The 72089-nt window shown below is 32.2% G+C and overlaps 2 protein-coding genes across 2 annotated transcripts in view; one reads left to right on the forward strand and one right to left on the reverse strand.

The window, feature by feature from the left end:
• Nucleotides 1-24684: 24684 nt before the first annotated feature.
• On the reverse strand, nucleotides 24685-26271 carry LOC117908486 (serine/threonine-protein kinase WAG1-like). Its single transcript, XM_034822092.1, has one exon. The coding sequence runs from the start codon at nucleotides 26210-26212 to the stop codon at nucleotides 24788-24790; it is 1425 nt and encodes a 474-aa protein (XP_034677983.1). The 5' UTR covers nucleotides 26213-26271; the 3' UTR covers nucleotides 24685-24787.
• Nucleotides 26272-68483: 42212 nt separating this feature from the next.
• LOC117909474 (kinesin-like protein KIN-14Q) overlaps nucleotides 68484-72089 on the forward strand; it is a 5735-nt gene continuing 2129 nt past the window's right edge. Inside the window, exons 1-13 of the mRNA XM_034823517.1 lie at nucleotides 68484-68735; nucleotides 68816-68881; nucleotides 69002-69082; nucleotides 69182-69586; nucleotides 69669-69736; nucleotides 69837-70047; nucleotides 70134-70210; nucleotides 70298-70397; nucleotides 70499-70597; nucleotides 70683-70859; nucleotides 70974-71259; nucleotides 71789-71950; nucleotides 72052-72089. The exon at nucleotides 72052-72089 is cut by the window's right edge and continues 178 nt beyond it. Coding sequence (XP_034679408.1) covers nucleotides 68654-68735; nucleotides 68816-68881; nucleotides 69002-69082; nucleotides 69182-69586; nucleotides 69669-69736; nucleotides 69837-70047; nucleotides 70134-70210; nucleotides 70298-70397; nucleotides 70499-70597; nucleotides 70683-70859; nucleotides 70974-71259; nucleotides 71789-71950; nucleotides 72052-72089 — 1852 coding nt within the window. The 5' untranslated portion in view covers nucleotides 68484-68653. The remainder of the gene's footprint in view (nucleotides 68736-68815; nucleotides 68882-69001; nucleotides 69083-69181; nucleotides 69587-69668; nucleotides 69737-69836; nucleotides 70048-70133; nucleotides 70211-70297; nucleotides 70398-70498; nucleotides 70598-70682; nucleotides 70860-70973; nucleotides 71260-71788; nucleotides 71951-72051) is intronic.

A 72089-nucleotide genomic window follows, 5' to 3' on the forward strand; every position in this document is an offset into this window, starting at 1 on the left:
TAGCGATTTGTGTCCTAAACAACAGTACCATGGCACGAAACTCCGAGCCAGATACGGTGATAAAGTCCTTTGATGTAGAAGGTGCAGCTGGTGGAATATGAGGTGTAGTAGGAGGATCAGTAGTGGTGGTCTGAGGCATAGATGGTACAGCAGGGGTGGGTGGAACAGACTCTATGGGACGCTCGTCCTGTTCTGCTTGCTCAGCCTATGCTGGCACTAGAGATGCTAGCCTGGGTGGGGCTGCTTCAAATGCTAACTCCATTAGATTCTTACCTGCCAACTATGTCCATTGGTCGAGAGTGAAATACTCTCGGCAATGGTGGCGGCGCTCAAGGCGAGGCTCAGTTGGATAGCCCATATGCTCCAATATATGGCAGAGCAACCTCAGAAACAGCAATGGGATCGTGTTGGCTCACTGTAGCTTCTTCCTGTGAACTTTCTCCTCAAAGTATAGGAGAACAGTCATAATCAGGTGATGTAGCCCAAAATAGAAGCCCTCAAATATCCTGAACAACGCATCCAAGATGGCTCCTCGCCTCTGCACTAGATGCTGAAAAGGGAAAATGTTGGACCGCAATAATACATCTACTAAGAGCATCCCAGATGGAAGCTCCTTACGTAGAATGAATGAATCTCCAGAAGTCTCTCTCGATAGGATGTGGACCATGTCTCGTTGAGATATAGGGGACCACTGCTTGAAGTGTGTTGGATCCTCTGGCTAGAATGGAATATGGAGAGCCTCAGTAATGTGCCTAGCCTCTAAGATACCCTGGCACCCGTCAATGCTGAAATGAATGGTTGTGGGACTCTGGGTGCCTTGAGTAGTCATGGACTGATAGAAGTCCATCGCCACTCTGGGGTAGAAAAACTCCCTAGGAGTCATAAGGCGCTCAAGATGGTACTTCTAGAACAGTCCAAATGAATCCCGAAGCTCTGGCTGTTGTCGCATGGCCTCAATGTCGAAATAGAGCTCAGAATGAAATGGTCTGGCTCTACAATCTGAATTGCCCTCAATGGGCAACACGATAACCATAGGCCTCTTGATAATAGCTTTCGGAGCAATGTCGAAAGAATGCTGAGAATCCGTTGGGGCCTGTGGTTCAGGCTATGAATGCCTAAACGTCTCTCCAAGGCCTGAGGTCATGGCTCTCTTTGGTGGAATGTGATGTACTGATGGCTCAAGGGGCGGAGAAGTTGGTGGTCTCCGTGTCAAATATCGACGCTGAGGAGGGTTAGAGGGTACCCTACCCTCAGAAGACGGAACAGTCAGGGTCTAAGAGGCCTGAGATGAATCCTGAGGAGCAGGGGCACTTGGCCGAGCCTCGCGAAATGCTGACGAGTCTGTATGGCCTTCTCTGATGCACACCATGGTTGAAATGGGGCTAGGGGTGGAGGTTTCTTCTTCAAATTGGTGGCCACGGGGCGTGGAATGGAAAGACAACTGCTTCGCAAGGTGGCGCTGAGCTTTTCGCAATAGAGAATGGGCCGTGCAAAATAAACAAAGGCTTTGGAGGTCTTTAAATAGAATTTTTAAAAGACTTTTGGTTTTCCTACTGACCGTTGGCTTCCCACTGACCGTCGGCTTTTCATTCAGAGGCTGTTGGAATTCGCAAGGCAACTTTCGCATGGATTTCGCTAGGCAAAACGGTATTGCGAATTATTGGTAGCCCTTGCGAAAATTTTCACAAGGTAGACGTTGAGTTGCGAAATTTTCGCAAGACGCTTGTAGGGTTGCGAAAAATTTCGCAAGTGGATTTGTGGTGTTGCAAAATTTTCGCAAGTGGCATTTGGTGTTGTGAAATTTTCGCAAGTGGCATTTGGTGTTGCAAAATTTTCGTAAGTGGCATTTGAGTTGCGAAATTTTCGCAAGAGAGACTTGGGGCTACGAAAATTTTCGCAAGTCATATATGCTGTTGCTAATTTTCGCAAGTGGGATTTGGGGTTACGAAATTTTCGCAAGCCCTGCTAAATGCTTTGTTTTTCCTCTGTTTTGGAATTCCCCTGCATTTGATCATCAAAAATTAAATTAAGTCACAATAAGATAAAATTAAAGCAAGAAATTTCAATTTAAAACATATACTAAATCAATAAAACTTGAAATTAATATTAAAACAAAAAAATTATGGACTTAGTGTCTTCTGATAGACTAAGCCCATCTAACCATTTGTTTTTCCAGGCTTGATGTGGTTCAAAGAGGTTGATTTCCTCATTGTCTCAAGAAAATGGCTCCAGGAATGGCTTGAGACGTTGGCCATTGACTTTGAAACTCTCAGTATTGTTGAGTAGCTCTACTACTCTATTTGAATACACTTGTTGGACAGTAAACGGACCTATCCGCCTTGACTTCAACTTTCTCGGGAAGATGTGGAGCTTAAAGTCATAAAACAAAACTCTTTGTCCCTTTTGGAATTCTTTGTGGGAGACTAACTGATCATGCCATATTTTCAATCTTTGTTTTGCAATGTTTGAATTGATTTAAGCATCATTTCTCAATTCCTCCATCTAATTAAGGTCTAGAAATCTTTTCATGTCAGCTTTGTTCAAGTCCGTGTTGAGCGTCTTGATTGCCCACCAAGCTTTGTATTGCACTTCAACGGGGAGATGGCACGCTTTGCCACAGACTAGGCGATAGGGAGACATTCCAAGAATGGTCTTGTAAGCTATTCTATAAGCCCATAGTGAATCATGAAGTTTAACAGACCAATATCTTATGCTCATATTCACCACCTTCATCAGTATGTTCTTGATCTCCCGGTTGGCTAACTCAACTTACCCAGAAGTCTGAGGGTGGTAAGGTGTAGCTACCTTATGCTTCACCCCGTACTTGGCTAAGAGAATTTCGAACGACTTGTTACAAAAATGAGTACCCCCATCACTGATTATGGCTTTGGGTATTCCAAATCTGCAGAAGATGTTCTCTTTGAGGAATTTGAGAACAACTTTGTGATCATTTCCCTTGCACGGGATTGCTTCACCCCATTTAGAAACGTAATCCACTCCCACCAAGATGTAGGAATAGCCAAAGGACATGGGAAAAGGTCCCATGAAGTCAATGCCCCATACATCAAAAATATCAACTATTAAAATGGGGTTCAAAGGCATCATGTTCTTATGTGTTAATTTCCCAAGCCTCTAGCATCTGTCATAGCTCCTACACATGGTGAGGGCATCTTTGAAAAGTGATGGCTAACAAAAACCCGATTGCAACACCTTCATAGTTGTCTTCTTAGAAGCAAAGTGGCCTCCACATGCGCTTTCGTGGCAATGACTGAGGATCCTCTGTTGCTCTTACTCAGGAACGCACTTCTGAATTATTTGATCCACACAATATTTGAATAGAAATGGCTCTTTCCAATTGTAGGCATGAATTTTTGCAAAGAAGTGCTTCTTATCTTGTGTTTCCCACTCACTTGGAACTTCTTCGGTAACTAAATAGTTAGCAATATGAGCATACCAAGGAGCGACTTCTATCAACATAAGTGACTCCTCTGGAAAATCATCATTAATTGGCAAACTATGGGAATTATGTGCGATGGCTAGCCTTGACAGATGGTCGGCTACCACATTCTCCACTCCTTTCTTGTCTTTGATCTGAAGATTGAATTCTTGAAGCACGAGAATCCATCTAATCAGCCTTGCTTTAGCATCTTGTTTAGTCAACAAATATTTCAAGGCTGAGTGGTCAGTGAAAACCACAATGAAAGACCCCACTAAGTAAGCGCGGAATTTTTCTAAGACAAAAAATACAGCCAACAATTCTTTCTCTGTGGTTGTGTAGTTTATTTGCGCTTCATTCAACGTTTTGCTTGCATAGTAGATCACATAGGGCTTTCCATATTCTCTTTGCCCAAGAACATCTCCTATAGCAAAGTCACTAGCATCGTACATCACTTCAAAGGGAAATTGCCAGTTGGGAGCTCTCACTATTGGAGCGGTTGTTAGCAATAACTTCAATTCTTCAAAACTCCGTTGACATCGATCATCCCATACAAATTTAGCATCCTTTACCAATAGCTCACAAAGAGGTTTTGCAAGTTTAGAGAAATCTTTTATAAACCTCCTATAGAACCCAGCGTGGCCAAAGAATTGTCTTACTCCTTTGACAGTTGTTGGCGATGGCAACTTGACAATCAGTTCAACTTTTGTTTTGTCCACTTCAATGTCTTTCTTTGAGATAATATGCCCAAGGACAATCCCTTGGGGTACTATGAAATGGCATTTCTCCCAATTAAGCACCAAGTCTTTCTCAATGCATCGATTCAGCACAGCTTCCAAGTTAACTAAGCATTCGTCAAACGCACTTCCATATACGGTGATATCATTCATAAAGACTTCCATAATACGCTCCACCATATCACTGAAAGTGCTTAACATGCATCTTTGGAATGTTATCGGTGCATTGCATAAGCCGAAAGGCATTCTTCTGTATGCATAAATTCCGAATGGCTAAGTGAAAGTGGTCTTCTCCTGGTCTTCAACAACAATTTCTATTTGAAAAATACCTGGAATAGCCATCTAATAAACAGTAGAATAGATGGCCTGAGACCCTTTCAAGCACTTGATCAATAAACGGCAACAAGAAGTGGTCATTCCTTGTTGAAGCATTCAGTTTTCTATAATCAATACACATCCTCCAACCTAAAGTGAGACATGTAGAAACTTCCTCTCCCTTATCATTTTGCACCACTATGATCCCTGATTTCTTTTGCACTACTTGCGTAGACTCACCCATGGGCTATCTGATATGGGGTAGATAATACCGGCCTGAAGTAGCTTAAGCACTTCAACTCACACTACCTCTTGCATGTGAGGGTTCAACCTTCTCTGGGGTTGACGAACTAGCTTAGCTTCTTCTTCCATGTATATATGATGAGTACAGACTAAAGGGCTAATCCCTTTCAGATCTGAAATTTTCCACCATATTGTCTTCTTTCATCTCCTGAGGATTTCAAGTAGAAAATCCTCCTGAGTAGTGGTAAGAGATGAAGAAATAACAACAGGGCTTTGTTTGTTCTCCTCCAAGTATGCATACTTCAACTCCGTGGGTAATGGCTTCAGAATAAGCTTTGGGGGTTCCTCCTTAACAGCTTCTTGTGTCTCCTCTTCATTGAATAAAGGGAGAATTTCTTCCCTCAACTTCAAAGGAGGCAGAGTAGCAAGCAAATCTAAGGGTTCAAGTAACCCTTCACCAAGATCCGCAAAACTCTCGTTCAAATCTTCTAGCATCTTCTTATCACAATGCTCTTCCACTAGGTTGTCAATCATGCACACCTCTTCTGGTCCTTCTTCTTATCCAGGATGGAATTGTTTATTGAACATATAGAAGATATTGAGTTCCAGCGTCATGTTGTCAAATGTAAGTTGCATGACTCCATTCCTACAATTGATGATAGCATTTGATGTAGCTAGGAATGGTCTTCTAAGTATGATAGGAATATAGTTAGTTCATTTGGCGACCGGGTCCATATCAAAAACAACAAAATCCACTGGGTAGTAGAATTTGTCAACTTGAACTAGGACATCTTCAATCATACCTCTTGGAATTTTCATAGATCTATCTGCTAGAGATAGAGTGATTGATGTTGGCTTCAACTCTCCAAGTCCCAATTTCTTATAGACAGATTAGGGTAGCAAATTCACACTTGCTCCCAAGTCCAACAAATCTTTCTCCACACACGTCTCTCCAATCATCACTGATATGGTAGGACAGCCCGGATTTCTGTATTTCACTGGAGACTTGCACTGTGTAGTGGAACTTACGTGCTTCGTTAAGAAGACCTTCTTGCTCACATTTAACCCTCTTTTTATAGTGCATAAGTCCATCAAGAATTTTGCATAAGTCGGAACTTGTTTGATCATGTCTAGCAAAGGGATATTAACTTTCACTTGCCTCAACACTTCAAGAATTTCTTATGCGTTGTTGATTCACTTTTTGCCATGCAAAGCTTATGGGAATGGTGGAGGCATGTGTTTCTTTATCATTTCTTCTTGGTTGATGGTCCTCTCCGGTTTTTCTTTCACATTAGCTTCAAGGTCCTCCTTCTTTGTACTGTTCATTTTCTTCTTTCCTTTGCTTTCCTCTCTCTTCTCTTTCTCTATTTCACTCTCTGGTTCATGTTCTGGCTTGGGTGTAGGCAGATCAACCTCTTTACCACTCCTTAGAGTGATCACTGCTTTGACTTCCCTCAACTTTGAAGATTCTCCCTCCTGAGCCTCCATTTCATGGATACCCTTGGGATTTTGATGAGGTTGAAAAGGAAATTTTCCTTTCTCTTGCACTGTGTTGATATTGGTGAGCCTTGAGATCTGGTACTGGAGATTATCTATCTTTTGAGATAAATCATTTTACCTCTCATCCATCATTCTGTCTAGATTGGAAATTTCTTGCTTGAGCTGAGCATTGATGGATTTCTGGTCTCCAACAAAGTCTCCCACAACCTTTCTAAGATTCACAATGGCTTGTTTAAGACTTGAGGCTTGCGGGGGTGCTTGGCCAGGTTGCGTGTACTGAGGTGCCCTTGGCTTCCAAGAGAAATTCAGATGGTTCCTCCAATTTGAATTGTAGGTGTTTCCATATGAAGCATTATTATTGGGCTTAAATTGTCCAATAACATTTAACTTGATCCTCAAACATTTTTCTCACAGTTGGCATCGTAGGACACTCTTCCACCAAGTGCTCAAAAGATTGACAAATTGAACACGACATAGCTTGCACTGGTGTTTCTGAAATGGCCTGTACTTCGTGTATCTTATTCACTTCAAGCTCCTCCAATCTTCTTGCCACAGCTGTAAATTTTGCTTTCATATCGGTATCTTCATTCAAAGTATACATCACAGCCTTAGCATTAGAAGCATTTGGTTGAGATTTCATTCTTCCCACTTCTCGGGCATTGGGCTCATCCCATCTTCTTGAAACTTCAGCTACATAACTCAAGAAATCCATGGCTTCCTTCGGATTCTTACTCATGAAGTCTCCTCTGCACATCGTTTCTAAGAGTTGCTTCATTGAGGAAGACATACCATCGTAAAAATTGCTCACCAATAGCCATGGTGAGGACAACCATTGATAGCTTCCATGTATCTCTCCCAACATTCATAAAATTTCTCATTCTCCTTAGCTAAGAAGTTTGAGATTTGCCTTTTCAAGCCGTTGGTCCTATGAGTCGAGAAACATTTCTTGAGGAATCAGTCCAAGATTGGATACTCCTTGGCCTTAAAGAATTAAGCCAGACCTTGGCCTTGTCCTTTAAAGTGAAAGGAGATAGGTTGAGCCTCATCAAGTCAATTGAAGCTCCTCCTTCTCAGAAAGAATTACAAACGTCTTCAAATTCCTTGATATGTTGGTAGGGATTCTCACTTTCCATCCCATGAAAAGTAGGTAGAAGTGGCACAATATGTGGTCGTATCACTAGCTGCTTTGTAGGTGGCACTATACATGATAGTGCACTCATACAAGGTGGATACATGCGGTCCCTCATGGATTGGTATGCATTGATATTCTCTTCTGGAGCATGTTGACTATACTGATCTTCAGGTGTAGCTTCCATGACTTCCACTTCAAATTCCAACTCTGTTTCGTGAGGATTTTTTATTTTCATAAGTCTTCCCTCACTGTCTCGTATCCAATATGGCATACACAGCTAGCAATATCTTAAACAAAAATAAAAACAAAGAAAACAAAAGAAAAACAATTCTAGAAAGAAAAAATTATGGTTAACTAAAAGCTAAATAAAAGATAAACTAAAAACAAAAAGAAATAAAAAGAAATAAATAAAAAGAGTTAGTAAAAGAAAAGAAAAATCACCAAACTTGTGATGAAGATCACAAGTGTTCTGGAAATATCATATCACTGTGAAGTGGCACCATCCCCAACAACAGCGCCATTTGATTCATCCCCAATTGGTGTACCTTTGATTTAGTCCTCAAATGGGAGTTATCAACAAAATTTATAAACCTAATTCCCCATATACTAGGGTAGCATAGCTAGCATAGCATAGTGGTTCTAGGATCGTCCACATTGATGGGTTTTCATTTCACACATGATATTAGTTTAAAGAACTATATTGTTGTTTTTTCTTTTTTGAGTTAGCTTTAAAAGAAAACATAACGATGGCTAAAAAAGGTTTGGTCTTAAGCTAACCAAAAATAGTAACTGATATTAATTATGAAGAAAAGGTTTCTTGGAGTTTCAGGTCACTAGGTTCAGGTTCCTTGTACAAAATGGGAGATTCCGGATCTTTTCCTCGCATTAGGGATTTAACCTATAGTTGTCCTCCTAACCAATGTGTTACAGTTGCTTCCCATTAATGGTTTCAATGCTAAATCCCTCTCACTGATGCATCTTGCAATGGCTCATACCTCTCACCTAGTATTTACCATTCAAGGTGAACCTTAACCTTGGATTACCCTTCAAAAGCTCATAAGAGATAACTAATGGATGTCTCTAGGGAGTCCAAAACCTTACCAAGTGTTGGCTATTCTAGGTAATCCTACCTTTAAACCACCTCCTAGAGGCTCGCAAGAGATAACTAATGGATCTCTATGGATTGAGTCCGAAAAGCTTACCAAGTGTTGGCCCAAATGATTATAAGGGATTTTAAGTTAACTAAAAATATAAAAACCATTACCGGGTCACAACTTCCTCTTCATTAAAAACTGAAACAAGGAAAACTCCCACTTTTGTATCCGGGTCCCTTACCTAGCTTCCTTCAGTCTAAGAAACAAAAAGCCTAGCCACTCATCCTCTGAGAAAACATCCTCAGAGATTGTTTGGCTAGAAAGAAAAATACAATCAAAGTGAGTAGGTAAGGTAGAGCAAAGCTCTGTATATTTCTTACTAAAAAATGTACAAGTGATCCCCAAGAATGTCTTCTGAGATTTTGAGATAGATATTACAAAAAGAGATATCTTAAGATATATATAAAGAGATATTTTCAACCTCTCAATTAGATATCTTAAATATCTTGAAAAATCTTTAGCTAATTATAATGAAAGAATAGATAATTACACAAAATATCTTGAGGTAAAAATCTAACGGAGTCGGTGCAAAAATATCTAAAGATTACATGAAGATTTTGCAAGTCAGAAATGGAGTTGTGAAAATTTCGCAAGGGGTAGATGGACTTGCGAAAATTTCGCAAGGCTGAAAAGGAGTTGTGAAATTTTCTTCTGTCTTGCGAAAATTTCACAAGTGGTTGCGAAATTCTTCAATGTTAGATTCCTTTTTTAATTCTCTTCCTTGCATACTTGATTGATTTGGCAAAGGCTTCGAAGCTCTCCAAAACTTGGATTCTTCATGTAATTTAGCTTCAATCTTGCTTTGCCATGGATTATACCAAGTTCTTCCTCATTCTTGGCTTGTTTTAATGATCAAAAAGCTATCAAAAACATCAAAACTTGCCAAAAACTGATTAGTAACACTTGCTGGGGTCCTTAATGTGCCAATTGAGTTAAAAGGCAATAAATACTACTCAAAAGTGTTTAAAAGAGTTTATAACAAGCTACAAAAGAGCACTTTTTGAGTAATAATCAGATCCCTTAGGAAATAAATGAACCATGGGTAATAATTTAGAGGTCCTGGTAGCTCATGGATTGGATATACCAAATTGTTTTAAGGATGTGCCAAATTTTGTGAAAGATGTACCAAATTTTGTAAAGGATGTACCAAATTATCTTTAGGATGTACCTTGGGTTCCAATGTCCATTCCAAGGTAGGGAACAACCTCCAATTCCTTCTCGATGGTCCTCAAAGGAATATATGAACTATGAGAATAGAGATAGGGGTCTTGGTTCCTCTAAAAATGGATATACCTAGGATTCCAAAGTTTGTTTTGAGGTGGGAAAGGACCTCCAATTACTTACTGAGGGTCCCAAAGGAATATATATATCATGATAAGTATGATAGTATTTCCAGTTCCCCTAAGCATGAATTTACCTTTTTTTTTTTTTTAAGGATGTACCTATTTTTTATGAAATTAATATAAAAGGTTAAATACAATTTTTTATGAAAAATGTATTTTCTTTTATATTTTATTTTTATTAAATATTAAATATTTTAACCAAAAAAAGTTAGATTCATAATCAAATTAAAATCATAAGAAAAATGATAAAAGTACCATCACTTATTGAGATTTTGATATGATAAATTTAAAATGAAAATTAAAAGAAAAATAATGTAAATAATAAAATAGTATTACAAAGATATTTTAACTTTTACATGTGATAGAATTTACCAAATAAATAAATCTTTTGTTTAGTATTAATATAAAAAAAATCTTATATCATAAACTTCTAAATAATAAAATAGAATTTTTAAATTTAAACCTTAATTTATATAATGTATTATTATAATTAATATTTAAAATCATCAAGTATATTATTTGTGGAATAATATTTTTATTTTTGTCCATTATATATTTTTGTTTTTATTTAATTTTTTATATTAACTATTTATTATATATTATCATTTTAAGTTTAATATGTCAAAAAATAATTAAAATCAATCAATATGGAGAAATTAGACAATCAAAAAATTAAAAATTAAAAAGTTTTATGAGAAAATACATGAGCATATTAAAAAAATAAAAAGGGAAAATAGAAAAATAATAACAAAAACTATAATAGGTGACAATAAATTATGGTGGCATGAGAGGAAAAGAAGAGGAAAAAAAAAGAAAAAAAAAAGTGGGAATGTGGCAAGTGGTAAGAGAGATAATAAAAATAAATGACACGTATACTTGTCAATAGATGAAATTAAATTGGTGTGTACTTTGTCATTTACTTTTGAGAGTAATTATGGAACAAATTTGAAAGCACTATAGGAGTGCATGAATAGACACTATTTTTTTCCATTTACACTAAAAATAAAAATAAAAAAGTAAAGTTCTAAAATCCCATATTTTTTGTAGTTGGTGTATGGTTACATGATTTCCCCTAAAATTTTAAACCTATATATAAAAATAATAATAATATTGAGATGTTATTAAGTTTTCGCGGGTTTTGGTTAATTTTATTCATTTTATTTATCTTATTCATCCTCGTTGGGTATATTTGATCAATTTGAGTATTTATTTTTGTTGGGGGATCAATGTATTTTCATTAAAAAATTATTTTTGATTGAAAAATTATTTTTGATTGAAAAATATGTTTCAAATAGTATAATTGTTAGGACATTGATTCTTGTTTATATGTTGGAAATTTTATTCCTTTTTTTGTTTGGTCATAGAAGCCTTTTTATATAGTAACTTGCTCTCCATTGAAGATCAAGGATGTTTGTTTGTCCCATTGAGAAGTCATAGGTACGTCTAAAGTGGTTTAGCTTGTGGCATATTAGGCTCCTTTGAGATATAAAAAGGTTCGGTATCATTTTTAGACTTAAAATGTTTTTAAATTATTTTTCAAATGAAGTAAGGACCACTCAAGTGGTCAACCCGCTCAAGTGGTGAAAGTCCGCTCAAGTGGTCATGATAGTCCTGTCGAGTTTAGAAATAGATAAATTTCATTCAAACTTTATTTTTGAAAACTTAAAATACCAAAACTCTTTAGGTATTTGCCTTTAAATACCTCCCTAATAACCTCTTGAGGGTTAGAGATCTCACTTTAGTTGAGAGGGTTTCATTGAGGAGATCTTTTTAGAAATCCTAGAGAAAAAGTCTAACGTGTCACATCATTCTCGATCTCTCATTCAAGGATTTGAATATTTGAATCATGGATTGAAGACCTTAATCCCTTCAAAGTGGTTGAATGATCTACTAGGGAGCAATAGGAAGTTGTTGCGTCACGGGCATGGATCAAGTTGTAAATATTGAAGAGTAAGTCTTTAGGGTAAAGCGGTCAAGTAAATCTATGTAACTTGATTTTGACTAGTGGATTTAGATTGGTAGGTCTTAGACCTTGTGGTTTTTTATCTCCATAATTTGTGGGGGTTTTCACATAAAAATTTAGTGCTTCATTGCATATCTTTTTATTACTGCTTATATTCTGATTGATTGGTTAGTTAGTTATTAAGGTTATTAGGTTGGTTATACCTATGAGTAATTATTGTTTTAGTAACTCCTCTCAATATATATTTTGTTTGGTTTGTTGATATTGTTATTGAGTTTTAGGGTAGTTATTTTGGTGATTATTATTATCTCTAGCATATCTGAATATATATTTAAGATATTATAGTTATATTATTTTATCCCTAACAAACCATAGGGTATCTATTAAACATAGAAATCAAATTTTTATCTATAAAGATTTAAGGTTAACTCATATCCTGAATATCCTATAATATCTTGGGATAAGAAAAATTGAATATAACATATAAATCTTTCACAACAACACCCCCCCTCTTTCCTTCTCTAGGTATTCCCTATTGGACTTTCGATAGTTTTTCAAGTGGTATCACATGCTTTACCATTTTTCAATTAGTATCAGAGTGGGATAAAAAATTGATTCTTTAGCTTATTGATTACAAATCCAATTTTTCTTATATTGTTTAAAAATCAAATTTCTATTAATCACATTGGATAAAAATCAAATTTTTATTGATCTTGTATGTTTGATATGGAACAATCAAAAGTGGTGTTCCTTTGAATAATTCACCCTATTTTGATGGGAATTATTCTCATTAGAAAGCACGAATAATGTTTTTCCTTAAGATGCAAGGCAATGGGGACCAGTCTTGATCCTTGATGCTCAAGGAAGATCAATAGGAGAAATTAAACCTAAACATGAATGGGACAAAGTCGATAATGAAGGTAGTGAAGCCAATGGTAGGGTTTTATTTAGTATTTTTAATGGAGTTTGTCTAGATAAGTTTTACAAAATAGCTAATTGCAAACGTGCAAAGGAAGTATGGGATATTCTTTAAGTTACTCATGAAGGTATGTCTTTTGTAAAGATTTCTAAACTACAAATGCTTGCTACTAAGTTTGAGAATATTAAGATGCATGAAAATCAAACTTTTTCTTCCTTTTATTCTAAACTAAGTGATATTGTAAATTATTTATTTAATGTTAAAGAACTTATTTCAGATTCAAAGGTAGTTAGGAAAATATTAAGATTTTTTCTAAAGAGATTTACACTTAAAGTAACTACTATAGAGTAAAACAAGGACATCGATTCCATGAGAGTTGAAAAACTTGTTGTAGATTCCATTCAAACATATAAGATGACCCTACTTAATTCCCAAAATTTTAAAGACTTTGTCTTTAAGGCTTCTGAAAATGAGGAGAAAGATATTGAAATGGCATATGATATAACTAGGGGTGAATTGGCTTATATGGCTAAAAGGATTAAAAAGGTCATGAAATTCAATAAAAGTTTCTATAAGAACCAACAATTTGGAATAGGAAAAAGACTTAATGAACAATCATCCAATAAGAAGGGAAAAAGTTTTTCCAAAGATAAGAAAATTGAATACTTTAACTATGGATGTCTACTACACTATACTCAAGATTGTCCTAGCCCCAGAGATATTAAAGAGTCTATGCAGGCAACATGGAGTGATTCAGACTTTGAATAAAGTGCTTCATCGACTTTTGAAGGTGCAAGGTATGATCCCAATGACTTGTTAGCTTTTGTTGCATCTATGGAATCTATGCATGATAATGATTGTGATAATGATAATAATGCTAATGAGTTTACAAATGAACAAAGGGTTGAATTCTTGAGTAATCTTGTTGTTAAGCCTCAAAGACTAATTAAGAGTTATATGAAAAATAATGATATTCATGAAGCTCACAAAAACAAGATTTATGTGCTTAATGTTGACAAGACTTATTTTCTTGAGAAGATTAGATTTCTTGAATCTGAGCATCATTCTCTCCTTGAGAAGAATAATACCCTTACTCAAGAGATCAAGAATGATAAACCTTCTTCATTTCTTAATGAAATTTTTTACCTTAGAACTAAAGTGATTGATGAAATTCATAATAAATGCAAAACCTATGGTGACAAAAGAGGTTTGGGGTACATTAACAAAGATGAAACTCCTTCTAGTGGAGAAACTATGTTTGTCATACCCCTAACCAAGTAGAATCCCATAAAAAGACATCACTATGCACACACTTTAAGAAAACTAAACACACTCAATTTAGATGCTACACTAGGTTTCTTAAAAGGTTTGAAACTCAAATGAATAGGCTTATGAATGACTTTAATTCCCTTAAAAATAACATCTTGAACAATGGAAAGGGGAATAAAACTAATCAGAAGCCTATAAGTCAACCTAGCGCCTCTAGGTCACCACTTAAGATTAAACACGTTTAGTTGAGAAATGATAGGTTTAAATGTCAAGTTGTGTTTAATGCTCTTAAAGTTAAATCTTCTAGTGAGTGGTACCTTGATAGTGGTTCCTCTTGACACATGACAGGAGATAAATTCTCTTTTACTTCTCTTGAAAACTATAATGGTAGGGTTGTTACTTTTGGAGATGGAAGCCTGGCTCATGTGAAAGGTAAGAGTAGTATAGTTGTCTTTGGTTATCCTAAACTAGATGGAGCTCTATATGTAGAAGGACTCAAAGCAAACCCCCTAAGCATTAGTCAAATGTGTGATAAAGACCATAAGGTAAATTTTCATCAAGACTTATGCAAGGTAGTCAATAAAGAGGGTAAAACAATCACCACAAGACATAGGACAATTGATAATTGGTATGCTATAAATCCTAACTATAGAACACCTCTTGTGTGTAGTAGAACAAAACTAGATCCTACAGAACTCTGGCATAGAAGACTAGGTCACAAAAACTATAGGGACCTTGTGCACTTAGTGAATATTGAAAATGTTAGAGGTATCCCTAGACGTAATGGTGAACCTAAACTCATTTGTGGTGAGTACATGAAAGACAAACAAACTAGGAGTTCACACAAAAAGGTTAAGGAGATAAGAACCACTAGACCTTTAGACGTTCTTCTTATGGATCTTATGGGTCTAATGCGAACTAAAAGTAGAGATGGCAAGAGATATGTCTTTGTGGTTGTAGATGATTTTTTGAGATACTCTTGTTAGTTTTCTTAAGGAGAAGTCTAAGGTCGTTGAACATTTGAAGTCTTTATTCAATAAAATACATGTGAAAATAAGTCATCCAATTGTAAGGATTAGGAGTGATAGGGGGAATGAGTTTGACAATGTGGATGTTAACCTCTTTTGCAAATCCAAAGGAATTAAACATGAATTTTCAACCCCTAGAACTCCTCAACATAATGGAGTAGCTAAAAAAAAGAAAAGAGTATCACAAGAAATGGCTAGGGTGATTCACATGCATAATACCCCTATCCAATTTTGGGTAGAAGCAATTAATACTACATGCTATACTACCAATAAGATTTTTCTTAGGCTTGGAACAAAGAAGACATCTTATGAATTATGGACTAGAAAAAAAACATAATCTTAAATATTTTAAGACATTTGGCAATGAGTGTTATATGCTCAGGGATGGGGAGAACCTAGGAAAATTTGATGTTAAATCTAATGTAGGTATCTTCCTAGGCTATTCTACTATGAGTAAAGCCTATGGGGTTTATAATCAAAATTTACATATTACCCAAGAGTCTTTTAGTGTGGTTATAATGACATTGGGTATGATCAAGATAAAATTGAGAATCAAATTTTAACCCAAGAATCAATCGAGGATAACCCTAAAGACTTGGAGGTCACAAAAGAAAACCCTAATGATATCCCTTAAAGAAACATTGACCCTAATAATGATGAATGTGTACCTTTAGATAATGCATTTAAAGAAACAAGAAGTAAGCATAGATCCAAAATGCCTAAGAACCACCCAATCTCAAATGTTATAAGAAATGTTAATGAGCGAGTGATTACTAGGAGACAATCAAGATTAAATGAGATGGGTCTTATATGTTATACTTCCTAATTAGGGCCAAAGAATGTGGAGGAAGTTTTAGGAGATAAATCTTGAACTACCTCACTCTAGGAAGAGTTAAATCAATACACTAGGAATGATATGACAAAAGGAATTTCAGTTGAAGATGGAATTGATTGCTCTCTCGTTGGGATGTGAGACAAAATGAGTGTATCATGGAAAGAGTGAAGATTGACTTAATAAAATTTGCTCCAAGACGGAGATTGTTGGAAAGTGTCCCAAATTCCAAATTAGTAAAGATTCTTTTTTGTAAAAAATATTGTATGGAATACTTCCTAAGTTGATATATTATTTGTAATATTAGATTTCTTTATATAATAAGGAAAGTTGTTAGGAATATCTCTATAAATATTTTTTGTCATAAGAGGAAAAAGTTCTGAGATTGAAATAAGTTTATAGAGATCATATGATGTGGATAGAGATGTAAGGAAGAATGGGAAATACCCGATGAAGCGAGAGGGCTCTTGGTTCATGGTATGAATACAAGAAGTGGGGAAACACAAGTTGTTTCGAGAATCTAATAGTTGTATTTAGTTCTATCCTTTGTAATATTCTCTATGGTATAGTGAAAAAATTCTTTCTCTGCATCCTGTGGATATAGGCATAGTTTGTCGAACTACATTAAAATCTCATGTACCATGTGTGTGATTGTTTTATTTTGTGTTCTTAAATTAACAATGTTTGCATTAAAGCTTTCACTGAGACAACAAAAATATGATCTTCCTTGAAATTATATGTATTTTTCTTAACTCATTTTAACTTCTCTAAAATTTTTCATTAAGCAAATACTTTTCAAATTAAATTTGTTGCATAAAATTTATTAATTTTCAAAAATAATTTGAAACTAAAAATTGATTTAAATAATACTAAAAAGTCATGAAATTTAATAACATTAATAAGTCATAGACTAAAATTTATTTTAAATGTTTGGGTTAATTTATATCTATATATATATATATATATATATATATATATTAGGTAAATAGGCTTCAAATTGGATTCATTAATGAGTCTAATGATTTTTTAAAATTAATTTAAAACTCAAATAGTAAACCAATTAATATAAAAAATTTTATGGATAAAAATTAGTCTAGAAAATTTTATTGTTTCTCTTTTACATAGAATCCTTATTTTTCTATTATTTTTACTAGGCAAATGAATTCCAAATTAAACAAGATTTAATGTAGTGGATTCATTAAAGTGTCGAGTAAATTTTCAAAATAATTTAAAACTCAAATATTGAACCAATTAATACAAAAAATTTATGGATAAAAATGGGCTTAAAATGACTTTATTATTTCTCTTTTAGATATAATCTTTTTTTTTTTCTTTTTTTCACTAGGTAAATAAGCTCCAAATTAAATAAGACTTAATGTGTTAGATTCATTAACAATTTTAATAATTTTTAAAAATAATTTGAAATTCAAATAATAAACTCGTTAACACAAAAAATTTATGGATAAAAATTGGTTCATAATAGTTCCATTATATTTTGTTTTATACATAATTATATTTTTATACATTTTCTCACTATAAAAATAAACTTCAAATCAAGTGACACTTTGTATTCAATTTATTAATGAGTTTAACAGTTTTTAAAAATAATTTTAAACTTAAAAAATAGATTTAATCATTAAAAAGATAATAGACTAAAACTAAAAAAATTATGAGACCTATACATGTTATTGTTTCTCCTATACAAACAAATAATTTTTTTGAATTTAGGTAAATAAATTATAAATTAAGTAAGACATAATTAATAATTTAAATTCTTCAATAAAATTTTTAATTTTGAATTAAAAAATGAGGTAATTAATTAGAAATTAAATCAAAACATTCTAGAATAATATATTTATAATTCAGTATTAAATGTATACATAAAATGAAAAACTTGATTTATTTACATGTTAAAAAAAATTAAACCTTATTAATTATTCATTTCAAATAAAATATTGTAAAAGATTATTATCATTCATTTTTAACCAAAAAAATCACAAAGCCTAATGTTTATGCTAAAATGATATATTTTTTTATAAAAAAGAAATATAATTTATGATTTTATTATAATATTATTATTAATGTTTTACAAAAAAAAAAAAACTATTTCTTGTTTTAATTTATTTATAATGACAAATCTATTTTCATTTTTAATAAGACTTGAATTAAATTAAATTTATATAATATAAATTGAATTCGCAATATTTTTACAAAGCTAAAATAAAAATTTATTTTTATAAATAATTTATCCAAATAATTTTTTTTTGTTTTTTATTTTTAAAAACATTTTGATAAACATCCTTACTTTTATAAAACACTAAAAAACTGTATTTTATTCTTTATTACCGAAAACACTTTTTAAAAATAAGATTCGAAAAACACTGCCAAACATACCTTTACTTTGAATGTTAGAGTCCTTGACTTTGTAACTACTTTCAAATTTACCATATTTTCAAATAAGTGAATCCCAAGACTTTTTCTCCTTTTAATAATAATGATTAATATAAAAAAAATTACAAATGATAAAACTTAAAAAAAAAAAAAAAAAAAAAAAAGATGATTTAAAAGATAACGATGGATAAAGAAATAAATAATATGAATGAGTTTTAAAAAATTGTGATATCCTACATTAGATAAGAGGAATATTGATACTATATAAGTATAAATCATTCCTAATCATGTATACGCGTTTTAAAGCCGTAAAAACTCTTTTGAGCCCAAAGTAGAAGATATTTACATGGTTAGATGCGAGTCATTACAAATTTGTAATGTCTCACATCAGATAAAAAAGAAAGTTGTTAAGCTATATATGTATGGATCCCTTTTAACTATATAGATATTTTTTAAAACTGTGAAAACCTCCTTAAGTGTAGAGCGGACAATATCTACACAATTACATGTGACTCGTTACTAATGATAATAGAGTTGATTCCTAACCACGGTGTGGAGGTTTGTTTTGCCCTATTAGTGGTATATGTCTGTTTGATCCCGCAATTTTGTAAGACACAACGAAGACATTGTGTTTGTATGAGGAGTGTTTGTGATGTTTTACCCATACTAACATTGTATAATTATTGGTTTCTCTTAACCCTATTGTCATGAAGGCTATTTACACTGTTGGGTACAAGTCACTACAAAAATACTTAAACATAATTGTGGACCCCGTATTTCGGCTCATATGTTTCCCACTCGATGGTGAGCTAGATTTTAATTTGAAAAATGATTTTTATTGATTAAGAAAATGACTTGGAGTCGCCACTTTTTTTCGTTTTGTTTTTTAAAGGGTAAACAAAATAAGAAAGAAAACCCTAAGTGCGACTCCTTATTTTGGAAAATGTGATCTACGAAAAACCGGATCGGACTCGAGGGTCAGGTTACTTATCGGGAATGTATGGTAAAAAGACCATAGCACCTCTCTAAGTCCCTAAAGTCGGGTCTCTACTAATAAAATGAAGCTGACGTGGCAATTGACGAGTAAATCAATGAATATCCTGAATGATCATGCACACACAAGAGCCGAGACATGCATAGACAACGATTAGAGGGAAAATAAGTACATACCTGGGCAACGAGTCGCCATGCGCTATCAATAGAGAGGGTTAGTACACAATTTTAGCAATGATCGCATGTGTGTCAGAGAGTAGGGTAAATCAATCATGTATGATAATCAAAGCAAGCGATCAATCAATCAATCATAAAGTCACCCATGTTGGGCCCCCACCAAAGCCCGTTTATTTAGTATGACTTAATGTCACAGATTCCATTATTCTGGAATTGTGAAAAAATCGTTCACGCTTATTAAAATCAAGAGGAGCAGAAGATCGCTTGAAATCCAGAGTGGAATTAAAACTATTTGGGAGAAAATTAGATTTTTGAAATTTAATTGAAAAATTGGAATCTCGAAGATCACTAGAAAATTGGAGTTTTAGAGTTTATTTGGAGATTAGACTTTTAGAGATTGAATGTGAGAATGAGGATTTTTAGAAATTGGATTTGAAAGATGTTAGAATTTTGAAAACGATTTGAGGGTTCAGGATCTTAAAGAAATATTAAGTTGTGAAAATTGGGACTTTGGGAATTGCATTTTGAAAGAAATCAGAATCGTAAGTCATTTGAGAAGTAGAAATTATGAAAGTCGATTTATGAAAATTGGAAATCTCGAAAATGATTTGAAGGCGGACTTTTTAGAAATGAACAAGTAAAATGGTAGTAAAAATAATGATGATAACAAATGAGTAACTGGGTAAATACGGTAATCGGAACATTAGGAACTGAAAATTAAGTTCGGAGGTAGGACACTTGGAATTTTAGAATAGCTAAATTTAGAAATTGGAATTTTGAAGAATTAGACTTTAATGACTGAGATTTTTAAGAGAAATAAATAGGTAAATATGGAATAATGTTATTAATTAATCAAAACGACATTTTGGACGGATGAATAGTGAATGGTGAGATTTGTGAGATTAAAAATTAAATTGGAAAATCGGATTTTGACGAAAGTGATATTTGAACGGATGAAAGTGAATAGTGGGATTTTGAAAATTAAAATTTGAAAGTCAAATCTTTGAATAATTGAACTCTAATTATTGGAGTTTTTAGAAGAAAAAAATAAGTAAACGTGGAATTTATAATAATGATAACAAAGATGATATTTAAATGAATAAAAGTGAATGGTGGAATTTTTGAGTCTAAAGGTTAAATTTGGAAATCTGGTTTTGAAGAGTTGAATTTTAATGATTGAAATAAATAAATAAACAAATATGGAATAATGATACTTATTAACAAAAATAATGTTTAAACGAATAATAAAAAAAGAATAGTGGAATTTTTCTAATTGAAAATTTGAATTAGGGCGTTGGATTTTTAAAGGATTAGACTTTAAATAAATAGGTAGGTATGAGATTATAATACTAATTAACGAGAATAATATTTAGGTGAATAAAGATGGGTAGTAGAATTTTTGGGATTGAAGTTTTAATTCATGAATTGGATTTTCGAAGAATTGGATCTTATATAAATAAATAGATGTGGAACAAGAATCCTAGTTAACAAAAATAAAATCTCGACGAATAATGGAATTTTTGGGATTGAAAAGTGAATTAAGACATGGGGTTTTTGAAAAATTGGACTTTGAATGGATATGGAATAATGATTCTAATGGATGAGAATAAAATTTAGACGAATTGTAGAATTTTTAGGATTGAAAAATTAAATTAAGACATGAGATTTTTGAAGAACTAGGTTTTAAATAAATAGATGAATATGAGATAATAATCCTGATTGATGAAACTAAGATTTAAACGAATTAGTGAAAAATTAAATTAAGACAGGGGATTTTTGAAGGATTAGACTTTGAATAACTAAATAAACATGGGATAATAATTCTAATTGATGAAAATAAGGTTTAAACGAATTATTAAAAAATTAAATTACTAAATAAATATGGGATGATGATTCTAATTGATGACAACAAGGTTTAAATGAATTATTGAAAAATTAAGTTAAGGCATGAGATTTTCGAAGGATTAGACTTTAAATAAATAGGTAAATAGGGGAGGATAATTCTAATGAAAATAAGATTTAAGCGAATTGTGGAATTTTTAGAATTGAAAAATTAAGTTAGGGAGTTAGATCTTCGAGGGATTGGACTTTAAATAAGTAAATGAATATAGGATATTAATTCAAATTAAAGAAAATAACATTTAGACAAATAGTAGAATTTTAGGATTGAAAATTAAATTATGACATTGGAACTTTTTAAAAGGATTGAATTTTGGATAAATAAACTAATATAGGATGATAATACTAATTAACGAAAATAATCATTTAAAACGGGATAAAAAGAATAGTGGAATTTTTAGGAGTTTGAAAATTAAGCTAGGACATTGGATTTCTGAGGGGTTGGATTTTAAATTAGTATATAAATATGGGATACTAACTCTAATGGGTGATAATGAGATTTGAACTAATTATTGAATAATTAAATTAAGACACATGATTTCTTTGAAAGCTTTAGACTTTAAATAGCTAGACATATATGGTGATAATTCTTAATTGATGAAAATGGGATTTAAATAGATTATTGAAAGATTAGATTAGGATATGGGATTTTTCAAGGATTAGAATTTAACTTTGATGACTGAGATTTTTAAAATATGATAAATAGATGCGTACGAAGTAAATAATAATAATTAACAATCATAATGTTTAAACTAGTGAAATTGAATAATATAAGCTTCAAGATAAAAATATAATTAACAATAATAATTTGTCTTTTAATTGTCTTTAAGATGAGTTAACTAAATGGGTAAAAATAAGATAACAAATAAAAGGAAATGATTTGATTAATTAATTATGGATATTAGAGGTTTTGTTTTTTAAAAAAAAATGATTATTTAGGAATTGGACAACCTGATGGGCTAACTTGAAGTGGGCATGGGCCACTTTAATAAGGGGAATTGGCATAAGGCCTTCATCAATGTAAATGGGCCTGGGCTCCAACTTAAGCCCAGGTCCAATGACATCAATGGGCAAGACTCAAGGCTCCATCTTCAGCATAAGCTTGGGTCTGGGCTCCAAATTCAAACCCAAGCCCAAAGCCATCATGGGCAAAACCAAACAGCCCTTCTCAACATAGGCTTGGGCCTGGGCTCCAAGTTCAAACCCAAGCCTAAAGCCATCATGGGCAAAACCAAACAGCCCTTCTCTTCACCGCTTGCCTTTCCACCCACGCATCAACATCAAAGGGAGTCTTCCACCACCAGCGGCACGATGAAGAGGGGAGCCGTGGCGGCGCAAAGAAGAGGGGAGCCGCGACGGCGCGACGAAGAGGGGAGCCGCGGTGGCGCGGTGAAGAGAGGAATTGTAGCGGTCTGGCGATGTCCAGAAGGTGCTGCTGCCATTGGTTGCTGGTGCAGACGCGCGCATAACCGGAGCGGGTGATGGCGGCTAATGGCGTGATGAGTGGATGGCTGCAGGTTCGGGGAGCGTGGAGAGTGACGACGCCATGCATGTATGGAAAGTCGTGAAGCTCTCCAGGCCTCTGACTAACGAGCCTCTGATGAAGACGGCAGGAGTGATGGCGGGTATGAGGAGGAAGATGGTGAAGGCAACTTGCATGTTTGGACCCCATGCGTGCGGAGGGGCGGCTTGGGGAGTCCTTGTGGAGATGGGTATGGAAAACGTAGTCATATTTGCATGGCTCCCATGCACAAGGGTGGATGAACTCGAGGTGCTAGTAGAAAGGAGCTCATACAACTAATGGGATCCAAGAGCAAAGATGGCCATGACAAACGAGAAACTCATGCAAACCAAACAACATGCATACATTGGCAAGGTATATGAAGGAATAATAAGCAGCCAAAATCAATCAACAAGCCTATAATATTCATACCTGTGGAAGTATCTCTCCAGCAAAAGCCCGCAAGACTCTAAGTTTGCTCCATAAAAATCCCTTTGCCCTCCTTTCTTCTCACTCCCTTTGTAACCTCCTTCTTCCCTCTTCTGTTTTTCTTTTCCTTTTCTTTTCTTGTGGCAGTCGGTGTTATCTTCTTGGGCAAGCCATCACCTCCCTTTTTCTGTTCATCCCCTCAGTAGCATGGCTTCCTAACCACCTTCATGGCTGCCCGTCCCATCTAGCTGGTCTCATGCGTAGGGAAAAGGGGCCCCCACTTATCTCAAGTGCTGCCCAGCTCCTCCAAAAAAATGCAATGAAAAAAATGAAGAGAAAACCCCCCTCAATTCTCCCCCCGGGCCCTCATCTTAACAGGGGTCTACAATAATTTTTTTTTTTTTTCAAATTAAACTCAAATATAAAAATTTATATATATATATATATATATATATATATATATATATATAAACAAAGGAATTATTTTCTCAGACTCGACCAGGGTATTTTTTAAAAAGAAAAAAAAAAGAATTATTTTGGTCCACAACTCCAGTTGCAAGATTCAAACAATGTTAGAAGTAAATTCGTCGGACCGCATTATCATCAGGACGTCAAATTTGGAATCTGTAATTCTCTTCTTTATTCCATTTGATTTACTAGGGATATGAGGTCTATGACCGGTCCAGGAAATTGTGATGGGTACTTTTCTGGCACTACAAGCACCATCATCATCAAATACTATTTAATCTTACACTCATCATGTATTTAAAAACTCAAATCTATCTTTAGTTACCCAAAAATGTAAAAAAATAAAATAAAAATAAATTTAAAATTAATAAATTATTTTTTTTCACATATTATTTTAAATTAATATAATTTATTTTAATTTTTTATATAAAAATTAAATAATTTAAAAATATATAAATTTATAATTAAACTTTTTTATAATTCATGTCACATCATTGATCGATTGATGGATTGAACAAGAAAAAAAAAATGAATATTTGTATGTGCCCATAAATTTTTAAGACCATTCAACTAACAACTGTTTGCCTGGCTGAGTGGGGTGTGCACACCATAAATGAGTGATGCCCCACACTCATGCATCTTTTTCAAACATTCGAGCTCTAGTTTTTTCTTTAAATTTCAGCCCTAAACACCTCCACTAATGTTATCTTCTAGTGACACCAACAATCCACCATGCAAAATTCAACTCACCAATAATTTTATTTTAATACCATTTAATTTTTATTTTACATAATTAATATTTTATTTATTTATTTATTTTAAATAAATATAAAATTTTATCTGAAATTGGTTTAACAAACACTCTACATACAAAATTTGTTATCCCATTGCATTATTTTCATTTTTTTTTTATTTACAATAATAAGGAAAAAAAACCTAAAAAATGACCCACTACTTCAACAAAATTGCTAATATATCCCACTATTCCTTTCTCCTTTACATTTAAAAAAAAAAATACAAAAGAAAAACAAGAGCCCAACAAAAAGAGTAATATCCGACTAAGCACATTTCTTAACCTTTTTATAATTAATATAAGAGTAATAGTTGTTATTATTAAAAGCGAAATTGTACTTTGACCCCTTATTTTTCTTAGAATTCCACCACCAATGCCCTCTTTCACGGGGAACCCCAGTCACGTGACTCACGTGTGCCTTGGTCTTCCTCGCAACTCCTCGTACCTCCGGTGGGGTGTACGTCCGAATCAGAGGCCATTTTATCCCGTTAAAGAAAGGGTGCCGTTTAATATCCGTCGCACCCCTGGAGAACCCTAGCCGCTTCCTTGGGTCCTTCACTAATAGTCTTTCAATCAAGTCTCTTGCTTCTGTAATTCCGACCCCCTTTTCTTCTTCATCTCTGGCTTGGAACTTAACTTGCCGGGTCGATGCTATATTGCGCAAGGTGGCTTCTTTGCTCCCTCCTTTAAAAGGAGTCGTTCCATGCAACATCTCAAATATAAACACCCCAAACGCCCACCAGTCAACGCCGTTGCCATGGCCGGTGCCAGCAACCAACTCCGGCGCCAGGTACTCGTGGGTTCCGACGCAGGACCTGGAAAACGCGTCCGTCGGCTCGGCCACGAACTCCGCCACCACCTCTTCTGCCGCCTCCCGCGATCCGAAACATCCATGAACCGGTCTCGTCCGAGCTCGGCTCTCCAGTATAGGCACCACATCGGCCTTGAAGCACAAGTCGAAGTCTGACAACATGATGTGGCCATCCTCACGGAGCAAAACATTTTCCGGCTTCAGATCCCGGTAAACGACGCCAGTGGCGTGAAGGTACTCAAGGGCTACCAGCACCTCGGCCGCGTAGAACCTGACCGCGTCGACCGGTAGCCGGTTTCCGGGCTGCTTGCGAAGGAGGGAGTGGAGGTCGCCACCGGGGCAGTAATCGATGAGGAGGCAAGTGTAGTGGGAGACTTCGAGGTGGGCATAGAGCGTAGGCAGAAAAGGGTGGTCGAGCGCTGAGAGGATGTCCGCCTCCATTTGCACGTGAGAGAGCTTCTTGTTCGTTAGAGCATCTCTATCCACTACCTTGAGGGCGAAGTTGGCAGCGTCGCAGTCGCGGAGGCGACAAAGGAAGACACGGCCGAGGTTGCCGGTGCCTAGGTGGCGGAGGAGCTTGAGGTGGCGAAGGTGAAGTGCTCCATCTGACGACAACGTAGTGGCGGCGTTGATTGCCGACCAATGCGGGTCAGATTTGCGGTGAGGACGATGGTGGAGGTTGGCCGCAGCGGTGGGTCCGGCAGTTGAGGTGGAGAGGCGTGACTCGTTGAAGCTGAGAGTGAGGCTGGAGCGGGCGAGGCTGGTGCGAGCGCTGGAGGATGCAAAGGTGCGGTCGGTGGCTGTGGTGACGGAGGAGGTGGTGGAGGTGAAGCTGAAATCAATATCAGTATCAGATGGAAAAAAGGTTTCTTCATCCATAGCTACGAAAATTGGTGTGATCGGTGGAAACACAGATGACTTGTTATAAAGGAAAGATGATGGAAAGTGGGCTCAAAACAAATGTTTTTTTAATAAAGATGTGTCTGAGTTGACTCAAATGTAAGACTCCAGCACATAATGTTCGCAGAGGGCGTAATGAGAGCGTTAGGTTGACCTAAATTACTTTTTATTTTTAATTATAAAATAACTTAGATATTTACTAGGAACCGCGTTTGTCTTGGGAGTCTAAACCATCTACTTCCACTACTATCAATTTAATTCTATCACAAATAATTCAAATATTTTATTATCTTCTTACCTACCCAAATTTAATTTTGAAGTGAAATAAATTATTTAAAATATAATTAATGCTATATCAAAAAAAATATAATAATCAGTAATTATTTTTTTTTAATGAAAATATACGAGAAATAAAGTGAATGTAGAGAAAAATAAAATTTAATATTATCATATAAAGTAATTTAAACCAATGTTTTTATAATTGGATCAAATATTAAATAAAAAAAAGTTATTTTTGTTTATGATTCATTAATCGGATGGATAATTGAATCACTTTGATGACATCATAAATATATTATTATATATTTTAAATTAAAAATAATTATTTATCATATGAAGCAACAAGTTGGATGTATTGAGTTTTAATGAGTTTGAGGTCTAGAATTTAATTATTTAATTAGAGTTTTGCCCTTTTAATGATAAAAAATGGAAAGGGGAGGAGAACCGGGTTTGTTTGAATGAAAAAAAAAAGGTGAAAGGGAGGTGGTATCGAACCCGAATTTGTTGATTCGATCTGATTTTCAAAACATTGATATAAACAAAAAGAATAAGAATAAAAAGAAATTTTATAAGCCTAATTTTAGATTTGGATCCATGAACAGAAGCAAGAAAAACAATTATTTGTTAGTTATGAAATTAAGAGAACATAGCAGAAGAAAAAAAAATCTTGGACCGAAAGTCAGCGGAGCCGCCGGACACGCCAAATTGTAGCCGACTTCTGCCTTGCTTCATTGGAAATATAAAGAAATATTGATTAAAAAACATAAATGAAGAAGTGAAAATTCCACATCGGGTAAGAAAGAGGATGGAGGGGAAGGCATGTGATGGGGCCCACGTTGAACTGAAGAGAGTTTGTGTCTGCCACGTGGTAAACATTTGGCCTACATTGTCGCTTCTCCACTGCGTTTCATTTATGATTTCTGAATTTAATGATTTTAATAATAAATAAAAAAATGTTAGATTATGTAGAATTATTCATCAATAATGCCTTTCACCTATCTATTTAATGTTCATAATGTAGCTCAATTTAAAAAAAATATTAAATTAAATTATGGACCGGGCTACGGGGCTAGAGAGATTAGGCACCAAGTCACATTTAATAAGGGGTGGAATTTCATTAGTGGCAACTGCCGACTATGCTACAGTTCTATTTAGATGATTTGTTTAGCCCAAATAGACCGTAGTCCGGATTTTTTGACATGTAGCGAGTCTTTCTTTGGCAGAGTTGAGCTACAGCAAGAACAATGGTAATGGTGACCAAAACCAACAACTAGGTTGTACTCGAAATGTGGCGGGGTTGTTAATTTTGGAGAAAGTGGGAGAAAAGAGAGATGTGGTTTTATGGAGTGTGATGTCTTATTATGAGTTACCTTTTTAGGTGTCTTTTTACTAATATTTTTAGAGTAAGAATGGTCATTAAATTAAAAAAATTGTTAATTTTTATATATTATCAAAATTAAAAATAATTATTAAAATAAAAATGATAATTTATATATTATTTAAAAATTATAAAATTATTTAAAAATCAGAAAATTAGTTTCAAATTAGAACTTTAAATTAAAATCATAATTTTAATTTAATTAGAAATTTTAAATCAAAAACTTATTTTGAAATCATAAATTTATTTAAAATTATAATGTTTTTCATAATTTAAATTAAAATCACAAGTTTTAAAAATCATAAAGTTAAACAAATAATAAATATAAAATAAAACAAATAATAATGGGTATGAACTAATAAATAATAACGTAAATTTTTTTAAAAAGAAATTGGAAATGAAATGGGAAAATGGGACGCGTTGCGTTGGGGGAAGAGGGGCAGTGCCGTAGTAGTAGAGTGGGGCGGGGAGCGATCGGGGGCTGGAGGTTCACGTAGTTGGAAAGGGAAGGAGAAGAGGGGTAGTGCTGCAGTAAGAAGGTGGGGTCGGAGCGCAATTGAGGCGTGTTGGTGGCGGCAAGGTGGGCGAACAGTGCTGGAGCATGGGCGAGCACAAGGGGTTGAAAAGAAACATTTTATACTCAACAAAACAATGTCGTTTTGATGGGGTGAAAAAAAAAAAAAAAAAAAAAGTTCAAAATGGTTGAAACGTCCGATTCTGGTTCAACCATCCGCCGGCTTAATTCACCGGATCGGATTGGAACCATGATCAATTGATTAAGTTTGATTTTTAAAACCATGGTTTTTAGTCGATGGGGGAAGTCGTTTTTATTGTAAAATAATTTATTTTTAAGAATTAGAGGCATCTCTAATTTTATTTATTTTAAAAAAATAAAAAATAAAAAATAAAACTTTAATATGACTTTTTGAAAGAAAAAACAAGTGAAGACTAAGTCCAAATTCAAGTTAGGTTATTTATTGAAGAGATATTGATAACACCCCTATAAGCCTAAAAGGTCTTTATTAAAAGAGTTGAAAGAATCATAGCAATTAATTAATAAATCATATATACCAAGAAAAGAATAAGTACAAATAAATGTACAATAAAATATGATGGTACCCAAATTATAAGAATATACAACATTGGTATACGAGAAATACATAAATTGATTTATTAGATTAATTAGAAAAATTATTTTTATTATTCAAATATTACGACACAATTTTAAGAAATTTTGAAAGAACATATTTGTATTATTAAAAACGAGTTCGAATCAATTTCAATTTATTTATTTATAAAAAAAATCAGCTTATTAACAAATGACCTAATGCAATTTTATTTTCAAGAAAATTTGATTTTATTTATGAGAAAATAATTTTTATTTTTTTTATTAGAAAAAATTATTATTTTTTCAATTTTATTTACACAACGTGTTTCACTATGGTTTTTATTTAGGAAAAGTGATTTTTGCAATTTTGTTTAGAAAAAGGGTCTTTACAAAATTATTTATAAAAGATATTTTAGTCCTTTTTTTACAAGAGAAATGATTTTTGTTATTTTTACGAAAAAACAAAAAAAAATATAATAAGTCATGAAAAAATAGAAAAACAAACAACTTAGAGTTTGAAAGCAAATTGCTTTCAACAATTAGCTGAAAAAATAAACGCTTTTTAAATTTTGTAACCTTCCAATTTTGCCATATTTCATCTTTAATTATATATCACATGTCAAATGTGTGTGATCTATAATTTATCGAACCCAAACTTTGTTAAATTGAGAAGCCACAATTTTGAAGATTAATTTAGTGATAATTTAATTCACTAAAAAAATTGATATCTATAAATGCCCTCGCTTCAAGACGAATCATGTACATACCTTGTCATGTGTGAGGGATGTGCCTTGAAGTTAGTCTTCTTTTTCTTAGAAATTTTCTTTTTTCCAAAGAAATATTTTAATAGGAAGTTTCCTATTTCAGAAATATCTCTTTCTCATTTTCCCTAAATACTATTTTGTTTTCTTCCTTCCCTTCCATTTGATGTTGAAGATTTTATGTTAATAGGAAAGTTTCTAATTTGAACATTCAATTTCCCCTTTTGCATAGGCATCATTGTTTTTGTTGGCAGATCGGAGGGTTGGCCGCGTCCATCAACTCCCCTTGTGTTCACCGTGGGCGCTTGGATAGATGCACTATAAGGTTAGGGTATGTGTCTTTCCTACAAGTAATTGCTTTTAGGAGAGTTGATAGCGCCTGAGGTCCTACAAGTGGTATCAGAGCCGAGGTCACGGGTTCGACCCCCAGGGGTGTCGCTGGGGGGAGATTGTTGGCAGATCGGAGGGTTGGTCGCGTCCATCAACTCCCCTTGTGTTCGTCGTGGGCGCTTGGGTGAATGCACTATAAGGCGTGTATGCGTCTTTCTTACAAACAATTGCTTTTAGGAGAGTTGGTAACGCCTAAGGTCATACAGTTTTCAATTTATCTTCCCTAATTTTTTTTTATACAAAGAGGACAATGATTTGAGAAAGCTCATCTCAAACTCACAATGAAAATTCTTTCGCCTTTGGTGGATCTCTAAACTTGTACGTTTTGTTTCATTTTTTTTAAAAGTTTCATTTTTTTTCCTTTCAATTTTCTTTTTTTTAATAATTTTTTTAACTTTTTTTTCTTTTTTTTTTTCAAGGAAGAAAAAGACTCATCATTCCCAAACCCATGTCATTTAAAAAAGACTCATCATTCCTAAACCCATGTCATTTAAGAAAAAGACTTATCAACTGTTAATTTTTTTTTCTTTTTCCACTACTATCTACCATAGGACTTTGCATTTCTTGAACCTCTTTTTCACCTTCTACCATATGCCCTTCAAATTGTGACACATTAGGACCATAAAGATTTCTATATTCATATGTTTATTTGGTTGCTTTTTTGGAATTCACAAACTCCTACAAGGAATGTTCCATTCGAAATCTAACATTAAGAGGAACTGATTTACATGGACTAGTATCTCCTTTCACTTCAGCAAGATGTTGCTTCATTCTATGAATACACACATCTTTTGCAACCTTTTTACAACACAAATAAATAAGAACTTTCCTTCCATTTGTATATCTTTCTTCAAAAACATGCTCTCATGTAGGGTCGGTCTTACTTCTAGTTGTTTGTGAATTGGTAGTTGAATCTTAACTAGATGATGGGGTCAAGTTTGATTCCATTTTTTATTTCTCTATCAAATTAGAAACAAAAATCCCACATTAATCTAGTGAATCAAAGTCATCAACAATTTATAAAAATTCCACATTAATCTAAAGAATCAAAGTCATCAAATTTATAATCAAGTCATCAATAATTTAATTTTTTAAAAATCAAGTCATCAACAATTTAATGATTTATAATCAACTCATCAACAATTTATAAAAATCACATATTAATATAGAAGAATCAAAGTTATCAACAATTTAAAAAAAATCAAAGAATTAAAAATTTTGAACTTTATTAAAGAAAATTTTTTCAAAATGAGACATTTACTTTCAAACTAAATATTTATCTAAAATTTTAAAAATAAAATTTTATTTGAAAGTGAACAAATTATTTTACCTCCTAATGTTTTAAGTTTTAATTTTTCAATAATATGAATAAATTAAAATGTGTAATAAATAAATAAAAAACAAAAAAATTATAAAAAAACGAATATTAAACATAATATCATAATAAAAAAAAACACATTAAAATTATTAAATATAAAAATATAAAACATAAAAAATAAATTTGAAAATATCAACCTTGCAGTAACTGGGCGGAGTCAAAAAGGGTTTGTGGCGAGTTTTGCGCCATGGTGAGCAGGCGATGTAATGGTCGAGGAGACCATCGGTGGGACTTGGCATGGATGTCACGACGTGTTGGGGGCAATAGCTTCTTCACCTTCGGTTCGAAAGCAGAATGAGGGTTAAGGTGTTTTTATATCCTCCAAAACGACGTCGTTTTGATACTGTAAATATATATATATATATATATATATATATATATATATATCAAATCGTCCAGTTCGTCTATTGGACTGTCGATTCAACCTATTTCCGAGCCAATTGATTAGATCGCGCCAGAACCATGACCGACCGGTCAGGTCAGATTTTTAAAACCATGGTTAAAAGTTATTGTTGGGCTTCAAGCAACTTTTTGTCTAGTATTTCTAACTCTTGAAGACATAACTTGACTTTATCTTCATCAGTTAGTCCTTCATGTATAATGATCCTTAATAAAGGGATTTGATGCTCAAGGGGTAGTACAACTTCTACGCCATAAATGAGTGACCAAGGGGTTGCTTGCATGGGCATTCAATATGTTGTTCGACATGGCCAAAGTGTTTCTCATACTCATTCATGCTAATCATTTTTTTTAATCAACAATTTTCTTTAATAAGTTGCTAAGGGTCTTACTAAATGCTTCTACAAGACCGTTGGTTGGTGCATTATACATCAATGAATTGTGTTGTTTGAAACTAAACCTCTCATAGAGACTATTCATCAATTTGTTGTAAAAGGGTTTCCCATTGTTAGTGATTATGTACCGTGGTACCCCATATTGATATATGATGTTGCTAAAAATGAAGTTCACCATAGTTTCCTTCTTCACTGCCTTAAGTGGCATAGCTTTTGCTCACTTAGAAAAAATAATTTGTCGTTGCCAATATGTAAGCATGTCCAACAAGGATTGAGGAGTCATAAGTCCAACTATATGAAGACCCTATGATCAAATGACCATGATGCAACTAGAGGATGGAGTGGCTCAAGGGGTTGGTGTATAAAGTTTGCATAGAGTTGGCATACTTGTCACTTCTTAGCATATTCCATGCAATCATTAACCATAATCAACCAATAGTAACTCATCATTTTGATATGAAAATGAAACTTTAGCTCTAATTGATGGCCCTCATGAATCTCAAAATGAGTTTCTTCAATTGCTTGATTGGCCTATTTTTCTCATAACATCATATAAGTACTACTCCATTAAATGAGTGACAATAAAGTGTTTCCTTATTGTAAATGAAACATGGAACTTGATGTCATATTTCTATTCGATGCCTTAGTTTATCATGTAGTTTTCCATACTTTAAGTATTCAATCAATGGTTGTCGTCAATCTTCAATGTTGATAGTGAGTACTGACATAACATTTACATCTTCTTTTTGCGATATTTATTGGTAATGATGATAATACCCATCTATGGTAAAACTAGTACGTGTATAGTCTCATCCTTGAGTGTTAAACTTGTACCTAAACTAATTAGAGCATTTGCCATTTGATTTTTTTTTTTTTTTTTTTGGTGGAATATGATCTAAGAAGATTTGCTTGAACTTTTCCATCAATTGGGTAGCATATTGGAAGTAAGACACCAAATCATCACTTTTAACCTCATATAAGATCATAGATTAAAATGTTGAGATATATCTACAATTTCGCCAATATATAGTGTATCGACAACCTCCAACATGATACATGTGGGGGAAATATTGAAGCCACGATATTTCTATAAAATGGACAATTTTCACCCATATATTGGCTGGCACACCGATATATCGGTGCCACGTCATCCCCATTTCTTTTCTTTTTTTCCCTAAAATTCTTTTAATTGGGCCTAGCCACTAGCCCAACTCATATTCTCACACCAACACACCAGTCCAACATGCTTTGCATGCTTGGGAACTTCCAACACTCTAGTGATTAAATACACCTTTTTGGTGTCATCAATTGTTGATATGGGATTGCAGGAATTGGATTTTTTAAGAAGCAAGGGAAAATCGAAGAGTAATGGAGGGGGTAAGGGGATTTGAACCCATAACGTCAAGCTCACAACAACACCCCCCCCCCCCCCCCCCCCAACCACACTTCACACAACAAAATGTATATAGTTTATATATATAGATAAACAAATATTATAAATTAATTAGTATAAAATTATTATAAATAAATTAATTTTGGTTATTGTGACTTTTATATAATAATTAAATACAAAATAAATATAATTTTTTTAATAAAATTATCAAAACTTTAAAATAAAAAAATACTCATAATTATCCTTATTTCTTTTATGTCATTAAATACATCCAAATTAAATGAATATTCATAAAGTATATTTTCAAGTTATAAACATGATTGTTAAATATCACAACTTATGTTATACACACACACACACATAGAGTATCTATCTATATATATATATATATATATATATATCATTTTTTTTTTAACAAAACAACCTCAATATTTCTATTTTGGAACTTTTCACAACATTTCCATGATTTTTGATCAATTTTTAATCCATCGATATATTTATGATATATCCAATATATCTGTAAAATCAAAGTATCAATATATTCGTGATTACTGATATTTCCATCCTTATATTAAAAGTTGATTAATTATCAACTTAGAGTCCCCATATATTTCAAAGCTTGTGATTTTCATTTCAATCACCATTTGTAGCCAATAATCAACGCTTGACATTTAGTGATGTTATTAGAGCATTGCTCACTAAGAACAAATGAATATGGTACTATTTGCCTTTTTGGTGATACAAACACAACACTTGCACCTGTTCCACCATAGCATGCTGGCCCATAAAAGAGTATCATCTAGGAAGGAAAAATGTCAATGTAAAAGATCTCTTCATTAGGAAAGTCGTTTGAGATTTTCTAAACTACAATGACAGAATGATCTACCAAGAAGCTTGCAAGTGCTTGTCATTTGATTGCCTTTAGCGTGATATAGATTATTTCATCCATAGTGAGTAACAACCCTTATCTCGATCGCCAATTGTCCTGAAAGAACTGACTTTGACAATACATACTTAATTGGATCAACATGTGCTATTAAATGTACCATGTATGTCTATATGTAATGTCTTAGCCTTTTCATTGAGAAGATTAGTGCAAGACAATTCTTCTCTATTGGGGATTAACTTATTCTAGTCAAATTAGAGTTTGAATTAAGTCATATAATGTCCTTTCTTTGTTCTCTTCATTTTCTTGTGCAAGTAATGCTCCAACAGAACATTCTTATGCAATGATGCAGAGTATAAATTACTTCCTTGCCATAGGAGCACCTAAAATTGGTAGATTAGCTAAGTTCATCTTACTGTTTTTAAAGGCATTATGAGAAGCTTGGTCCCAAAAAAATGAGACATCTTTCTTTATAAGTGGGTTTAAGGGTTGACATCATCTTGCAAGGTTTAAAATAAATCATCGAGAATGTAGTGCATTAAGAGTTAAATAGAAGATACAAGTTATGAGCTTCTTGTAAGTAGATAAGTTGTTCACTATCAATTCATGGATTTGGGCAATCCAATAGAGAATGTAGTGCACCACCTCCTAATTGGAAGGATGACTTATCTTGACCACTGAGATAGGTACAATATAAGAGATATGAGTTGAATACTCAAATAAATGTCAATGCATAAAAGGGATAGCAAGGGGATAGTCAAGTTTGATTTTTTTACATCATGTCTTGATTTTAAGGGTTCAATTCCAACAAAGTCCAACTAGCCCCAAAAGCAAGTTAGGCTTTGCAGAAAAAATCTGTTCCACAATCATATTACCTATTTATAATATTTCACTAAGTTTAGTAGTACTTCTTCTCTATGCGTTTCTCTTCTAATGGTAATTTAGTTATTTAGACCGTGCCACCATCCCACTATTCTAAAAAATTGGAACTTAAATGATACAACTAAAGGAACTACCCTTAGTTCCTATAATGAACATCTTAATCCAAACAAATTTCTTTGTTGTTTTAGAAACAACAAAAACCATTTAGAGTGAACACATACCTAGAGGTGGACCTGCAAGAGTCCTCATAAGACTGAAAGTTTAATTCTTGATACCCAAGGAGTACCAACTCATCATAAAGACTCACAAGCATATATCCCCCTGTTCTCTTAAGATACTTGAGTATTGACTTGACATCCACCCAATACTCTAATCATAGATTGGACTGATATCTACTCACCATTCCTATAGCAAAACAAATATATGGTTTAATGCATAGGATGACACACTTAAGGCTACTCATTACAGAGGCATAAGATATTAATGAGACTTTTTTCCTCAAATGTCTAAGGACATTGATCCTAAGAAAGACAACTTTAAACCCAAAGGGTATCAAACCCTTCTTAGAGTTTTGCATCTTGCACTTGACCAAATACTCATCAATGTTGATGCTATAGCACAATTTTCTTATTTTTGTAGTCCTAAAGAAACTTAAACCCAAGAATATAATGCACATTTTTCTAGATTTTCACATAGAATTGAGTAGACAAATAGATCTTGATCAATGACAATATTCCTACATCATTTGAAATGAGTAGATTGTCAACTACTTATAAGATATAAGAACACTACTATGCTTCCCTATACATTCTTATACTCACTAGGCTCTTTACTATGAAAATGTCTAGTTGTTGTATCTTATAAATGAGATGGACTGCAATGGATAAGAGTATTCTAATGGATTTGAGTATGACTATAGTTGAAAAAGTTTTCAATGGTTGAAACAAAGTTTCAAACCTTTAGTTACAAACTATCTACATAAAACTCAAGCTTTCCATTTTTACTTATTTGTTCCTCTTGTAAACCAAATTGCACCTATGGGTTTTATCCCTTTAGATGCTTTTACAAGAACTTAACCTTTGTTAAAATACAAAGATTCTAACTATTCCTGCGTGGTCACTAGCCTAAAATGAGCACAAACATTGCTCACTGCTTCATCATAATTTGTGGGATATAAACCTCCCACTATGATGAGGTACTAGTATACTAAAAATCATAGGAATAACATGTCTCTAACCTTTAGATCCATAGGACCAAAAGAAGTCTCCACATACTAGAGTTAGTGGTTATAAGGGACAAAAGAAGTAATCATGGTCATGAATCTAATAGACAAAAAAAAAAAAAAAATAGCTTTTTGACATGAGAATAAACCCATATAAATCATTTGATTGCAAAGACCAAAAGAAGCAATTATATCAAGTTTAAATTTTGTTGAGATAGTTAATTATTTTATCAATTGCAAGGACCAAAAAAAGCAAGCACTAGGTCAAGGTCAGATGAGTGAGTTAAACTTAAAAGAGGGAATTTCAATGGCTTTCCTTTGCAAAATCTTGTGTTATTTTTCTTTTCAATTTCCAAGTTTCCCACCTTTTCAAAAAAAATTACTAAAAATATGTATCTCCCCTTACACTAACATCCCAAACTTCTAACTATAGTACCATTAATCCCAAGTTCCCTTTAGAGATGAACTAACCTCTAGACAATGGTTTGTTCTTTTTTATTTCTTTGGTTCAAGAACTGAAAGTTTCAATGACTAAGTTGGTTTAAATTTTGTTGTTGTTGTTGTTGTTTTTTTTTAATCAATTAAAACTCTGATCGAACCACTATCATTTTAGGATTTTAGTTATTTCCCACAAACAAAGCCAATCTATTATGCCCTTTTCAAATAGTCATGGGTTAATCTCTATTTGCAACCTTCCTCTACAATATAAAAGAAAATAGTTAGAGTAGAGAGGTTGGTTTAGCCTACTCTTCTCCAATAATCAAGTCAATCATGGGATATTGATTAGAGAGCTAACTTATAGTCATATCATTCGAAGGAATCAAAGGCTAAGGGATTTTTAATTTATGTACTTTGGCTCGCTCTAGGTTGAGGGTTTTATGGTATCTTTGTTCAATTGGTTGACTAAGTTTGACATTCTAGTTGTTGAATGACCTATGTTATCACATACCTCATTAATGCATTATCAAACAATGTTAAGAGGATCCTTAATTTTGGGGTAAGGATTCATGTATATTGTAATTGTGAGGATGGATTCAATCATATTTAAAATCTATCTTGTTGTATTAAATGCTAAAAATATTAGCTTGAACATTGCCTTAGGAGGGAATGATCATCACACAAACACTAGTTTCGAACCACACAATCTCTCTTCAACTCATGCCTATCAAAATGATATGTCACTTAGTTTAGGAATATCTATAATAATCACTCTTAACCATACCCAAAGTCTGATGTAGGTGGAGCAATAATATCAAAAAGGGTAGAAGTTAAAAAAAAATAAAAAAATCTATAACATTGGTAAAGGAATGTCAATAAGGTGGATTTAGGATTATCCTTGATTCCAACCTTGTCTCAATTATTTATTCATTCTCCTTGTGTCCTAAGCCCACATGGGTGTGATGCAAACTAGGTAGGAATTTTATATGCTACTTTGTTTTAAAACTTTTTTATATTAAAATATAAATATAATTTATAATTAAATAAATTTGTATATTTATTTTAATGAGAAGTAAAATTTATTTTTATTTTAAATGTTTTCAAAAGGGAAAAGACGTATATACATGGGATGTGATGGATATGATGTGACAAATCCAAATATATTGAACCTGACCAAATCTCAAGTATGTCTCTAACCAGCTAGATCCCTTCTAAACTTGTCCTCCTTGAACGAGGCATGCATAGGGTAGGGGCCAAAAATAACCATCCCATGAATTGCACCATTGCAAATGTAAAAAAAATTAATAATTAATCCTTCAAGTATTCAATGAGAGATCCAAAAATACAACACATGAAAAAAAATATAATTTTATAAAGAGTGTCACCTCAATTAGTACAAGTAAATAGTATAAAATTAGATAATCTAAACGAAGTATCTTAAAAATCTTTGACATGTATATAATAATCCTCTAAGTAGGCAGTCTACAATAGGTAATCATGTGCAGGTGGTACCATCCACTAAGTATTCATGAATATTGGTGTCTCCCATTCTCAAATATCACAACTTGGATTTGTACCATCGTATGCACTCATTGCATGCCCACCACTGTTCAAGCCTGTTTCTTACATCATACCACAAGCAGATATTTTGCAACAAAAAACTATATAGCCTAACACCATATTTTAATTGTGTATAAAGTAAAACAAAATCTAATTTCTTTTTCATTTTATTTTCTATTTAAACACATAAAATAAAAATGCTAGATTAATTTAATATAATTAAAATTTTAATATAATATTTTTTTTTAAATTAAATAAGGCAATGCATGTATGTATGAGAATTAACTTTTACTTGCCCATGTTATCCCTTCCTAGCTATGAGCAAGAGTATGATTGAAAATGCACTTATATAATTAAGAGACAAAGTTCAAAAGAGGTTGGCCCACCCTTAACATCCCTATTCATATTTTATTATACCATAGAACCATAGAACCATCTCACATATCAATGTCATTCAACATATATAATTTAGTTGAACATTTTTGTGGAATGGACAAATGTTTAAAGGTATTGAAAATTACACTAATACTAATTAAATGCATACCACTTTAAGATGAGAAAGATATTTTTAATTTTAGATATATTGGAGTTGGATTTGGGTCTCTCAGTAAGCTAATCCAACCTGATCCAATAATTGAAAATTTGGGGAATGATTTTTTGAAGTTTTATAACTTATTTTTTTTGTTTTCTCCATGAAAATAATGGTCAAAACTTTTGTACTATGAAAAAAAGTAGTTGTCATATTTGTAATTTTATTCACAATTTGAAGTGAAAAAATTGATCTGTAAAACAATTAATCGAAATTTTAAATATCTCAAAAAGTAGCCTAAATGAAACCCCTTTTTTCATCGATAAAAGATTTACATCATTAATTTTATGTAGAATTACATCTTATATTGCAAAATAATCGATATAACTAACAAAAATAGCATTTTATACTAAAAAAATTCCATTTACCATTATATAAATAGACAAAATCCCTTTAAAAGTTAGGGGTTTTGACAAAAATCTAATAATTTTGGTAATTTTAAAACTATTTTCAAATTTATGACGTTGAAGAAATAGAATCATTTATTATTATTTTTTAAAAAAGACAATTTCAATTAAATTTTGAAGTTATTTTTTACAAGTCATCTTCAATATTTAAATTGGAATTGTCGTATAACTTATGCTTCAAAAATACTATAAATTTATAAATAATTTTACAATGGTCATATGACAATCCTGGTCTTAAGTTATACAAACTTACTTTTCATACCACAAAGCATATCATCAAAGGCACTATTAGTTCGATAAAAACAGCATGTTTCTTATTGCAGAAAATGGATTAAGCTTCACATAATAGGGGTAGAAGGCAAATACACGTGGCCCCAGCCTGTATGCATCATTCATAGTAAGCTGAACATAGCTCAATGTTGGGCAGAAGTTTGAGGCCTGAGACAATGGTTTGTTCATGAAGAGGTCCACCAAATTGAGAAGAACATGGATTAAGCTGCTGGACCCCATTATAAAGTTTAATAGTGAGACAAGCTAGACAAAGAACATATCCTTCTCCTTTTTGAGGTTCAATGTATCCATCCATGCATATTCTTATTATAATCATACTTTTATAATATGGAATGACTTCTATTGCCACATGCATCAACTTACTCCAAATCATTAACTTAGATCCCATCAACAAAGCCAAATGCAATTATTACAGAACCTCCTAGAAAGATAAAATATATATATGTAACTTAATGCAACAGTTCTCGTCTAATACAGTTGGCTTTGGCTTGAGTTTGTCTGGTGACCCACAAAAATTGGTAGATCAAATGTCAAAAGACAAGAGGCATTATTAGTAGGAGAAGATGCTCAAATGTTGAGTGTTTCCTGTTGTTAAGAGGTTGGAATAAGTCCAAAGTGTTTCAGAGAATCTGATACTCCCAACTTGGTTATAGACTTATATTTACAGTACTTTATAATTTCCCTTTTTGTTTTATATATATGATAGCCACATAAAAACAGGAAGAAATTTCAATACTAAACCTATAGTAGGACAAACCAATTACTCTAACCAGCAGAATGCTAAAAGGTTATCCGTATCATTTTGTATGATTTCTATATTACTTCTATATTTGAAGAGATAATTAATAGGTAGTAGTAAATAGTAAATACTACAAGTCATTGTGGGGGAATTTTTTTTCTCCTGCCTTCAGCGGCACAAGAACTAAAAGTACAAACTGGTAAGATTATGGTGGGTACTAGTTGGTTTAGGTTTGGAAATAGCATGCCTTGTTGTAAAAAAAAAAAAAATTAAAGGATAAATTTAGAAAATGTATTTTTAAAAGTTTTTATTGAAAATAATTTTTTTATATATATTTTTAAAAGTTTAGTTAAAATCTGTTTTTTGATTTGCTTTTTGAAAGTATTAGGGTATGTTTGCTAATTATTTTCGAAAACAAGTTTTCTGTTAAAAAAAAAAATGTTTGACAACCAAAAACTGTTTTATATTTTTTTGTTCTTAAAAATAGAAAATAATGTATTTTCAAATAACAACTTTTTATTATTTTTTATTGTTTTCATTTATTTTCTAATAGTAGTTTTAAAACATAATTATACAAATATGTAAAATGATTAAAAATAAAATATTAAATATAAAAATTATTTTTTAAAATATCAAAAATAAGTTAAAAATATTTTAAAATTTCAAATAGACTTTTGTTTTATAAAACATAATGGAACAATTTTAAAAAATTATTTTTAAAAATTGTTTTTCAAAACTGTTTTCGAAAATAGTTAACAAACAGACCCTTAATTTTTATTTTATTTTTCTAAAATATGGATAAATCACTTAGAATATGTGAATTTATGCAAATAATTCTTAAAAGGCATTTAAAGTAGTATATGAGTAATAAAAATCACAATAAGAGGTGAGGTTGTATATGGAAAATACTAAGGTACAAAATCGGTAATTGCTAAACCCTTCATCTTGGCCGTTGAATACATGTTTAGAGATCTATGATGTTGAATAAAAGTATACAAGTAAGATCAATATATAAGACTACAAAGAAGTCAAACTTGACTACAAAATAATTTGAATTAGAAATCTACATGTGATATCAGGTTATTAGTAGTTTCTTTTTGGTGCTCAATTCATATTTAACATTTTTCTTCATAGAAAACTGTGGGAAAGACTTAAAAGTCATGAATATGGGATAATAATTAATTTCAAATATTTCATTTATTATATATGAAGTTGAAATGCAATCAATATGATGCAAAGTTAGTTTTTATTATTAATATTGCTTTTTATTTTTTCTCTATAGAAAAAATATGATTTAAGATAAACACTTGTTATAAAAATAAAAAATAAAAATGTACAAAATAGGAAAATTGAAAATACTTTCGAAAGTCAAAAGTTCTCCCTTGCCCCATCATGAATATTAGTTTAGCTATAATTTCCTTCCATTTGTTAAAATTAGTGAAATCAAATAATTGGATATAATTTAGTCACTTATTTTTAATAAAATTTTCCTTCACATTTCAATCATATTTTTAAGGAAACCTTTTTCCCTCCTTGAATTTGTATTGAAGAAGCACTTGTTTTTAATTTGTATTTACAAGATAAAAAACAAAAACAAAACCACAAAAACAGAAAAATATTATTTTATAATAAATTAAATGCTTTTATGTTGAAATTACTATATTTCAACATTCCTTACCAACATCTTTTATTCAAAACATATGTACGGACAAATATAAATAAAACAGAAAACTATAAGACTGTTTTTAGAATTGTTTTTTAGAATAATTTTAGGTTTTTCGAATAAAAAACACAAAAAAACATATTTGATAATGGAAATCTGTTTTTTATTTTTTATTTTTAAGAATATAAAATATAATATTTTCATAGAACATCTTTTAGTTGTTTTATCCTATTTTCACTTGTTTTCTAGAGTTATTTTAAAAAATAATTATACAAATATATAAAATAATTAAAAATAAAAATACTAGATATAAAAATTATTTTTAAAATATTAAAAATAGGTTAAAAACATTTTGGGTTTCAAAAACTATTTTTCAAAATTGTTTTTGAAAATAGTTACCAAATATATCCTATTATTTTAGCATTCCTTATGGAACACCTTCTTTTTAAAAAAGAAAATAGATTTTTTATTTTTCTTAAAATTTCTTTTTATTCAGTTATTCCCACAAAATTTTAAAAGATTTTACTTTTATTTTTAAAAAGCTTGGAACCGATAAAAAATATTTTCAAAAACCATAAATATACTTTACCCTTTAAACCTTTTGTATCATTTATACTTTGGAAGAATACTTTCTGTCTCCAAAAGTAATGTAAAGTTTGTTAATTGAAGCAATAAAATTGACATGTAATGGAAAATACTAGTTATCCAAATCCGTATAAAAATTATGAATAGTCATGCATAATAGACAATTTGTTATACAAAGAAGTAAAATCAATGCTAAAATTGGATTAGTAATTGAATTAGAAAAATTATCAGTTCATGGTTTAGCGGTTGGACCGATGGTCAAACCGCTGTCAAATCGATGACATCATAAATATAAAATTTATATTTTATTAAATTTAAAATTAATTTTAAAATTTTGATATACCAAATTAAATTATAAAGATAAATATGAATATATTAATATATTGAATAAAATATGTAAATATTTAAATATGAAGATATATTTAAGATGAAAAAAATAGAATGTTTAATTTTTCTATGTATTTTATTATTTTAAAATTTGAAAAATATTATATTAATTAATTATGGTATTTTCAATTTTATTATAAAAATAAAATTGAATATAAATAATTAAATATTTATATTTATTTAAATAATTTATATGATAAAATTTTAAAAAGAGAGTTAATATAAAAATTTCCAACTTTAGATATCAAAAGGTATACCCATTGTAGTGGCTTTTTGCCCTTTTTGTGAATGGCAAGTCCTTGATTCGAAACTTATGGTACTGCAATATATATACAGGTAGGTGTAGTCTTCAACTAAGCCAAATGGTGGTAATGGATCATGTTTGGTAATGGGTCATGGGAAAGCAGCTAAGCCCACTTTGTTTTAGTCAAAGTGATAGTTGATTGGTCTTGTGAAAATCGGATAATTCGACGATTGGACCGTTGGTTCGACATTGGTCCAAATCAAAGATAGGTCAATTACCTTAACTAGACTGGAAATGTCTAGTAATGGATCATGGGAAAGTAGCTAAGCCCACTCTGTTTGGGTCAATGATAGTTGATTGGGTCTATGAAAATCGGATAGTTCGACGATTTGATAGTTAGATCGTCGATTCGTCCAGTTCGACAGTAGTCCAAATCAAAGACAAGTCAATTACCTCAACTAGACTAAAAAGGCCTTCGGTCAACGGTCTGGTTTTTAAAACAATGAGTAAAATTGAAATACAATGAAAAATATTTGTTGCCCAAGTTTGAAGTTATCACAATTCATAATTATATGCAAAAATTACAAATATTCATATGAACATTTCTCTAAATTTAAAATCAAAACCACTAAGAGTCATATTTTATAAGCTTTTAGGAAATTCCACCCTAAGATTACCAATTCAAAGTTAAACTAGTGTTTGGACCCAAGTGTTAAAAGAACAATCCATTTTCTAATTTATAGAGGGCTTGTTAAATTATGTTGAATTGCTACTTTTCAACAAGTTTGATAGACAAAATATTGGATTTTGAATGTGAAGGTGTAACAACTAAAACACGCAAAAATAGTTGAGAGGATGAAGTAAATTTACACAAGCCTTATATTCTTCCGCCTCTCCTACATGAAGTTTATTAATTGGGCCGCCACACTGAAATTTAACAGCCTATAAGCGGTTACTGATTATAGCGTTGGGTTCCAGAATTATAAATTTAATGGGCCAACCCATTGGGCTGGACCAGATAATATTCAAGTCCATAAGGAATACATAGCCTCGATGAAAAGTTCAAAAATAAAACACTAAGATCTTATTTGAATAAATTTACTATTTTTTATTTTTAAAATAAAATTAATGTGTAACAAATCTTAATAAAAAAAAGTATGAATTTATTTTATATTTTTCAAGAAATTTAAAATTTGAGGTAATAAAAATGATTTTCTCAATTGTTTTAAATAATTTTTAAAAATCAAGGTATATTTTTAGACTTTTTGAAATTTATATAGAAACCATTTTTTTTTTTTTTTTTGAAAAATTTTAAATAGGATGTGTATTTAAACAACACCTAAATTTGGTTACTTCTTTTTCTAATTTTTTTATTTATTTAAAATCAATATATATATATATATATATATATATATATATATATATATATATATATATATATATGTTTTGATCTTATTAGTAATTCTAAATTTATTGTTCATAACTTATAATATAAACTATGTGTTAACTAAAACACACACATATACAAGTAGAAAATAAAGAAAAAGACAAGATTTTTAATATGATTAAATTATCAATGTGATTCCTACGTTCACGAAGTGCACCAACATCCAACAATCCACTGATAAAAATGAATGAGAAGACTTATAATGACGAAACTCTCGAGAAAAAAAAAAACCATTTGAAATACGGTGGTACTCTCTGAAAAACAAAACCTTAAACATAAAAGGGTTAAATATATAATATGAATAAATTCGTCAATTATCATATAAAAAAATTTTTCTCAAAGAGCTCACAAGTTGACCAGGTAGCTCGATCCCTACGAGTTGACCAGGAAGCTCAACCCCCGACATCTTGACTGAAGTGTAACAAAATTAATTCAGATTTACAATCTAACATATGTTTATTATTTCTAAGATATAATCATAAGGGAAAACATTTATATTTTTTCATTTCTAAATAATAAAAGGCTCATTTGGCTGGGCTATACACAAGGCCATCGTAGTGGCTTGCTTCTCTTTTTGTGAATGGCAAGTCCTTGGTTCGAAACTTATGGTATTGCAATATATATAGAGGGAGGTGTAGTCTTCAAGTAAGCCAAATGGTGGTAATGGGTCATGGGAAAGCAGCTAAGCTCACTCTGTTTTGTTCAAAATCATAGTTGACCTGTTTTGTGAATATCGGATGGTTCGGCGGTTGGACCGTTTTAAAACAATGAGGAAAATTGAAATATAATGAAAAATATTTGTTGCCCAAATTTAAAGTTATCACAATTAATAATTATATGCAAAAATTGCGAATATTCATATCAACATTTCTCTAAATTAAAAATCAAAACCATATTTTATAAGGGTTTAGGAAAATCCACCTTAAGATTACCATTTCAAAGTTAAACTAGTGTATGAACGAAGTGTTAAAAGAACAATCCATTTTCTAATTTATAGAGGGTTTGTTAAATTATGTTGAATTGCTACTTTTCAACAAGTTTGATCGACAAAATATTGGATTTTGAATGTGAGAGTGTAACAACTAAAACACGCAAATATAGTTGAGGGGATGAAGTATATTTACACAAACCTTACACTCTTCCGCCTCTCCCACATGAAATGTATTAATTGGGCCAGCACACTGAAATTTAACAGCCTATAAGTGGTTACTGATTATAGAGTTGGGTTCCAGAATTATAAATTTAATGGGCCAAGCCCATTGGGCTGGACCAGATAATATTCAAGTCCATAAGGAATCCATAGCCTCGATGAAAAGTTCAAAAATAAAACATTAAGATCTTATTTGAATAAATTTACTATTTTTTATTTTTAAAACAAAATTAATATGTAACAACTCTTAATAAAAAAAAGTACGAATTTATTTTATATTTTTCAAGAAATTTAAATTTTGAGGTAATAAAAATGATTTTCTCAATTGTTTTAAATAATTTTTAAAAATCAAGGTATATTTTTAGACTTTTTGAAATTTATATAGAAACCATTTTTTTTTTGTTTTGAAAAATATAAAATAGGATGTGTATTTAAACAACACCTAAATTTGGTTACTTCTTTTTCTAATTTTTTTATTTAAAAGTCTAACATTTTTTTTTTAATTTTATGTTTTGATCTTATTAGTATTTCTAAATTTATTGTTCATAACTTATAATATAAATTATGTATTAACTAAAACACACACATATACGAGTAGAAAATAAAGAAAAATACAAGATTTTTAATATGATTCAGCGATCAATGTGATTCCTACGTTCACGAAGTGCACCAACATCCAACAATCCACTAATAAAAATCAATGAGAAGACTAATAATGATGAAGCTTTCGAAAAAAAACCCCTTTGAAATACTGTGGTACTCTTTAAAAAAAAAAAACCTTAAACATAAAAGGGTTATATATATAATATGGACAAATTTGTCAATTATCTTATAAAATTTTTTTCTCCAGGAGCTCATGAGCTGACCAAGTAGCTCGATCCCTACAAGTTGACCAAAGAGCTCAACCCCCGACATCTTGACCGAAGCGTAACAAAATTGATTTAGACTTGTTTATTATTTCTAAGAAATAGTCATAACGGAAAACATTTATATTTTTCATTTCTAAATAATAAAAGGCTCATTGGGCTGGGCTATACACAAGGCCAGCCATAAGGTACCCACCAATTGTGTCAGGTATAAACTGAGGTGCTCATACGTACCGTTGTACCATGAATATTTCCATCCAAATTATTCCCTGTTAAATCATATTCACTAGTTTGTTATTCTAATTAAAATTTTAAAAATTACGTAATAATAATTTTCTTATATTAATTTCTATTAATACATGATTTTTCGTATTTTTTTATATATTCATTACATAATGCTTTTTTATTATACTCAAAACCTTGAATCATTCATCCCCATCTAATATTTCTCTTCTTTTATTGGAAATATTTTTTTTTTAAAAAAAATTGTGATAGAAATACATTATTTTTTAAATTTAATTTATCTCAAACATTTTTCGTAAAGTATTTTAAGAAACAAATGAAAATATGACAAATTGGGCTTTTGGGTCTATAAGAACCAGACCCTTCAACTCTAGCCCAACTCATTGACGGACTAAATTAGGCTTACTTGGCCCGAGTTTTTCATCCCGATCTTATTTATATTTATTTATTTTTAATAAAATTAACTATTGAGGAAAAAAACCAAAAGGAACAAAAAGTTAAATAATATTGATCAGTGTAGAAAATGTCATGATATATCCAAGTTTTTTCGTCGATATTGGCAAAGCATGGATTTTCGGTCCAGCGACTAAATCGACCACGCGCTGCCTCTCATTTTCCAATTCAAAATTCAAATGAATGAGATGTTGGGCCTCAATCCTCGGACAGCCCAACCAGCCCACTTGACCCTTTGCTTGTGGGGCTTCATTTTATTTTTCAGTATGGGATAGACACTTTTCATATAAAAGACGTATGACAATGTTGTTATGCCATTGATTTTTAATCATGTTTCGAAACGAAGTACGGAGATCGGCGTAATAGGTTATTGTTGCATAAATATGCTAAGGCCTCGTAATGGTACATATAAAATTACAAATTTGGACCGTTGAATTTGTATGATAAGATTTAGGTCATTGAATGATGGTACAAAAAACGGATTAAGGTGTAAAAGTAAAAACAATTAATAATGAGTTATAAATAATGAGGCTTAAAAATATATAAATGACACTACCAGATTAGTAATGTCTTTTTGATAAGTACAAAATCAATGAGAAAAAAAACATGATTCCATATGACTAAAATGAAAACTTGTTTTGTTTGGGTGCCAAGAAAATGTAGGAAAAGGAAAAAAAAAAAAAAAAAACAAAACAAAAAGAAATCAACATTTGAGACTTCCAAACAAACGAAAACCTTCAACCCATTGAACCCAACGCAAGTAGTTTGAAAAGTTTTCTCCCTTTTCCCTTCCCTAAATTTTTTTTTTCCATTTTCGGACGAACAAAGGAAGAATAGTATTACCATAAAGGAAGATAAGGCTGATAGATAAGTCATCAGTGGGATCAAGGTGACCTGCAATGAAGTTGATTCTTTGCCTTGCCACTTGCTTCTCCATTTCTTTCCCAATATAACATCAAGTTGATTCTGCACCTGTCAGTATGGACATAGAATAACACACAAAATAAATAAATAAATAAATAAAGGTATAAAACAAATTGAAATTAATTTTGGATCACAAGCCTCTACAAAAGTTCAAAGAACATTAAAGCATGTCCTTTCTTTAGCTCTAAGCACTCTCCATTCGTTCCCTTTCATGAAGAATAAGATGGTAAGATGTTAACAATGCAAAAGGAAGAGAATTGTATCTAAGATGTTTCCTAGTTTCATGAAAGGAAAAAAGGGTAATGGAAATAACATCTACAATATATTCCATGACATTGTTTTGATTAAAAAAATGAAAGTATGAAAAATAAACTAGTTTTGGAACATATCAAATATATCATTTCCAAATTGGAGAAAGCATGAAGGTTAGCTTAAATCAATGTTTTCTAAACCGAATCAATTATTAAACCGAAAAAGTTACCGGTTTATGATTTATTGGTCGGACCGGTAATTGAACCATAGTAGAGTTTGTGACCTTATAAATATATAATTTATATATTATTAAAATAAAAAATAATAGTAAAAATTATCATCTTCATTATCTAAATCAATCCTTGATCCAAAATTTGAGGAGTTTAACATTACTTCGAAAGCATATCTTTTAAATCTTCTAAAATGTTTAAGTTATTAATTTCTTTCTTAGGCTTACAATCTTCCTTATAGTGGCCTACATTACCACACTTAAAACAAACTGAGTTAGATTGTAAAGGGGCCTCTAACTTTTTTCTATGCTTCCTTGTTCATCCTCTTTTAGATGTGTCTTGATCTCTTAGTTTCATTCATACTATATTTTCCATGGGTTCCTCTCTTGTTGTGGTAAAAGTTTTCCCTACTAGGCTTTCTTGCTACTTGTATTTTCTTTCATTGCTTAGTGGGGGGCTTGGTTTCCTTTTTATTAAACTGGCTACAAAATGAGCCAAACTCATTCTTATAGATCTTCTGTTCAGATTTCATCTATTGCTTAAGCTTAAAGTCATTGCACAAGCTTATTCCTTCTACTATAACAATGTTAATAATTTCTCCATATGTTAGCTTATCATAATGGATTTGACCATTAAATTGTTCCTTTATCTTAATTTTAATATTTTCAGAGAAAAGTCTAGGTAATCCTGAGATGAATTTTTCTTTCCAAAAAGACTGTTTACAGTCTGATTTTAGCATGACTTTGGTTAGGAACATGTCCTTGTACCACTTGACGCCATGAAGCTTAGGACACTTAAGATTGGTTAAGAGATCTACAATCTTGTTCTTAATTTTTGCAAGATCTCAAATGAAGTGTTTTGATATGGAAAAGATTAGAGTAGCCACTGCATCCTCTATATTTTGTCCTTATTTGTCCTTAACAACTTCATTGTCCTTATTTATCCTATAGGCTTTTAGGATACTATTCCTATAATCAAGTGTGAGATAGTTATCCCACAATTCTTTTAGTTGTCTTGTAAACCCAACAACAAGTGTTTGAGCTACAACATGATATGACAATCTATTGTTTAACTTATAGGTTGTGCTAACCATGGTTATCTCTTGAAGCTTAGTGAGTATGTTATACTCAGTCATACCATTTATATTTCATTCATAAATGGTTCCATTAGTGTAAGAAGCTTGAGTGTACTGGTTTCTTTCCTCATATTGCATATCAGGAAAGGTTGGCCTAAGATAGAAATTCCTAGTCTTAGGGGTTTCTTGGTTGTTAACAATTCTAAAAACTCCTTGGTCTTGTGATTCCTTAAAAAAGATCTTGATTAGTTCATCAACCTTTACTTCAGAACTAATTTCTTCATCAATAACATTAATTCTCCTATGAGACAGTTGAGGTGTCTCTAGGACAATTAAACTATCTTTTACTTTTTGACTAATCCTTTCTATTAATTCTTGATTAACATAAGGATTTTCTTAGAATTTTTTAGAGAACTCAAATGGCTTAAATAAAGGCTTATTATCTTTCTTAACAAAAAATGTCTTAATATGATCTTTTTTCAATAATCTCCTTAACCTTATTGAGTTGAGCACCTAACGTCTTAAGAAACATATTAATATAGTTTTGTTCCATTATTTTCTTAATGTCTATTGTGCTAGCAATTCCTTTATCCTCCATTTTAGTCTTAAAAGGTGAAGCTCTTATTATTGTACCATTAATATTCTTATCTATCTTAGCTTCTAGAGAGTGAATGGGTTCTATGATAGTGTCATCACTAGTTTTTCATATCTTAGTTTTTTTTTGTTGTATTGTTAATATACTTACTTGCGTACTTTGGATATTCCTTTTATTTGAAGAGTTCAAACCAGATCCAACACTTTACATTTTTCTATTTTTTTTCTTAAGTATGTGTAAAATTCTTCTTGGTAGAGGGTTATAAGGTCTTTTGGGACTTTTCTAAAGAACCAATCTCTTTTTTCTTTGTTGGCTTCTGAATAGAAGTCTTGTTTTAAGAGATCCTTATTAATCTCAAACTCTTGACTTATGGTGTTAATCATTTGCGAATATGTGGGAAACATATCCAATGATTCATCTTCTTGAGTACTTCTTTTCCTTCGTGTAAAAGGGTTTGACTAGGTTAGTGTGACTCTTGACACTTGTTAGCTTAATGTTCTTAGAATTCGCAAAAGTGGATCCTTCTTCTATCCTAGTGGTTCTTACTAGGATAGATGTTGTAGTATGTGGCTTATATTGAGGGAAAGACATATATGGAGAAAAATGGGTAAATGTTGGAGTGAAATGATGACATTTGCCATTCAAGTTTGTATTTTTATTGTTAAAGGCGAACGATAGGTTGGAAGGGGTGCAGTTCAGGAGTATTTTTGGAATTTCATTACCTGAATGCGCACCCCTGTTTGGTTCACTAACCCTAACTTTACATATAGTGAAAGTCTTCTTCTCTGTTCTCGTGAATGTAGGCAATCCGTTGAACCACGTTAAATCTGTGTGTTTTTTTGTCTTTTTCTAATTTCTTTACCAGGAATCGTTGCACGAAGATCAACAATAGATGAACTAGATGCTCTAAAAGGCTCATAATTTGAAATTCTACGGTTGCTAGAATGTCTAAATGAGATGGAGAAGATCAAATCTCTACCTCCATCTGGGTATTGAACAACCTATTTAATCTTCTCAAATCTTTGTTCTAAAGCTGGAACGACATTGGCAAAAAGCCATGATTTTGGAAACTCAACCTCATCCCACATGATCCTTTTGGGGATTATGAAGTTTGAGTTATTTAGGACATCTAAGTGGAAGAGTATAGTTTCACCCTTATGACTAGTGCATAATGCCCAAGATCCAACGCTTATAGTCATACTATTATAGGTAAATCTTGTGATGATGGAAACATAATTGTTTCCTTCCTTCAACTTAAATCCACGGGTCTTAACATGGAGGATAACCAAATCTAGGATGTCGACATCTCTTAATCTAACTGTGAAGTTAGGGTAACATTGGAAGTAAACAGGACCATAATTTAATTTGGCTTGGATTCCTCCAATAATAGAATCTCAATAATTAAGATGTCTATTATCCCTTACAAATGACAATAGAGGTGTTTAAACCTATTCTTGTCAAAGGCTTAGCTACAACTTGAATCATACCAAAGTGTATGAAGTTGTAGTCTTTCTTATGTCTCTTTATGGATCTACTATCCAAGAGTCTTATCACTTGATCTTCTTGCTCTAAGCTTATGATTTGTTCAAGTGTTTTAAACATCTGTAAAGAACTTAAAGGTTCGTTTCTTATAAATTTCTTTATTAGATACCTTCGATAAGTTCCAATCATCTAAACCATTTTAGGTCTTAGGATAATTTATTTCTTCACTGTTTACTACAACTTCTTGAGAATTTATGGGTTTCCTAGACATGGTTTTGAAAATTGAACTCATTTTAAGATCTTAATTTAGAGCCTAATAGCAGATTGGCAAACCTAAAGGAGTAATCACTCAATACCTTTTTCCCATCCTAACAACGCCTACACTACTACAAAAAATACAATTTATGGCACTTGATTCCTTGGCGTTTTCAAAAAAACGTTATTACTTGGCTTTTAGAGGGGCAGTTGACTAAATAAGTGGTTGAAGTTGGTGCTTAAAAGGAAAATATTAGACCATGGCGCTTTATGCTGAAGGTAATGGCCTTTCCTATAGCATGACGTTTTCTATAAGCGTCTTTATTATTTATTTTTACCTTGGCGTTCTATAAAAGCGACATCAAAATAACACCTTCATATATGGCTCACATATTTCCTATTCTCACCCACGACCTCATAGTGCACCAAACATTCCCTCCATTTTTGCAAAACCCCGACAAACCCTTGGAGCCCAATTAACTGCAATCGATATTGATCAATGACTCCAGATGGGGCTCTTAACACTAGAGATCTTGTCACACAAAGCATTTCTAAGCCCTAATGTGAGATCTTGAGTATAAAAAATAGGAGATCATTTTTGAATCTCCATTTCATGACTCTCATAACAGAGAATAAGCATTGAAACTCCATTTTTCTCTTACAAATTCCACCATCGAGCAACAAACCAAGTGATTCTCCACTTTTTCAACTCCACTTCCCTCATTTGTTGCAAATACTCTGATATTGGTCGAGTTTCCCCTTGCAAATCATGCCCTAATTGTACGGGCTATAGTGGAGAAGAAACACGATTCACTCTAAGATTTTCAACATGCAATAGCTTCATGCATAAAATCAAGAGGGAAGCCTTCCAAGTAAGATCACCATGAATTTCATTTCTTCCTCGTTTTCAATACTATTTTATTTTATTTTTTGCAAATTTATGAGTGCTATCTTGTTGATTTGGTGTGGACATCAAGAGTTATTTGGTTGCTTTAACTGAATCTAATTATTTGCATACATGCTCTGTTCTGGTCACATTTTGGATTATTTGATTTCCATTTGTAAATAGATGGATTTATCTTTAGGTTTGGTATTTGATAATCATATTATTTTTCTCAGTTTGTATTACATGTTCTTGATTTGTTGATTAGGTATGAAATGTGGTTTTTGTTAGTTCATTTTGTTTTACCTATTCATGCCATATTTTTATTGCTTTCCTTTGCTTCTGGTCCATACCCTTGGGCCTGCCAAGTGTCACATCTAGTCCAAATCTAGTATTCATAGAGAAAAGGAACTACAAAATTGTACGTGAGGTAGGAGAAGTGATCGTTATGTTCAAATAGGTGTTCATCAACCCATGATCAAAGGGGTTGAGTATTTAGAAATTAGTGTAGATGATAAGTCGATTTAGAGCGACTTATTATCTATGATTTAACTTGATATTTCATTAGTTTAAGAGTAATTTTATCTCAACAATCATTATTTTTATTGTTTTAGGTCTCAAATAGCCAAGAGTACGAAAGAGAGCAATATGAGGCAAAATTGGAAGAAAAATATGAAGTTTGGTGAAAATGTGAAAACTACCACGATGAGAGCTCTCAAGTGCCGTGGTGGCCTCTTATGTGACAATTTGCGTAACTCACCCAAGAGGAAAGCGCCGTTGTGGGAAGGACTTAAGCGTAGTGGCGTACGCATGTGAAAAATCATAGTTGGGGACCCGAGACAAAACCGTCGTAGTTGGAGGAGCTTGTCCTTTGCGGCACTCGAAGGAATTTCAAAAATCCTGGGAACCCAAGACTAAAGCGTCGTGGTAGGAGACACTAAGCGTCGCGGCCCGATATTTAAAATTTGAAAATTATTCATCCTTATCTCATTCTATTCAGATCCAAATTAGGTGGGGCGTCAGTTTACGATACAGGGGCTATAAATAGATGAAAGTAGGGTTTATTTGGGGATCTTGAAGACCTAGGAGAAGAGAGAGCTTGGAGAACAAGAAGGGGATTTGAAAATTTTCTTCTATTTTTCTGGTTTATTCTTCCATTTTCTTTATGATTGTAATTCAGGATGTTTGTTCTTTATCTTAAGATGAACCAATTTCCTTTGTCTAGGGTTGAGATGTAGCTCAATCACGATTTATGTTTTTGATTGGTTTAAATTAATTCTCTGTTTTGCATCAATTTATTTGTGTATTTATTCTGCGCTTAATGCTCTCAATTCTTAAGGGCCCAAGTTTTGATTGATTTTATGATTAAGGTTGATAACAAGAGTTAGAATCTAAATTAGATCCATAGAATAGATTACGTTAGAATGAATGAATAGTAGAGATACATTACCATGTTCTAAGAGATTAATAGTTAAATCTATAATAATTCCATAGATCTTAATTACTCCTTTAGACTTAAATTCACATAGAGATATGTTGGGTTAGTAATTTAAGGAGCAATCTGATATATTGCGAGAAAAAATATTGGTTGGCTTAGGGAATTAAATCTCCAAATAAAGCATAACAGAAATTAGGTCAAACAATCAATTGCATGAAAAGTGTTTGTAGTGAAATCAAAAGCCCTAGATCATATAAATCATAAGAGTTTGAATTTATTTTCTTTAATTGTTTAAGTTGCTTTCTTCTACAACTTTAAATATTCGGTTGATCAAATAGTAGTAGAAATAATAAATTTTAGTAATTAGTAGCATAGTCCTTGTGGGTTCGATATCCGTACTTAGGTACAATTATATTACTTGAACGATTCGTATACTTGCAAACCAACACATCAGCAGACAATTACCGTTTATGTGGATTGAGAAAATTCTTAACAAGAAGGCTTAGGAACTCTTCTCTTGTTGATTGTTAGAGGGCATCTCTATTCACGTTGGCATGTTGCCATAAAAGAGAAACAATTTTGTACATTTGAAAAGGGCTCGAAACACACACCACATGGAATGCCTGAGTTGATTGTGGACATGGTGGGGATTGGTGTGAACACTAATTTTTTCTAGAATGAATATTGTTTGGTGCACAGTTTGTAACAAAAGAAAAAAAAAAGTGACAAAAGGTTCTAGAGAGTCACATAGATTTAGTGTAGGGTTTTGGCTTGAAGGGAAGAATATGAGAAGGTATTAGAGAGGTAGCTGTTAGTGGATAGATTTGAATTTTGGTGGGAATAAAATAATTATCAAAATTTTTAAAGGGAAGTCTTTAGAACATTGGGAAGGCAAACTGATTGTGTACAATTGTTAATAATAGAGAGGTAAGTTGATAGTGCATGGTTGTGAGAAGAGAAGCAACAAGCACATGATCTCACCATCAGATATTGAAACCACCAGATTGCTAGCCTAAGCACACATCAAATTGCTGAATTTTGAGAATTTGCATAAGCTTATGAAGAACAACACCGTTAGCTAAATTTTGGAGAACATACGTTAATTGAACTAATAAAGAAGGTACACATAGCTACATAGAAAAGTAGACCACCAGGTTGTTACTATGAACACACACACACCAGCCACACTTTCACTCTCATCACACACAAGTCAACATGCTTCACTCACCCTCGGCACACACCACTTTGTCTCCTTAAGAACTCTCTTCTTTCAGTTGTGCGACTTTATGGGACTATTTTGTGTTTGTTAGTGATTTCAAAATTCTTATTAATCTACCTTTCTAAAAATTAATTCTCAATTTTCCAAATTCATCTTATACATTCTTAAGTTATGAAAATTCAATTTTCCAAAAATTCATGCAACCAATTTTATTCAATATGCATATTTTGAAAAAGAAAATTTAAAATGGATTTTGGTTTTAAATATACATGAATTAAATTTCATAACTCCAATCGATGGAGTCTTCATGGATAAATTCATGGAAATTAAAATGGGATTTAATAGATCCCTACATTCAAAGTCTTTTTCAAAACAAAGTTTTATTTATTTATTTATTGAAATTATGGATAATTCACTATACTTCTACATTCATAAATTGGAATCTGGTAACTTAGAAATCCTTTAAAAATTTTATAATTATTCTATGACATTCTAGACTCCTTGAACTTGATTTTGAAATCTTTCTTGGGTCAAATATAATTTTCCAATTAGAAGATATAAATCAATCTTTTAGAAGGTTTAATTTTTACTCTATTTTTTACACTTAGTTTTGTTTTGAAAAATTAAATTACTAAACGATCTATTTAATTTCTTTGAATATTTTTATTTTAATCTAGACTTCTTAAATTTAATTATTGATACCTAAAATATTAATAAATAATTTCTAAAATGAGAGATATAATTTTTTCTTTTTGCATCCACTGCACAAATGCTCTTCTAGAGTTGAGAGATGTTTATTTATTTTTAGGTATGTTATGAATGTGATATTGCCCTGTGATTATTTTTCATATAAAATAGATATATTAGGATAGTTATGTGATTTTTTTATTTTTCTTTTTTTATAATTTTAGGACATCTCAAAGTTAGAAAAATCAATTGTTGAACACCTTAAAAAGATGCCCAATTTTGGACCTATTATCATTATTATGAAATCTGGTACTAAATGAGGGCTGGTTAATTTATTTGGTCACTTAGATGGTGTAGACCCCCATTTTGGGAATATTATTGCATTCATTTGTCTTTGCCAAATGGGAGGGTTTTAGAGGGGCATGTGTCATCTTTGGAAAGGTTATTAGAAAGTGGTAGCTTGCTTGTTAGTAGGGGTAGGGGTTTTTTGAAGAGGCAATCAGTAGGTGATAGGTGTGAGGGATTTTGAAAACCGTTTGAGGAAGTTTTGGAGGGAGGGAGAACAAACCATTGAGGGAAAAAAATGATAGCTTGAGGAAAAGACCAACTGAGGTTAGGAGAGAGGAATGATGGTGAGTTGAGTATTTTTTTAGGAAGAATCAATCATTTTTCTAGGCGGGGAAAAGTGATGAGATGTAGTGGAGACCATTAGAAAGAGCTTTATGAGAGATGTTGAGTTGAGCATTAAACAATTAAGAAGAAGGGTTGGAAAACCATGGGAGAACTGTAAGAGAGAGAGATGAACGAGATTGTGGGATAGACAGAGAGGAAAGGTTTTCTAGAGAGATTTGAAACAGAGGAAGAAAAATGCAGTGAGAGCAAGAATGAGAGAGTGAGATGGGAAAGACATCTGGAGCAAGAGGAGCTATAAGGAGGTAATTTTGGGCTGAGCAGAGGAGTGAGTTAGATTTTGAGAGGGTTTGAGGCTGTGAAAATGAATTGAACAATGAGAGGGATAGAGAAGAGAAAATGAGTGGGTTTGCTATGATTTTGATGTAAGCTTAGAAGAAGAAGCAGTGTCGCTTGAAGCTCAATTAGTTCCACTGGAAGGGAGAATTTTTAGGTACGTTTGCTAGACCATGTATTGATTGTAGTTGATTTTCTTTGGGTTGTTGTGACTATGTTATAATAAATTCGTGCATTGTTCTTTATGTGAAATTTGTTTAACAGTGATCTAGTTCCTTTTTAGCTTTCCTTTGGATGTCTGAATCATATCTTTGATCTTATTTCCACTTGGTTTTTCCCACCTATACATAAGCCCATCGACTTTAATATGAGAAAGGGCTCGGTTTAATGTCTTCTTTGGCTTATTTGATGCTCTGTTTTTATGATTGCTCCCTTGTTATTTACTTTCTACTCCCGATGACTATTTGTACCCCCAAGGAGAAGGGTTTTGTTAGTATTGCCATTGGTTTTCATATGGGCACAGTTTATGAATTCAGGTAAATGTTGTTTCATTGCTCATGGAGTCACTTGGTTACTTTGCACATAATTGGTGACTGTCATACCGAGGTATTAGTGTTGTCTTTTGACTACTAATGGTTCATGAATCTATGCTGCTGAAGCTGAATGGGGTGCTCACCAAAATGGGTTGTAGTTCAGGAAACTGAATGGGAAGATCACCATAAGCCCGCTTCTCTCACATCCTCCATTTGGTCCATAGCTCTAACTAATCCAGACCACCTCTCCACTACCACTAGCATCGACCCATGTGAAAGAAAATGCAAAAACGTGGCTTCATTCCCGTGTGTGGCAACTATCAGTTAGGAGATGTTTAACGGGTTTGTTTAGCGTGTGGAGGGTCATGACTTGCACAGTTCAAATCATTTGCTTATGGGATTGGGTAAGACTAGGTATGGGATGGCCAAAATTGGCAAACTTCTTGAATGAGAATTTGAGAAGAGCAAGTGCCACTTACTGAATTGTATCATGCAAATGCTCTAGACAAAATAAGTCTAATGCCCAATTCAACTAATCATTTTTTTCCGAGAATAATAGGAGTTAAGAATGGGCACATCCTCAGAGTGGGTTCAATTAGGCACCCAATTGAGCTTAGTGGAAGAACTTGAAGCATTTGTCTGTGATGATCCAAATTTCCAAGGATGTGGAAATCCCTCCAATGGTGATATGATTCACGCAACCTCAAACCTAGAAGAAACAATCCGAATTTGAACCAAGGATAAGCAGTGAGCACCCGCAGTAATTGCAGAAAGTGCATTCAAGGCTTTCAATAACCCATCTTCAGGAGCATAAAAAAGATAGTAGACCTTGTGGAGATCTGGTCTTTCTCTCTAAAGGATTTATAGCTGGAAATCACCATCCTCTCGTGATTTACATGAAATTTAGTAACCGTATCACTCTGTTGGATCCTTTCACTTTGAAACACTATTCCTCAGAAGCCATATTTCCATGAATCTTGATGTGTGCATGGATTGAGAGCAGTTAAAAAATGTGGGATCGGTTCCCAAATTGAAAGGAAAAAATAAATCCCAACAGAAGGTCGCCACGTTGCTGGCACGCAACCTCATCAATCTCAAAATATTGGTGTGCATGATCTTTCGTGCTTATTGTCTTCATCTCCACCTAGAACGACGAGACTGTCACCAATGAAAAAATTGCAGTTGATCTCAAAGAGCGTGTCATCAAGCCTATTATTCTTGAGAAGTATCTAGACAAGAAAACCACCTTCCATCTTAACCCATTTGGCCTTTTTATGATTGATGGGCCTCATGGTGACGTTGGTCTCACTGACCGCAAGATCATCATTAACACTTATAGAGGTTGGGGAGCCCATGATGGTGGTGTTTTCTATGGAAAGGACCCCACTAAGATGGATAGGAATGGAGCATGCATGGAAAAAGGCAACAGTGGATGATTTAATTCCTTTAGTTCACATAGGACACGTATAAGATGTGTAGAGATGATTGGAAATTGTTTCTACTATTTCAACAAATCTAGAAGTGCCTTTTGTGTTTAGTATGGGACATACAAGTAAATTGGAGCAACCACTTCGACATTCAAGAAGGGATTCGAAAGGCCACTCTCTGGAAAACTCTGAAATTAAGAAAAAGGCAAGTGGTCCTACTGAAATGAACCTTGAAATTTTGAAGAAGAGCAAAGTGATTATACAAATGAAAGCTTTGTTTCTACTAATGTAATCAAAGCCTCTTAATTGGCGTTACTAGCCATATGTATCAAGAGAGACACACATAAAACTATTTCTTTGGGAGCCTAATAAGTTGATATCCAAAATTTCTACCAATAGTGGGGTCATTTTTTGGCTAAAGGGTACATGGTTTGGTGCAATCATTTGAGTGAATCTGCTACAGAAATGACAATAGTTATGGCACAAGCAAAGAAAATAGAATGAAATATCAAACTCAAAAGACCAAGCCCCCATTCCTGCCAGCATCCTTCTACCTTGGGGACCCATTCTCTCTCTTCGTTGCATGGTTTGCATGGCCGCCCTCCTATGCTCATTTTCAAAGCCCATGTGCTTTCTTTCTTCACTCATCTTTATACATGTCTTCAAAAACTGGTTTTTAGAAATCCAGTTTTCAAATAATTTTAATTTCACAACTTCTCATTCTTCCTTAGAATTTCAAGTCTACAAAAATATTATTTTCAATAAAGTTTGCTGCCATTTTCTTTTTGGCAAGCATCATTTCACGTCTTCCTTGATTTTTAAATGTTTTAAAATAAGCATGAATCAAATTCTATAATTCCAAATAATGGAATTCATGAAATTAATTCATGCAAAATAAATTAGGCTTTGGTAGGGCCCAACATTAATGATGTTTTCTTTAAAAAAATAAATTTGAGTGAAGTGCAATATTTGCCAGTGATGGTTTCTTACTCTGTTTAGTGACACATGTGATATATTTTGTACCCACTATTGTGCACTAACTCCATTTCATGATAGCGCATTATTGCTTGTTGTTAAGGTATGCTCTCAATCTCGCTTTGACTACTCTTTATACATCTTATTTAGTAGAGACCCATTTTTAGGGGCTTAGATGGGTGTTACGGTCTTTACCGTACCTTCGCAATAAGTAACTGACCTCCGAACCCAGGTTTGGTTTTTCACAAACCGTCTTTTCCAAATAAAGAGTCACATTTAGAGTTTTCTTTCTTATTTTGTTTTCCTTTTAAAAATAAAACAAAAATAAGTGGCGACTCCAAATCCTTTTCTAAAAAATAAATCTTTTTCAAATGAAAAGCAAGTTCGCCGTCAAGTGGGAGCACATGCGCAAAATGTGGGGTCCACATATGGTAAACTAGACGTATAGGAAATGTTCTCTGCAAATTTTCGTAATAAAACTTAACTTCCATATATTTGTTTTAGATTTATTTTGTAGAGTTTTATGTTCTATTCATTTTCTGATTTTTCTTATGGCGGTTGATAGTGGAGAGTTCCCAATGCAGGCTATGTGTTTTCTCCATCCTCAAAGACGTCCTCTTTCCCGACTATGTCTTCTCACCCATTTTTTTTATTCCCCTCTCTTTCTGTGCGTGTTGAAAGTCTCTTTTAAAAGAAATTCCTCCGCTCTCCAAAACCACTAGCCCCCATTTTTCTATGGCAATTGGCAATCGTGTATCTTTGGAGGAGTCCTCCTCTCTTAGAATTCCATATCCCCTCCACCAGAAAAAGTCTCCCAAATTTCCAAAACTTCCTTTTCACAATTTAAAATTTATCCTTTCTATTATTTATTTATTTATTTATTTTTAAAAATATGATTTTCCAATCTAAAAACTTAATCTTTGATTTTTTTAAAAAAAAATTCAAGTGTCAACTCCTCCATTTAAAAAATATCCTAATTTTTCGATTTAAAACTTAATCTCTCCATTAAAAAAAATTAATTTTCCAATAAATAAAATAATAATAATAATAATAATAACAATAAAGCTAAATCTCTTTTTTTAATTATTAAAAAATAAAATATTCCATCATCAATTTTTTTTATTGGTAAGTTTCCTTGCAAGAGCATCATATTTACTAAATCAAATAAATGAATAAAAATTTTAGAGAATGATAAAATAATAATAATAATAATAATAATAATAATAAAGGCAATATAATACATAAATAACAATAATAAATAAATAAAATAAAATATTGATAATAATAATAATAAAAAAAAAACAAGATATTGATAATAATAAAAATAAAAATAAATAAATAAATCAAGGGTGATGCAAGTCATGCAACTACGCAAGTTACATAAAAAATGCCTAAATGGTGACCTAAGGGTGCTTAAGATGGGTTTAGGTGATCCTAAGTGAGCCTAGATGGGCCAAATGTGCCTAAAGGGCCTAGGGGTGTCCAAATAGGCTTAGTGTGCCTAAGTGGGCCTAAGTGAGCCTAAGTGGGCTTAGGTGAACCTAGATAGGCTAAGTGGGCCTAAGTGAATTTAGATGGGTCAAATGTGCCTAAAAGGGCCTAGGGTGTCCAAATGGACTTAGTGTGCCTAAGTGAGTCTAGATGAGCCAAATGTGCCTTAAAGGGCCTAGGAGTGTCCAAATGGGCCTAGTGTACCTAAGTGAGCCTAATTTGTTAAAACTTTTAAGAATCTAATTTGTTGCTAAATTGTTTATTGTATATTCTTCAGGTTGTACTGAAAAAAATAGGTCATTCTCTTAAGTACGTCACTACTACTCTTGCTTATTTAGACCTGAACATGATCAATGACATGAAGGACATCTTGCAATAGTTGAAAATTTTCATAAAAGAATATTGAGGTAAGATGTTTAGGTTATTGTTAGTTTTATGAATAAATTCCATGTTAAAAAATCATTTTATGTAAGTTTCATATTTAGGATGTATACTTAGGATAATAGATATCCTCACGTGATTAGATGCTAATGTACCCATGCAAGCTAGCTTTTCTCTTGACATTATACTTCGTACCAACTACATTAATTGGTTAAATAGATAGAACCAATAAATTGTAACTTTCATGTATAATAAATATTAAAAATAGGAAGAACATAGATATTTTGACATACAATTTCATAATTTTACATAGATATGTTAACTTACAGTTTCATAATTTTTCAGACTTATAGTTTTTTCCTTTTAATTCTTTACTTGCTTCCTTTGCAAAACATTCAGTGTCTTGTAGGACCTATAAGAAGGATGAAAAGATGTTAATGGTTGAAATTTCATATATAAGATATAAATCATACCAAAATAGTCACTAAGATCAAGACTTTTCTTTTTTTTTGAGTTTTTTAAGAGTCAAAGACATTTGTTTTTATATAAAATTGATGACTTGTAAAGGCTAATTGGGTGGAAGGGCTAAAAGACCATTATATAATGGAGATAATTGATGAACAATGGGTCCTTAGCTAATTGTAATTCATAGTAATGCCTAATTAGGGAAGAAGGCAACCACATTGATATACCATCTTCATTGATGAAGGGAAAACACCTAACCTAGTTATTTAATTGGTTCAATTCTATCCATAATGAGTTAGTCCAAATAAATGATTAAATGTATACATGCTTTAAATTTAGGACCTACTTGGACTTACGACAAGCCCTAATATGTTGATAGCATATTTTGATAACCATAGGTGCAAGTCATCATCCACTCATGGTTACAACATGAATGATAACATGAGTTGGACAAAATTAATTATTGCATTCAACCCAAGTTAGATATACTTATAACATATTTTGATAACCATGGTTGCAAGTCATCATTCATTCATGATTACAATATGAATGATAATATGAGTTGGACAAAATTAATTATTGCATTCAACCCAAGTTAGACAAAATCAAATATTGCATTTGGGAAAACACTAGAAAGTGGTTTATTGTTTGTTTTCTTAAACACATAACAAGAGTTCAAGGAATATTTAGGCATTTTGAGTTCAATTCTTCTAACATGTTGGAATTTATTGCAATGGAAGAAATATATCTTTGAAATTTAAAAATTTGGTGTATACACATTTCATTTATAGAGTTGTTTTTTCTTTACTATTTGTCAATACTAGTTATATGTAACCTCTCAATTATTTCTGCAAGTTGAGCATCTAGAATGTGAGTTGTAACCATCCTTATGCATTTTGAAGAAAGATGATGTAGAACTAGATGCAACAAAAGACTATGAACAACTCAAAGTTGAAAAAGAAGAAGTAAAATTTTTGGTTTTTTGAACATTTTCAACTAAATTTAATGCTAAGCAAATTCATAATTGATTATGTCTGACGTTTATTGGTAAATTTTAATAGTGAAAGAGAAACACCACAATTTGTACTTTTTCTCCTTGGACTTTCTTAAATTAACTTTTTATTACTCATTCATTGTTTGTGGAAAATTATAAAACATGGCATAATTAGGACTTTTATGGATTATTAAAATTTTGAATGAGATAAGATAACACTTTTTAAAAGCATCATGCTTTGTTCTTAGAGGATATTAAAGGCAAAAGATGACACTTATTACGAGTGTCAACGTCACTTTAACCTATACAATGACGCTTTTCATAAGCTTCAAGGTTGAGGATTTCAGAACATGATGCTTTTTTCGAGCATCAAGGTTGAAAATTGCTATAAGATGACACTTATCATGAGTGTCAATGTTGATCCTACCTATACAATGATGCTTTATTGAGTGTCAATATTGAGATGAATGAAATTGTAGACCTATAATGACGTTTTTTATGAGCGTCATGGTTAACCGCCAAAGAAGATGGCGCTTGTGAAAAGCATCAACATATGGAAATTCATAAAATGATAGTCTAAGATATGACGTGAAAGCGTCATCTTTTGACATTTTCCTTGTAGTGCTGACACCGGCTAACAACGGGTACAACCTGGTAAGGGATTGCCTCAGGCAGACTGTTGCCTTCCTAGGATAGATTGAAAACTCAAAATATACCCGACTTCCCTTCTTGTGGCACTGATATATATATATATATATATATATATATATATATATATATATATATATATTAACAACGGGTACAACCTGGTAAGGGATTGCCTCAGGCAGATTGTTGCCTTCCTATGATAGATTGAAAACTCAAAACATACCCGACTTCCCTTCTTGTGGCACTGATATATATATATATATATATATATATATATATATATATATATATATATATATATATATATATATTAACAACGGGTACAACCTGGTAAGGGATTGCCTCAGGCAGACTGCTGCCTTCCTATGATAGATTGAAAACGCAAAACATACCCGACTTCCTTTCTTGTGGCACTGATATATATTACAAATTTAACTTTATACTTTTCTTATGACTTAATACTTTAGAATAAAAGACAATTATGCTTTAAGGGTAGATAAAACTGAAAATGAGCCTAAGGTCCACAAAATATGTAAAATTCAACTTAAAAGTTAATAAACATTTATAATTGAGTTAAAGGATATCATTTTTTTTTTTTCATAATGCCAAAAATACCCAAAGGATATGAAAAGTGTATGAAATGAATTTATACTTTGTAACTATGTTATATCATCTACAATGCACCCTACTTATCATTATTATTATTTTTTCCTTTAGGCTTTTAATTCTCTAGTAATTTATTTTTTTTAAATGATAAAAATAAATAAGTTAAACCCATATAGAAGGTAAAATATTGATTTGAAAAGTTTATTTCAACACATAACCTTAAATTATTTTTCAAAATACAATTTAAAATGAAAATATTAAAATTATTTTTTAAATGATTTCAATATTATTTTTTATTTCATATAATAACAATTTATAGGACGGAAATTCTAAAATATATACAAAAAATCTATATAAAAAAAAAAAAAATTATCGCTCTATTTCACATTTATGAAAATTACATTTTAAAAATGTTATTATTAATATTAAATTTCAAGGAAAGTTTTATTAATTACTTTCAACAACGGTACTAAAATGTTATATTAATAATAATAAAATAAAATAAGAAAATAAAAATAAATTTAAATTATAGAAAATATTTATTTTTACTTAAAATTTAAATTATTCAATTATAAAATATAAAAAATAAATTAAATTAGAAAAATTAAAATTTAAAAAGGGATAGCTAAAAATATATTAATATCTTTAATGTGCTTTCCTATTAAAATAATTTTAGAATAGAAATTAAAAATATTAAATAAATGTGATACTTGGATGTCAAAAAGGGAGAGTAGAGGAGTGAGAGTGAAAAAAGAGAAAAAAATATATAAAAGTAAAATAATTAAAAAGATGGGATGCATAAACACATTTACTTTTTTTTATGTTTTTTTTATGATATTTTTGTCTTTCACATTTCGTCAGTTATGCTAAATATGTTGAACTTATTTAACTAGCCCTAAATAATAATTGTCCCAAAGAAAAAATAAAATATATCGTTTAAGTGAAGTGATTAAGGTTAAAAATATAAAAAATATTATCAGTTTTTATTATATAGAAATGTATATTTTTTTTAATCATCATTTATTTCCAAAGTAAATATAAATATTTAATTTTTTTTTTCGTAATTACATTCCAGGAAAAATTTGATATCAAACCTTTTATTAGTACTTTGATTTTACTTCAAAATGCCAATTCTAAGCATGATTTTGAAAACCGAATCCTACCCGACCGCCCCTCCCCACAGTCCAGCTCCCCAGTCGGCCCTCCCCATAGTCCAGCTCCCCAGCCCCAACCACTCTCTCTGCAGCATCGCAGCCAGCGCCGGTACTGTCGCCACCGGACCCGCCTTGCCGCCATCGACGAGTACCCAAAATCCTTTTTTTTTTTTCAAGTCCACTCGTTCCCTCCTTTCTTTTGTGGAACCTGAAAACGTGAGAGAGAGTGAGAGATTTGGTGGCTTCGACTGCAACGATTTCGAATAATGGAGGAAACCCAAATGCCACGTCAGCACACCACACGTCCACCTGTGCCCTAGAAAATAGACTCTGCTTCTTTTCCTGCTTTAGTTTCTACATCCATCCTTCCATCCATGGGAGATTATTTTTTTATTATTTATATTCCTTCTTGCATTTTGAAATTTCAATTTATTGAAATATTTGTTGGTTTATTTATTACAATTAAAATTTAAATCATTTACATATTTTATTTAGTTTAAAGCCTGACTTCATATTTTATATATTTGTGAAAAAATCTAACAAAGTAGACATTGTAAAATTTTAAATAGAATTTATTATTTTTATTTTTTATTTTTTTAAAATTTTAATAATATGTAAAATATATATTTATGAAATTATCGATTGATCCAACCAATGAATCATGAAGAGTGACTAATCTGATTATGAAAACATTGATTTTAAGAATAAAAATAATCAAATAATATTTTTATTTGTAATTTTATTTTTTATATGATAAAGACTTTATTTAAAAGAGTTCAATTTTTAATTTTTTTTTAAAAAAAATTCAGTATAATTCTCATAAATCCATCACTTTTGTTACTATGTTATTTTTATCTTAATTAATTTGATTATAAATAATAAATAAAATATATGTAAAAATAATGTAAAATATAATTAAACTTCATCCTAAAATATCTCATCAATAGTAATAGTAAATAGTAAATGATAAAAAAAAAAGATGAATTATTTAATTTGCTTCCTCATACTATTTTTCTTAATAAATATACTATTTAGAGTATGTTAGGTTCCTAAAAAATGTTACAAGGGAGGAAAAATATTAAGGAAAATCATTATCCTTAAGGAAAATGAAATGAAAAATAATAATAAAAATTAAAATATTTTCCTAAAAAACCATACGAAAAGTTTGATAAAATGCATTTATTAACAATTTAAATTTCTTTCTTTCAAAGACCAAAAAAAAGTTTAATTCAACATTTTCTTTTATTCTAGTTTTTTCCTTCTAATATTTTTCAAAATTTTTAATAACTAAATATTAGTATTTTTTAAGTAATAAATAATAAGAAAACCGATACAAAAGAATTATAGAGAAAATTATAATAAAATAGAAAATCTTATATAACATAAATAGTTTATAGTAAATAAAAAATGATGTATTACTTAATTTATTACATCATCATTTTTATTTTTATTAAATTATTTAAAGATATATAATAGTGATTTTTAATTTTTTTTTATCAACCCTTTAATGAAAAATTAGTTCTTATAAATAAATTAATTAGAGTTTATTTGGAATTCTAATTTTATTATATTGAATAATTAAAAATAAAATATTATATTTTAAAATAACATAAATCAATTAAAAAAAATTGATTTAATATAATTCGTAGACATCCAAGTATTTTAGAATTCTAATTTATTTGCATGAAGTAGCTAATAAAAAATTAATTTTAAAAAATATAAAATTATTTAATAATAAAAATATTTACTGTCATAAGTGATTAAAAAGATTCCTTTTACAAACAAATTCAATCATTTTTATGGTGTTTAGTAATTAATAATAGGACAAATTAATTATTTTCCATGAAAAAATAAATTAAATATTCAACAAAAATAGAAAAAGCCCTGATGGCCGGTCACGTGACAAAAGTTGGTCACAGACCACGTGACCAAAGCTCCATGAGTCCTTGATTAGTGGCCCTAGCCGGAGCCATCAAATTTCAAAATTCAAAAAATTAAAAGAAAAATCGACGGTCAAATCCAATTACATAACGGCCAAAAATCAAATGCTTCTTTCCTTTTTCTCAAACAAACCTTGGTTTTGAATCGATTCTCTCTTCTGTCTACTCTCTCTCAACACTCATAATTCATTCAAAAAGTCAGTTCCTTTCCTTTTCACTAGCTTTCAAAATCAAAACCCTACCAGTTTCTTTTGCTTTTTTTTATCAATGGTTGGGGATTGTGATGATGATCAATGGATTGACCCACTGCTCATAACCGACGCCTCTTTGCAGCAGCAAGTCTCGCAGTGTAAGATCAACAATTTCATCCAAATCTCTTGGTTCTCTCGTATGGGTTGTCTGATAATTTGATCTCCTTTTACTTGGCAGACCCACTCAGCTTCACTGCTTCTGCAATGGCAGATCCACTCGATTTTAATTCGAACATCAAAGAGGGTAATGCCCTTGAGTTTACTCCAAAACCCTTGTTCAGAATTGCCTTGAATGTGTAGTTTTTCTCTTATTGATTCGATATTTGAAGTGGGTGTACTTAAAATGGTGAATTTCTTGGCATAGATGTTTCTTGTGAAGATCAAAGCTTGGAAACAATTAGCAGTCAGAATTTCAATGACCCACTTGCAGATAGTGTTTGTGATGGTAAATGTACTATTCTTTTGCCTGTTTGGCATGACAAAAGCCCAGGAATTACAGATTCTTGTAAGAGAATTTGAGTTAATCAATGTTGTTTTATCACAGGTCGGTCAATTTTGGGGTTTTCTCTGACATCTCCAGATTTGGTTATCTGCACTGGTTCGCCAGACATCCCCATAAAAAGCCACGGAGATTCCCTTACTTTCTTGAGGAATGAGTTTCAGAAGAATGCGGAATCCTCCATTAATATATCCTTAGAGAAAGGCATCAATGGGTTAGAAATTCAAGGTGCCCATGAGACCCCACCTGGAAAGACTTCAACATTGTGGCAAACCACGAATGAAGATGTGTTTCTTGAAGCTTCATTTGAGCTTCCTCCACCACCAATGACCCAAGAAAATTTGCTCAAAGATCTCCCGTCTGCTATAAGCGTCAATGACGATTGCATGGACAGCCCTGAGGTTCCGAGTGGAGAAACCTTTTATGTCATAAAAAATGATTCTCCCCCAAGTAAGTCGAAGATTTTGCAATAGATGTTTGAAATTTGTCCTGAAAGAACATATGACCAAATGTACGTGCAACTTGTTTTCAGGCTTAGGAGAAGATGACTCTCTTAAACTTATGGAGTTGCCTCAAAAGATTGAATTTGGATCACTGAAAGTAAATTCCCTTTTTAAAACTAGATCAAGTTTTACTTGATTAAATCTGATTCTGTAGAACAAATTCTTTTCGGGTTTCATCTCTTAAGATTTTGTCACAGGGTAGTGATGAGTGTGAGGTGGAAGGAGAATTTCAGAAGTTGCAAAAAGAATATGAGTTCCAAAAGAAGGAACTGACAGAAACAAGGAGAGCTTTAGAGGAGCTTAAGAGGGAGAACAAACTCAAGACCAGAGAATGTCAAGAAGCTTGGAAGTCTTTGCAGGAGCTCCAGAATGAGCTCATGCGAAAATCAATGCACGTTGGGTCTTTGGGTATGTGAAATCCCTTTATAGAAATGGGGGGCTACTTAATGAAAATCTTTTTGAAATGATGCATTGGTGTGTTTGTTGTTCCACAGCTTTTGCCATTGAGGGACAAGTGAAAGAGAAGAGCAAATGGTTCTCGTCCTTGAGGAGCTTGAAAAGAAAGTTGAAGGTACTGAAACTTATTTGTCATGACTAAGCTCTCTATGCAATCAAAGGCATACAAGATAATATTGGTTTCACAACTTTCTTGTCATAGGTTTTGAAATTAGAACACATTAATCTGTCCCAAGAGGTTTCATCATATAAGAAGTGCCTTGCAGATATGAATGAAATGAGCTCTACCATTCAGTCTACAAGTAATTCCAAACACCCATCTCTTTTAACTTCCAATTTTAAGTCCATTTTCCAATTTCTTTCTCCTGTTTTCTTGTTTAATTTCTTGATTCTCTCTCGGCAGTGAAACAGCAAACAGATTCCTATGAACATCTTAAGGTCAAATTTATTGAAGGGGTTAAGGAACAGAAGGAACTTTACAATAAGGTTTTAGAGTTGAAAGGTTAGCAGTGTGTTTGTGTTCCCATATTCTGGCTGAGAGTCTGGTTAGAAAATTGAAGGGCATTCCTGATGGATTTTGCTTGCAGGAAACATAAGGGTGTTTTGCCGATGTAGGCCACTAAATGATGAAGAAATTGCAGCTGGAGCTTCAATGGCAATTGACTTTGAATCTGCTAAGGACGGCGAGCTTACAGTAAAATCAAATGGGGCACCCAAGAAAACCTTCAAGTTTGATGCTGTTTTTGGTCCCCTGGCAAACCAAGGTAATCACATAAAGTAAATTTTGTTTTTGTTATTTTCCCTAACCAATTTATATAATGTTCCTTTGGGTTTTCTCAACCTGTGTATTATCACTTCCTTTGTGCTTGTTTGAACAGCTGATGTTTTTGAAGACACTGCACCATTTGCAGCCTCAGTTCTAGATGGGTACAATGTCTGTATATTTGCTTATGGGCAGACTGGAACAGGGAAGACTTTCACAATGGAGGGCACTGATGAAGCTCGTGGAGTTAACTTTAGGACTCTTGAAGAGCTGTTTCACATTATCAAGGAGCGGCAGCAGCAATTCCGATATGATATATCTGTTAGTGTCCTAGAAGTTTATAATGAGCAAATACGAGATTTGCTAGTTACAGGAACTCAGCCTGGAGTTGTCACAAGGAGGTAGGCTATAAGAGCTCCTGCACATTTTCTCTTTTCTTTCTGTTTCCTTGTACTCTAAAAAAGTTTGTGAAGAATCCTTGCGGTAGAAATCTTATATTTTCCTTGAAATTGCATTAAAAAGTTAATAATCGTGAGTATAGATTTAATACCAACAATTGAGATGTTATACCATTTTCTTGCAAAAGTTCTTGCTTTTCTTGGTCTTGATACTAAATGGCCTTGATTTTCGATCTCAAGGAGGAGTCTGCTTCTGAAATGCCAAACATTACATGGTAATATGATATCATAAGGAGAATTCCATTTCTTATTTTGCGTCTCAGAGAACTTTGCCTCAAAATTTTCTCTATAATAAACTAAGGCTGCTCAAAATTTCATAAATTGGAAAGAATGACATGAAAGGGCTCTTTTTCCAGTAGTACTAGTAAATCAATTTATTTGTATTGTACTGTTGGTGCCATGATATTTGTTTTGATTGTCAACAACAACAATGGTTTGGGGTAGTTTAGCTACATATGACTTTCTCTTATAGGCTTGAAATAAGGCAAGTGGGTGAAGGAATACATCATGTGCCTGGACTGGTTGAAGCGCATGTGAACAACACGAGTGAGGTCTGGGAAGTTCTACAAACTGGCAGTAATGCAAGGGCTGTCAGTTCAACTAATGCTAATGAGCACAGCAGCCGATCCCACTGGTTTGTTCTTCTCATTACAATTAATTCACTTCATTGTATGCATTTTAGGATATATACGAGTTAGTGTTGAATGCCATTCTTTTGTATATTTTCTTATGCAGCATACACTGTGTGATGGTGAAAGGAGAGAATTTGCTGA

Source organism: Vitis riparia, chromosome 19 (genome assembly GCF_004353265.1).
Source record: "Vitis riparia cultivar Riparia Gloire de Montpellier isolate 1030 chromosome 19, EGFV_Vit.rip_1.0, whole genome shotgun sequence".
Lineage (NCBI taxonomy): Eukaryota > Viridiplantae > Streptophyta > Magnoliopsida > Vitales > Vitaceae > Vitis > Vitis riparia.

Excerpts from the sequence above, each read along its gene's own strand:
- LOC117908486 (XM_034822092.1), bottom strand. The coding sequence starts at position 26,212 with ATGGATGAAGAAACCTTTTTTCCATCTGATACTGATATTGATTTCAGC.